The following is a 72,089-nucleotide window of genomic DNA, read 5'->3' on the forward strand; positions in this document are numbered from 1 at the left end:
GCGGAAATCTTTGTGTTTGTTCTGCGCAGTTCAGCAGTTTTGCAAAATATCTTGCAAGTTCTTCGCAATTTTATTGATTGTTTAGTGCAAATTGCCCATTTTCTATCTTGAAATAACGATTTTGCGGTTGATATCCCGTGAGTTTTGTTTTGAAATTCTTGTAGAAATTTCGCGTGTTATTGCTTTCAAAGTTTTTCTCGATTTCAAGTAGCTGGTCCTTTTCGAATTTCCTTTTGGTCTTTCTCATTAATTGGGCTGTCTCTTTCCTCACTGCCAAGAATGTTTTCCAATTCTTCTCAGTCTTTCTGCTGTTGCAATTACTGTATGCTTTCTGTCGAGACAGGATTGCTTGTTCACTTTCTTCGTTCCACCAAGGGTGTTTTCTTTTTTTCTTTTTTGCTGAGGTATCAGTGTTTGTGCGGTTTCGATTAGTTTGCTTCTAATTGTTGGAGGGCTTTTTCTCTAATTCTTCTGTGAAAGGTGGTTGGATCCGGCTAGTGTCAAATATGGGGATTAGTGGGTTCCTTTATGTGAACCTCCGAGTTTTTAACTGTAGTTTGATTCCCGTTAGGTAATGGTCTGAGTCTACATTTGCACCCTTTCTTACTTGGATATTCATCGTTTCTCTGTGGTTTGGATAGGAAATTGCTACATGATCAGTTTGGAATCACCAATGAGTGAGTTGGGTCATTTGTTTTCTTGAGATACGTTGACCTGATTTTAAGGTGGAATATCCTGCACAATTCGACCAATCTCCGTCCATTTTGGTTAGTCCATTTATGTGCTGGCAAGTTTCCTATTGTTTTCCTGTATTTTCATTCTTTGCCTAGCTGCGCATTGATATCACCCACTAAGATTTTGACGTGGTTTTGTGGAATTTAGGATATTATTTCTTCTAGTGTTTCCCACGATTTGTCTACCTTTGCGTGATCTGTTTTATTGTCATCACTGATAGGCATGTGTGCATTGATCAGTGTGTATGTTTTGTTTGCACACTTTAGGCTATTCTTATTAGTCTATTATGTACAGGCTTCACATGAGTTACCGAGTTGAATCACATGAGTTACCGAGTTGAGTATGCTCTTTTTGATTGCAAAAGCAACTCCTAAATGTGGTGTATTTTTAAGAATCCGTTTGTCTGTTTTGCTTTTGAAAAGTCTATATTTCCCGAAATCCATTACGTTTTCGTCGGTCGGTCTTGTTTCTTGGAGTGCCAGTATTTCCAATTTTTGTTCGTCTAGGATTTTCTCTAGTTCATACAACTTCCCTCCCTGCAAGAGAGATTTCTATTTAATGTTCCGAAAAATGTTTTGGTATTTGGGCGAAGTTGGCCAGAGGTCTCTGACTCCCTCTGTATGCGTGTCAAGCCAGACTCCACAGAATCCGACAGTTTGGTTGTCCTGTTGATGGGAGCAATGTATTGGTTACCATCTGGGGTAAAAATTTCTGTCACGCCTCGTAGTACTTGAACATCACAAGTTTTGGACCGTAGTCCAGTTTCATAGGACTGGAGTGGATAGTTCTAGAACATACATTTCCAGCCGCTCTTCTGGTGATCAGACGCTGACCACTTTGCCGCTTGTTGCAAGTCAGACGCAAAGTGGATTTAAGTCAGTTCATCCGCCCTCTCTACCATTGGGATTTCCCCTCTTCTGCCTTCGAGACCGTTGACCATTTTCCTCATTCCTCAGTTGATCCGCAGGTGCTTCTTTGGCTATGCCTTATTCCCACGTCCTGCATATCTACAGGAATTCCCCTATCAGCCATTATTATTATTATTATTATTACAACTACTAAAAGGAAGTTCACTAAGTTCAGATTCCACTCACTACATTAATGTAGAGTTCAAGCCACAGAATTTCATTTTCCTTCTCATCCTGTAGTAGGCTGTCTGCTGAAGTAATAGGACCGGGTGAAGATATCACTGGGGCATATCCTGTCAAGGTGCCGATTTCTTGGAGAAGATTCTCCAGCAGCTCATAATCGTGACAGGACTTAACAACTCGATTAAGACCAGCTCTTATTGTAATCATGGCGTTCACAATAAGAATATTTGGTCTGTTCTGGAGAGACCTTCTTACCAAATTTAGTTGGCTAAAGCCCCTTTCCACCTCTGCAATGGACCGCAGTAAAACCCAAAGCATAATAGCAAGATCAGAGTTCTCGGAAAGGATTTGAGCCTCAGGCATCTCTGTATGACCTAATTTCATTCCAGAACACCGCAGTATTGTCGATTTGTTTCCATTGGACAGTAGTGAGCTTGGACCACTGAAAATCAATTTTTGTTACTGTACTGTCTCACAAGCCAAATTCCTTAGCCAGCTATACTATTGGTTCTTTTATCGCTCTTGAACCTTCTCGTGGAGCAATTAAGGATACTCACTGCAACACTTTTACATTTTGGGGCAAGCGGCGTTGCAGCTCAGAAGCAAGGGAAACAAGAAATGTTCTCATCCCTTCCTTATGACTTTCTCAATCTCAGATTAAATTTTATTAGGAGCATTCATATTCTGCAGTAAGACTTCGACTTCATGACCTAAGTATATTCTTGGCGACTTTTAACTGCGAACGTCTGCTGTCAAAAGATCGTCTCTATAGCCTGGTACAACTAATCTCCTTACGAGCCCACTGAGTAGTAAAACAATATCGTTTAGGAGCCGTGATTGGTTTGCAGAATTTGACTGAAATTCCTTGTTTACCAGCTGACATTCTTCCAAATAATGTTTCAGAAAAGTAAGGTAAATTTTGTTTACATTATCACTGTACATACACTCCTGGAAATTGAAATAAGAACACCGTGAATTCATTGTCCCAGGAAGGGGAAACTTTATTGACACATTCCTGGGGTCAGATACATCACATGATCACACTGACAGAACCACAGGCACATAGACACAGGCAACAGAGCATGCACAATGTCGGCACTAGTACAGTGTATATCCACCTTTCGCAGCAATGCAGGCTGCTATTCTCCCATGGAGACGATCGTAGAGATGCTGGATGTAGTCCTGTGGAACGGCTTGCCATGCCATTTCCACCTGGCGCCTCAGTTGGACCAGCGTTCGTGCTGGACGTGCAGACCGCGTGAGACGACGCTTCATCCAGTCCCAAACATGCTCAATGGGGGACAGATCCGGAGATCTTGCTGGCCAGGGTAGTTGACTTACACCTTCTAGAGCACGTTGGGTGGCACGGGATACATGCGGACGTGCATTGTCCTGTTGGAACAGCAAGTTCCCTTGCCGGTCTAGGAATGGTAGAACGATGGGTTCGATGACGGTTTGGATGTACCGTGCACTATTCAGTGTCCCCTCGACGATCACCAGTTGTGTACGGCCAGTGTAGGAGATCGCTCCCCACACCATGATGCCGGGTGTTGGCCCTGTGTGCCTCGGTCGTATGCAGTCCTGATTGTGGCGCTCACCTGCACGGCGCCAAACACCCATACGACCATCATTGGCACCAAGGCAGAAGCGACTCTCATCGCTGAAGACGACACGTCTCCATTCGTCCCTCCATTCACGCCTGTCGCGACACCACTGGAGGCGGGCTGCACGATGTTGGGGCGTGAGCGGAAGACGGCCTAACGGTGTGCGGGACCGTAGCCCAGCTTCATGGAGACGGTTGCGAATGGTCCTCGCCGATACCCCAGGAGCAACAGTGTCCCTAATTTGCTGGGAAGTGGCGGTGCGGTCCCCTACGGCACTGCGTAGGATCCTACGGTCTTGGCGTGCATCCGTGCGTCGCTGCGGTCCGGTCCCAGGTCGACGGGAACGTGCACCTTCCGCCGACCACTGGCGACAACATCGATGTACTGTGGAGACCTCACGCCCCACGTGTTGAGCAATTCGGCGGTACGTCCACCCGGCCTCCCGCATGCCCACTATACGCCCTCGCTCAAAGTCCGTCAACTGCACATACGGTTCACGTCCACGCTGTCGCGGCATGCTACCAGTGTTAAAGACTGCGATGGAGCTCCGTATGCCACGGCAAACTGGCTGACACTGACGGCGGCGGTGCACAAATGCTGCGCAGCTAGCGCCATTCGACGGCCAACACCGCGGTTCCTGGCGTGTCCGCTGTGCCGTGCGTGTGATCATTGCTTGTACAGCCCTCTCGCAGTGTCCGGAGCAAGTATGGTGGGTCTGACACACCGGTATTAATGTGTTCTTTTTTCCATTTCCAGGAGTGTATTATGGAGGACTTGGACAGTATAGCACTTCTCATGAAGCGCTGCTATTTCAAAGCGAGTTTTTAGTTCGACCCACTGAGACAAAGCACGAGAAACAGCTTCTAAAATAGACATCCGACGTGTATTGCGCTTCTGAACTGTTTTGAACCGATTAGCTCCGTCGCACCTCTGAACTATTTTGAATGGATTAGTTCCGTCATTTATTGCACCGAATAACTTTCTACAAGCAATTTGACGAGACGAAGACTTGGAAAACTAAGAATACGTTTCTGACAACAAAATTTCCAAATTCTGGGACAAAGTTTCAGCTGCAGCAGAAGATGCCGCCAGCTGCACGGAATGGCAGACACCAGGATTTAAGACAAGATGAGGGACTTCTCTTCTGAAATTCTGATGCACACAGTTATTGATGCCTACCATAACTGCTGCATTGTCAGTACCCAAACTGCGCATTAAATGAATGTTCAAACCGTACTCATTAAGCAAAGATTTCAAACCATTAGTTACTGCCCTTGCGTTGCCTTCCTCTAACTCTACCATTCCCAAGAATGTGGAAACAATGCGACCTTGGGCCTCAGAAAAGTATATGACACACGCAGGTAACAATCTACTGGCACTAATGTCTAGATTCATCCAAAAGTAAACAGGAATATCCGTATCCTATATCCTTTTCAGACTGGCCTTGAAATATAGGTAAACAATGTTTTTAATCGCACCACTACACTTGCTTCTATACAAACGCATCTGAGAGACATGGTCAGCACCTATATGGCACCTTTTTGAAAGCCACAAATCAACGGAATGTAGCTTCTGCAACGGAAATTTCATTGGACTGCCTAACTGTATGTGCATGTAGTTGCAACTGCCCCTGTAAGGAAAAGGATGCCGCACCTTTTACATGCTTTCTGATTTTTGAATGATTCAATAAATCCGACAGATGCGAATTTAAATTGCACTGACAAAATCGACATCACATACTGGAAGGATCGGCGGGAATCTCAACAAGCAGGTCTTTCAATTGTTTGTGGCTAAGACCCTCTTTTCTAAGCTTTTGGGTGTATTTTTTGTCCTTTTGCTTCGACATTTTGATGAGACAACTAATAAAATGCAAAGAAAATCACTGATTACAATGCGATTATCTGCACCATAAACATTCACAATTCAGCTCCATGCACTGTAACGACTTCAGACCGCGATAACTTGTAACTGCAATGCTAAAAGCAAAGAACTACGACAGGAAAGGATTGTTCTGTTTGTTGAGGCAGGGGAAACACTGTATCGAAATCTGATTATTTGAAGTAGCTGGAGCCGTATTATTGCCAGTTTAGGATTTTTCACGCTCAATATAGTTTCAAAATGTATAATCGAAAGACTGAATTAAACGGACAAATATTGTTGCAGACATCAATCCACAAATCCGTTAAAAAATCCGTTGACCGCTAAATGCAATATTTCTGGGGAGTGTTTGAAGACAGGTAAGCGACCGGACATTCCCTCAGAACGGCTGTGCCGAATACGCGACAAAGGTATTTGAATTGTACTTATTTGTTGAACTCAACAATTTCCTTTTGATAGATGTTTCAATGATGATTATTTAGGGACCGGTTATGACATTTAGTCGAATTAACCGGATACAGAGTATTCTGAGAATGTGATTTCCGTCAGATGCGACCACGAAATCCATAAATTCAAATCTAAAGCTTCGTTATACTTAGTAAGAGATGTTAGAGCTTGCCTTTTATTATTGATGAACATTTTTAATCTTGCGTCGATCTCAGAGTGTTTTATTCCAAATTTGTACCGAGTGCGCGTTTTGTGAGACAAGTCCGTTTCTTTACAAGCGTTTCACGCTAGCAAAATGTCGCCACAAAATCCTGCTCGATGGCAGCCATGAGGTATAAAAAAAATCTTCTCACTGAAATGCTGTCGACATTTGCCTGCCCGTGTTGGTTATTTAGTGCATGTGAATGTCTGTCGTTAAAATAGAACAGTGACCACGTGTTCTCCAAGACTTTCCGTTCCCCACAGGACTATGCAAATTGAAGCCAACACGGCTTGTAATTCTCAGGTGTGGTGTTGTGAAATAGAATTTCGAAAGGTATTTGATACCTTGTAAATAATATCATGAACGTTTGTTCAAAATGGTTCAAATGGCTCTGAGCTCTATGCGACTTAACTTCTGAGGTCATCAGTCGCCTAGAACTTAGAACTAATTAAACCTAATTAACCTAAGGACATCACACACATCCATGCCCGAGGCAGGATTCGAACCTGCGACCGTAGCGGTCACGCGGTTCCAGACTGAAGCGCCTTTAACCGCACGGCCACACCGGCCGGCTGAACGTTTGTCAAACTGTTAAATGCAAAAAGATAATCAAAAGTAAAAATAACATGTAATTTGAAAGCAACTTCCGTTTCTCGCTACCTTATTTCTAACAATGCCTGAAAAGAGAGTCACGTTAATAGTATTTATGATTAGGCTGCCCCAGTCTTAAGTTCTTGGCACAAGATTAGTTCAGGTCAGAACGTAGTTTTCTCTGACTGACCCCGAATTCCTACTGCATTATCCGTTGCGACCTTATAAAATATCCGTAGGTGCAAGAGAGCACACGGGAATAAAGTTTGATCGGTGATAGATTGTTCTCAGAATTTAGGTGGGCCAAAACCTTAGTCTATTAACGGGCATAATAGTCAGAGAAGGTTGCGTCGGCGATAATAAGGGTGTGTCCCAGATCTTTTCTCAGAGCATGAAAGAAACTCCTGTTATCAAAAGTAAGCAGCTTCCTCTTTAGCCTGCCATTATAAGTTGAATAATAATCAGTATATATAGAACAGACAGGCAAAGTTAATGAACTGCGAACAAAACGAGTGTGACGCCCCTGCCAGGATTTTCATTCTAACACCGGTTTCTTCAGATCGAGCAGTCAGTAGTGATAGGATGTACTAATTAAACTTCTTTTTCAGGCATCCACAATTCTGCTTTGTGTCCTCTTACAGTGTTGATAAAGGCGTTGAAAATAGTCGGTGCTTTTGTTTTTATTTTGTTTTTTAACTGTGTGAAATCTTTTGGAGGGCTAAAGAAATTTGTGAACAATTAATTAGTTTTTTCTTTCTTTTTGGGGTGTAATCATTTAGTTAGGCGTATAGTGGTATGCGAGTTACAAGGGCGCGAGCGCATAGTCCTAGAGCTATAGAAAACGCAGAGTGCAACTTAGAGGCAGTGGAGACCGTAACGGCCAGCCAAGAACGTGAGGGCGCGTAAACGCTGACACACACACTCACACAGGGTATGCAGGGGTGCACAAAGGAGCACGGCAGCGGGCTGCAGTCAGCCGAGAAGGAACCGTTAGAGCAGGCGGGGGGTGGGGAAACTCAGGAGCGGGCGGCGTGTGTAGAAAGCGCGCAACCAACATTCGCGATTACCGCTGATACCGACAATGACACTTTAGGAGAAATTCTTAAACTCGTGCGAAAACAAAACCGTAAATTAGGCCAACAGTCGGAAGAACAGAAACGAGTTTCGGAAGATTTAACAAACAAAATTGCTGCCATAATAGAAGACTTGAATAAACGGTTCGATGAGCAGGAACAAAGATTTGCGGAACAAACGCAAAAGTTTGGAGAACTAGAAACCCACGTGAATGCGTTGGCGACAGATAACCAATCAGGTAGTAGGGCAATAAGTACCGAAGTCGTAAAATACCTAAAGATATGGAGGAAATTACCGAGCGAATAGAAAATCGATTTGTATTTATTGAAAGTGACTTGCAAGGGCGCTCTGCGGTTGTAGCAAATCCAGAACAAGTTAAAGAAGTCATAGAACGCGTATGTGAAGAGCAGCAGGAAACTCTAAACAGTGATTGCCAGTAAGTGTGTCCACAAGCGGCTGCACTGAAGGCGCAAGCGGGCGCTACGGCATAAGTCACGCAGAAAATAGACGTACCGACTTTGGCAGTCGAAAGTGCGTCCGAACGGAGGTAAAACGGATCTCATAGGACACTCCCTGCTGCTGGTCGTGATAGCGAAGAGGCACAGTCACTATTACGCTTTAAACAGACGCAGAATGACATAAATAGAAGAAACCGTGCGTTGCCAAATCAACTACTGCAAGTGAACGATCGCGAGGCAGCCAGGCGCGGACACGTAATAGATGGGGGATCATATGATAGGGAAACGGACACAAACCAAAGTCAAGAACATGACGAACTTCGTCAAATGGAAGCGCGCCTGTTCAATCTACAGATGCAGATCCGAGTTCCGTTAAAGGAACAGTAGACGAAAACTGTCGGAAACATTTCGGTACTGAAGTACTCCTTATTTCCAGACCCAAATACTTTGCAACACTCCCGAATTTGGAATTCACAATTTGATAACGCCATACCTACATGATGGGGGGAGCTGTTAACAAATGAAGTTCGTGTATAACCACCTCCGAGACGAAGCAGCTGTTAGAAAGCAGCCTATGCTTCATTCGAGAATTCTGGTCAGAGACCGAACAAGAAAGAACAAAATTAGGGACTCTTACGAACGCAGACTATAACGACTGTGATCATCCACTTACTTACTTACCTACTCCTCGGCTCTACAGCCCTTGAAGGACCTTGAAGGCATCACAATATTTTATCCGATCCCTGGCTTTCCGTCTCCATCCTCTGACACTCAGCTTTTTCATGTTTTCTTCAACTCCATCCACCCATCTCTTTCTGGGGCATCCGCTCCGCCGTCTGCCTCCAGCCTTGCCATAAAAAATCCTCTCACATGCTCTGTCTTCTTCCATTCTGACCCCGTTTCTGACCAATTGTTCCGAATGCTAGTGAAGGTGATCATCCACACCCTGCCGCTTACTCCCGCGACTTAGGTCGACGAAATCAGAATCTCGATGCACCTTACTTACCTTCTCAGCTCATTTGAATATGTTTAACAAAACTACCTGAAAAGCTCAGGAGCGAGATAATGGTAGCAGGAAGAGGACTGAAAGATGTCACCTCTTTTCAACATCTCCTGCAAGAAGTTGGACGACCGTGAGTTGAAAATAATTCGAATGAAGACAGAAATAGCATAGAAAACGCGTCCCCACGTAATGGTGACCACCGGGATTGGCCGTAACATTCCGGACCGCGCAGGAATTATGACCGGCGGTACAGAAAGCGTGGGAGGGGAAGTTGGAGGCGGCGGCCTTACGAGAGTCAGAGACCACGTGATGTGGGTCGCGGACCGCCAAATAACGGCCGAGACTCGGAACGAGTAGTTGAGATGCGATGTGCGGACCCACGCAACAAAGGCCGTCAGCGTCAAACGACACGCAAAACGCAAGAATGACTGGATGATAGGACGGAGGGTACGCAAAGAACAGGAGGTAAACCAAATCAGTATATTCTCCGTGGATTTTGAAAAGATCCGTGAAGAATTACTGAAAGAAGGAGACGATATAATTTCGGAATAGTCCCTCGTAATAAATTTAGAAATTAACGGAATAATTGTGCCTTCTGTGCTAGACTCAGGCAGCGAAACGTCGGTGATTAGGGAAGACGTTTTGAATCGTTGCAGTACAAAGTGTGAGTGGTCATCCTTACCTCTGCAGAAAACAAAAGCTAGGGGCGCCGTGCAGAGCAAATGTGTAGATGTGCGGAGACAAGTACACCTAAAACTCACGTGCCAATCACATGTATTTAACGGTGTATTTTTGGTGCTACCGTTTCTGGCAGCTGAGATGATTCTCGGACGCGACTTTCTAATTACGTATCAAGCTGTCCTTGATTTCAAACAGAGCTGTTTTTCATTAGCCCTGCAAGGGCGCACAGCATAAATAAATTTTAACAACGAGACAGACACCGACGATCTCGTGTCCGAATTATTCGGTATGAGAATAGAATCGGATGAACCTTTAGGCAGTACTCGGTTTGTACGCAGTATGCAAAACTAAAACCAAGACGCAGGTGTAATGAGAAACAAAGCGGAGCATATCGTGACGGAGGAAGACAGGAGAGAGCTGCAGAAAATTCTGCAATACAACGCAGCAGTGCTTTCAGAAATTCCAGTAACAATACGGGATTTTGTCGACGAATTTCGTGTGAAGCGACATCGCCCATTTTCCGTTCGTCCATATGGGATACCGTCAGTGTCTCGAAGTAAAGTCGAGGCAGAAGTTCAATCAGTGCTATCACAAGGCACCATAGAGACAGCTGTGAGGCCCTGCAACAGCCCGTTGCTCCGTGTGGCAAAGGAGGACGGTTCTGTCCGACTCGTGCTCGATTCGAGAAGGATTAATACAATAACTGAGCCGGACACGGACCGCCCTGAAACGCTAGACGGATTATTACAACGATTTCACGGAGTAAAAGTGTTGACCTCACGCGACCTTCGACGGAGCATCTGACAGGTCAATCTCGCTCCCTCCTGCAGAAAATGCACTGCCTTCTCATGCTACAGGCGATGTTTTTAATTCCGCAAACTTCCGTTCGGGCTCGATGTTTCGTCTTCTGCATTCGTGCGGGCGCTGGACACTGCGATACCGAGGGAAATTAGGGACGGGGTGACTCTGTACGTAGACGATGTGCTCATTGCAGAGGGGTCGCGGTCAGAGCACAGTAAATTGCCCGACGTTCAGCTGAACTCATTCAGAGGTAAAGGTGTCCCTGTAAATTTGAGTAAATCCGAATTTGGTAAAAGGGAAGTGAAACTCCTGGGACACATTGTGTCATCAGATGGAACCCGTCCCGATCCTGAAAAACTCAGTGCAATATAGGGCTTTCCCTTACTCAAAACAAGAATACAATAGCGCAGTTTTTTAGCACTAGTAAATATTTATAAACATTTTTTGAAACTAGCGTGCGTGACGGCCCCCGTCTGTGCACTCTAACCAGGAAGAAACCCTTTTGGAACTGGGATGGAAGGGCGCAGGTCGATTTCGACGAATTGAAGGCGCTTCTTGCTGCTCCACTGCTCACACATCCCAATGTAAACAAGGAGTTCTGCCTATGGACAGGTGGTGCACGAACTGCATTGGGGATGACGCTGTTTCAAGACTTTGAACAGCATTTGCTAGCTGTGTATTAAAGAAGCCCGAGAGAAACCGTACCGTCACAGAATTGGAGGCTTTAGCAATCATTTCGACCTTTACCAAATTTAGATACTAACTGTTAGGCCGAAAGACAAATATTTATGCCGATCACGAGGCCCTGCCGTTTCTCATGACCGCAAAATTAAAACGTGGCAGACGTAAACAGTGGGCAGTACACATGCAAGATTTTCAATTCTCACTTATCTGTGTTCGTGGGTCACAAAATATCGTGGCTCATGCCTTATCGCGAAGTCCTGACGGACTCATGACAGGCGCAGATGGAACAAAATGAGATGCTGTTCCATGTATTATACATGAAACTAGTTCCATTTGAAAATTTTATGATTCTAACACTCACAGGGATAGGGAAAGAATGAGATAAAGATCCTACATGGTCTCTGATAAAAAATAAAGTGAACGAAGAAATAACTTCATCTTCGAGGGAATAATATACAACTGAAAATGGTGTTCTTTTCTTCCGAAAATGCCCTAATGAGATAAACTGGCGCTTTGCATTCCAAATGAGCTCATTAACAAACTAGTCTGGTAGTGTCATCTAAGCTACGGACACTTTGAGGCACAAAAATGTTGCAAGAAGTTACAAGAGTCAGTTTTCTTTCACAACATGGCCAGTCGCATTAGAACTGCCCTCGACACTTGTAAAAGTTCCCAAAAAGGCAAAACCACCAATTGTGTCGTTCAAAGCACCGTTATATCCGATAGTGCCAACACAATTTAATCAATTAGCAGCAGCTGACCTCTTCGCGCCTTTAAATGGGTGTCGATATGTTGTGGTAGTGGTAGAGCTGGTGTCAAAGTATGTCGCATTCACTCCGCTACGCTGCGCGCCTGCCAAAGCGGTATGCACGGCGTTCGTGCGAGACTTTCTCGCCGAAGTCGGACGCGTAAAAGGGATGATGTCCGACAGCGGAGCACAGTTTGGGTCCAAAGAGTGGAGATCACTGTTACACAGACGACAAATCACGCCCATCTTTATATCCAGATACAGCGCGCGTTCGAATACCGCCGAACGAACGATAAAGGAACTAGGTAAACTTTGTAGAATCTATTGCCACAAACAACATAAGAACTGGGGTCTGTATATAGAGGAATTCGAGAATATACTGAACAAAATGCCCCATGGATCAACTGGAATTTGTCCGATAACTCTCTTACAGAATAAAACGCCACGTGACAGGATCAGAGAGATCGTGAAGTTTCCGGCGTCACAGAAACTGAGACATACGGAAGTATTTCGCCACGCTGTAGAACGTATCACAGTGGAAGCTGAAAACAAAAACGACGGCACAAAGGTGCACTGCGCCAGCTGCATGTGCAGGAGGGAGACAGTCCTAGTCCGTTCTCACCGGTTGTCAAAGAAACCTAGTTATCAGAGCAGTAAAGTTTTCAATCTGCATGACAGACCATTACGTGTAAAAAGAGTGGAACACGAAAATGCATTTGAAATACACACTCTTCGTACGAGAAAATCCCGTCGTTTACACCACATCAGCAACCTAAAACTGTGGAAGTTAAAAAAAAAAAAAAAAAAAAAAAAAAAAAAAAAAAAAGAATGGTTCAAATGGCTCTGAGAACTATGGGACTTAACATCTGAGGTCATCAGTCCCCTAGGCATAGAACTACTTAAACCTAACTAACCTAAGGACATCACACACATCCATGCCCGAGGCAGGATTCGAACCTGCGAGCATAGCGGTCGCGCGGTTCCAGACTGTAGCGCCTAGAACCGCTCGGCCACTACGGCCAGCAACTGTGGAAGCAATAGGGTACTAAGAAAGGAGCGATTGTGTTTTAGTGTAATCATTATTAGAACGAAGGTTTATGTCATACTATGTTTTTCAACTCACAAATAAATGTTTAAATCATAGTTCTCTGAATGTTTGTCACTTGCAAATTCAATAAGGCAAGTTATTCATGTAATTTGGTTGGTGTCTGGTTGAGTGTCAGTCCAAGGCAGTATGCCCGAGTGAATGAGAGGCGGGTCAAGGTGCATTTTCTAATAAAAGGAAACAGAATAGAGGAGCACTGGTCACGTCGATAGTAGTAGTAGTAGATTTGCGTCGTATAGGAACGCCCTAAGCGATGGTAAAGCGGAATGCGCCATGTAAAGAGTGGATGTTGAGAAGCCAATAGAGGCGATATGTTGTGTGCTGTAAGGGAGCACATGCGTTGTAGAAAGATAGTGCAGATCAAGAAAGTGAATTCCGATAGAGGGAAGAGCCTGAGAATTCTGTGTTTCAGGACGACAAAGTATATCTGGGACTGTGCCGACGGAAACCACGACCAGACCATATCGTGTAGGAGATCTACTCGCAGCGACAATGTTCCACAACTCTCCTCACAATGAGACACCTTTCAAGGCTAAGAAGAGAACAGGGAATCGAAAAAGCAGTGTTTATAAGTATGTAAAAATAAAAGAATCGTAATGGTTAACCTTGATAAGCATAAATATTTAAATAATCATTAACAAGAGAAATTTTATCGTTAACTACCCTGATTTAAAATTAAGTTTAGACATAAATTTGCATTATACCAGGTAGCTAAATTTGTTGCCAACGTTTGCCATAAGCACAATAGCAAAAAACTAGCAAAGAAAATTATCCATGAGGTATTTATGAACCACCCCACCCCACCCCACCCCCTGCTATCACACCTGATGCGGCCCCAGGCCGAGGGACTGCAGCTCACCCCAATGGACCAAATGATAGTCTTACATTAGTGGCCTCCAAGGTCACCGGACCGGACTGTTTGTGATTATTCCTTGTGGGGGCTTACGAAAGACTGTCTATGTGGTTCCGTTACCAGCAACAGTGAATGAACTGAAACATCGCAGAACAGAAGCTGTGGAAGCTGTGACTTGAAACCTGCTCGCTGCAGTGTGGGAACAATTTGAACACCGCATTGACAAATCGCGTGCATCTCAACGGGTGCTACTGAACACCTGTGCAAAGGAAGGGAAAAAAGCGAATTTCCAGAGTAGATTTTGAAGTGTTTATATGACTTCGCAGAAGCGGTATTGGGAGTTCCGTTTACGAAATCCTGTGTTGGGAGCCCCACGTAAACGGGGTTTGCCTTGCGAACAGCAAAGCGCACCACGAGACGCCGTGGTGTCGATGGAGGCAGGCGGCCCGGCAGTGCGCACACCGACGTAGACGGCTCGCCGGCCGGCTCTGCCGCAGCCGCTCCCTCGCCTGCCCTGGGCCCAGCTGGCAACGCCGCCCCGTGACGTCAGAAAGCAGTTTTCCAGCGCGAGAAATAAGGCGCTACTGCGCATGCGCGGCTACGATGACGTAGAACTTCCGCGCGCCTCGGCTGTTTGTGCGGCCCAGTTCTTGAGTGAGGAGCGAGGTGTATAGAACGGCGAGACGCGGTGCTGCCTGCTCGAGAGCTCCTTTCTATCACTTCTCCGGGGGAATACCAGAGGAAGGTAAGGCGGGCAGCCGGCCTCTACTGTAATTTCTGGAAGCTGCGGATGTTGTTCCGCTGTTTTGCACGCTTCTGTGTGGTCCGTCGCCTAACTCGCAAAGTCAGCAAAATTGCTCCTCTCCAATACAGCGTCGTACTTTGAAAACAGAAAATTAGCATCGCTACGAATGGCGAATAGTGTGTTAATTTACCGTGTCGAGTGTTTAATAATTTTTTTCTCGTTATTTCCTGCCTTTCTAGAGTCATTTAATCGCTCAAAACCTGAGAGAGAATAACGTGGTACAAATGGAAAATAGCGCCACATTCAGTCGGTCAGTGTTTCGATGTGCCAGTGTAGATTCCTGCAGAATTCTCGTGCCACACATATTTAAAGTCGAAACCACGCGTTCTTTATTAAGCCGCTGCATCGAAATAACATGTTTGTAGGACGAAAGTTGGCGATAACCATCAAATGCAGCAGAGTGAGTTTTAGTGAGACACTGCGTCTTCTGCCTCTGGTTCCATCAGCCGGAGCCATCTCCGTTACGGAACCCCCAGCAGAAATTTAATTTTGAATGTTTCACATAAACTGACCGAATTTAAACATCTAAAATGCCGTCGTAATCCAGTATTTAAGAGGTACAATTTTCTTAGGGTCTCACGCAGTAAGAAAAGTATCAGAGTCCACTTAGTCACCCAGTATTTGAGAACGAGACAGCTTAGCGATTTGCGATAAACTTTCAAAGGCTGTTATTTCTCTCGCTAACCTCCTTCCTTCTGGCTCTACAAACGACAAACGTGAACAACCACCTTTTCGCTGCTCGTGCAGTCACCTTCGGCATCAGGCATGGCGTTTTATTGCCTCAATAGTACCGACGCTGTTTGCAGCGCCCTTCGCAGACAGTATCCACATACACCACTGAAAGTATCTGCTAAATTATATCATTGTACGGCAAACACGTCAGGAGATACGTCATAAATATTTAGACGCGACAAAAAGTTGTTTTTGCTTAAAACGGAGTGCAAATTAACGAGAGCATATTCATACAGCGTTTCATAAGGGTCGACAGAAGCGTCCGATCCCACGCGTCGGCTTTGACCCGTGACGTAAGGGTGTTGTGTGTGACGTCATGACGGCGCGGAGTTTGGTTTGAGTGTGGCTGTCTCCAGTTCTGTTTTATCTTATTTTATTTATCTTTCTGATCTGTTCGTTCTATCCCGTGAGATTTTTTTAAAAAAGACACACTAATCAGCTACTGAAGCATCTTTATCTTCTATGGGTTGCAGGGGTTACGACCCCTGGGGAGGTGGGTGGGTATTCATGCATGGCTGTCTTCACTTACACGTTGTAGCTACGCAAGGCGTCTAAATTTGTTTATATTTAGTTTGCCCCCCACGCAAAACACCCCATTTCCCGCGCTTGTCCCGTTAGTGTCATTAGGCTTCTTGTGGAAAGTGTGTGTTTTTGTTTCCGCCATATTTGTGACGTCATGGGTCAAAGCAGACGGGCGGGATCGGACGCTTCCGTATTTCCCATAATGAGAATACTGGTGGCATTGAAGACACGTTCAGAATAATTTCAAACCGTTCTTCTCTTTTCCTCGCTTTTATACATCAAATATTACACACGTTAAATCTTTTCTAAAGTAATCAGACGTAGTTACATTTTTCTGTACACGTATGGTTATATGTTCATAAATAAATGCAAATATACGCGTTACTTGGGGGAAGAAAAGCTGTTTCGTGCGCGGGCGTTCCGAATCGACTCTCGAAGCAGAACACGTGGCGACATGCCGACGTGATTCTGGCGGTGAAACACAGCGCTTGCGTTAATTTCAATATTTTTACAATGTTCTGGAACTGAGGCAGTGGTGAACGTGCGGTCTGTTGCGTTCCCCTTTATCTTGGTTAGACTGGGGCGAAGATGGGGTGAGTAGTTCGCGAATCCTTGAAAGTTACCGTAATGTTCGTGCTTCATGAAATCTTAGTTGTTTTATCGTTCTGTCACTTCTTCTCTTTTGAGATTTGCTGCTGAAGGGGAAGCGATCAAATACCACACGTTTTTTGTTCTCTGCAGTGCTGCAGCGCTTCGTTTGGCTTTTCTCGTGTTAAGTTGCGTGATACGAGAGCATGCTGCGTTTACAACGCATCAGAGATCTCTTTGAGACGCGTCGTGTTCTGTGCGGCTTGCTGTGCAGAAAAGTTGTTGCAGTCATGCTTCCGCATTAGTCGTATCTTTCTGTAGGAAGCAACGAATGTTACCGGTTCTGGCGCTGTCACTTACCAACTTCTTTACTTGAATTGAATTGGATTTTATTTATTTTCCTGTAGACAACTTTTATGTTGTATAAGGCATCGTCATTTGTTACATAATTATACAGTTTGTTACACACATTATACAAACAGTAGATACATAATTCCACAGATGCTTATACAAAAGGTTAACATATAGATACTATTACGTAAATATTGCATATCTTCTACTCGTCCATAATTAGTTACACCGGTTGCACAGACAAATTTTGTTGTATGCCGTAAGATACAATTTTGTTAGTTCACAATCACATTTTTGTTATATAAAAGAGCATCTTATTTTTCATTATATAAAAGACAATCATATTTTTCATTGTATAAAAGGTTTTGTTATTACATATGAATTTACTTGTACTAGAGAATGCTTTCTCCTTCAGCCATGTCGCTACCACCGTTTTAAATTTATTTTCATGCAGCTCCCTTGTGCCATGTGAAAGTGTGTTAAAAAAAGTCAAACGACGAGATTAACCCTTAACTAACGAAGTGACTTTTCTGTAACGTATACTGCGAGATGGGTTCTGAGACCCCTGTGTTTAATCTGAGATTTAAGGCGCAAATAATTCGATATTTTTAAGTTAAATGACATTTCGTTTTAGAATTGAGTGTTTTTAAATATTTATTGATTTGCAGGAGGTTACTTTTTATTACACATTTTGTGCTGATTTTTAAATAGTAGACATAAACGAAGTTTTACAGAACTGAATTTTAGATTCTCAAAAATTACAGTACATCTGTAGCAAGTAAATTCTCACATCAACTAAATGCTGGGATTTCAACGTGCACATAAAAATTGCCCTATAGATACAAAACGAAAGTCTGAAAAAGTGACATTCAGTGCTGGGATTAAGTTTTATCACCACAGTGAACATGTAATTTTAACGTAAACATTAAGAATTTTATTGGAGAAACAGAGGACCAGATCACTATTGTCCTCAAGTTCTTCCTCTGAATGACCCTTCGCCAGCAGAACTGCGATCACTGGCTCTCGTAAAATCCGGCTATTCCTTGGCCTTTATCACTGACATCTCCCTGCATCCACTGACATATGGTTTCATTAAGTTTTCGATCGTTAAAAGTGACAACTTCACAAGTCGCGGTCTAGGAGACATCATTTGTCAGTAACACGTGTAAACAAGTCAAAGAAGACAGTAGTGCAGCTCACAAAATATTGTGGGGTTGGTTCTTGAGGGAAAAGGCAGGTGTGGGGGGTATAGAAGCATTCTGCCAGAACTGACCTTCGAGAGACAGTTCCAAATTTTCACGCCGGCTGGGAGATAGCACTTCGTGAGTTAAGGGTTAAAGAGCAGTGTAAATAACGACGGTAGAATTGAAATTGTCATTTAGAGTGTAATAATTGTGAGAATCGAGGTAGATTTATCATCGCGGCTGTGACAAAGTACGTTACTTTGCCACAGCACAGTTAAAATGAAACGTTAAAAACGTGTTTTTTCAGTTATAAACTGATACATAAAATGAACACTGTAGGTAAAATTCGAAGCTAAATTTCTGGCTTTGTTCACTTATTCCATTAAGTGCAGGGCGCTGTAACACAAAACAGAAATAGGCGTATACTTAACGTGACCAATTCGTTTACTCCAGTACAAGATAGTCCATTTGAGGGAAGTATATAAATACGGTGCTAGAGTTGAGAGATCTGGAAAGCTGCCAGACGTCTCCAGCTACCGAGAGGGTTTTAATTTTTTGCTGGAAGAATGACCGATCATCACGTCTGTCGAAGGCTCAAGTCTGTCGTGGATGCCGCACGTTTGACACTGTTGTACGCATGATTGCTGTGGGTGATTACTTCTGTTAACCACGTAACAGATTTAAACTCCTTTTTAATCTATTGATGTATTTCATCCTAGGGTATCTAGATTCTGAGACCGAATTAATAGTATTGATGTGCAGAACACGAATTTGCAGCCAGTTCTGTCATTTCTTAGTAACGATTTCCTGTCCTGAGAAGTACTTTATCTATCGCTTCCATGTATTGCCTTTATTTACTTAAATATGACTATGTACACATTCTGTCAAGAGGCAGTAATATTTAAACTTTACGATATATTTTATCTGCCTACCTGTTTAGACTTTTTGCTTTATTTTTACAATTTAATATCGTGACAGGCAAATATCTAAATACATAACAGGCTACTTGGTGAACGAGGCGGATGGCCACTCAAAGTAGGTTTTGTATACAGCGAAACCTCAACACGGAAATAAGTGCACCTGGCAGAAAGTGTTTCGCAGGGTGTATACGATCCTTGACATCCGGGAAAAAACCCGGGAATTTTTCATTGTTTTAGTTTTCAGTTAAATTTTTGTAATTTTAATAATTTTGACTGGTAAGAACAGATAGTCTAACAAAGGATATTACTGTTTCCCGCTACTGCAGAATAATACTTCAACAATAAAACGTAAACGAGAGAAAAAAAACGAAAATAAATTGGAAAGGAAATGCGCCATGTAAGACACACAATGCTCGTGCAAGCGTCTGCGAATAGCAAAATGTGTCAAAGGCTTTGGGAAGACTATGCAATGCTTCATAACAACAAATTGCCTCCGATGAGCGTGAAGTCACAACTGTTTACATTTGATTCGTTTTCGTGTGTTCGTGCTACGGAACAGTGATGTTGCTGTTGGCTGTCTACATCACGTGTCCTATCTATGCTCCGAATATCCGCTGTCATCGACTGGCGATATCACGTGACATGAGCTATGACTGGCTTACAATAGCGCTTCGCAATCTCGATTTCAATGATTCGAAAAGTAACATGCGGTGTTTGGTGGAAGTCCAATGTATAGTTTCGTAATACGAAAATACGCAGCGTACATATTTGGACTCGCATTCGGGAGGACGACGGTTCAATCCCGCGCCCGGCCATCCTGATCTAGGTTTTCCGTGATTTCTCTGAATCCCTCCAGGCAAGTGCCTTGATGGTTCCTTTGAAAGGGCACGGCCGACTTCCCTAGTCCAATGAGACCGCTGACCTCGCTGTTTGGTCTCTTCCCCCAAACAACCCAACTCAACCCCAAATATATTTCCAAAACGTGTTTTTTCCCCGAGTTTCGTTTTCTAAAGTGCCAGGAAATTATACGCCCGTGTATAAAACCATAACCATTCAAAGGATTGATAAGGGAAAATATAGTGTCACTTATCACGGAAAAAGCGTCTCTTCACCTGGGAGAAAGTGTATTTTTAACCCGGAAATCCGGGAAATTTTTTTCCTTGTCCGCGTATACACCCTGTTTTCAGTGTCGCCTAACATAGGCGTAACGAACTAACTTCAGCCCTCTGTAAACAAAAAGCATCTGTTATTCGTGCAGTAGGCACAAGTACTAGAAGGCGTAACGTAGGCATATCTGTACTTTTATTGCAATACCTCTCGACAAGTTGAGCAGCTCGCTTCGTCGCCTGCAGTCGCGACTTCGGCACAGGGATCGCATTCTTTCTTCCTGAAAACGGCCGGGCTGTGTCGCTGCCCCGGCGAGTCCGTAGCACGAGTAGCCGCGCGCGAGTCGTGGGAGGTGGAGGGGGGGAGGGGTGGCGCTGCAGGCAGTGGGCGGCGCGAGGGACACAGTGTGTTCTGGACAGGCCGGAAGCCCGTCTCCTGCGTGTAAAGTTTGTTTCAAGGTCGAAGTAAAGTTCGTTCCGTTAGATGGTGATAGAAATCAAAAATTGTTTCCACATCTTTCGGTGTGGTGCAGCCCCTTACGCAGTCTGTGTTTCAAACAATTCTTAGCTATACTTGTAATTCGAATACATCCAGATCGTTTGGGATCTGAGAGTAAACACTCCAAATATGTGAAATAGCCATTAAATTCTTTTTGAAGAAAATGAAGCTTCAGTTTGTAGTTTCTCCTTGAAACGGAAAGTAGCTGTTTTTAAAGGAATGAAAAATAGAACGATGGTTGGGTTAGAAACTTCAAAGCGGTCACACACATCGTCATTGTCGGTGCAGGATGCCTGCCTAGTGTATATGTGTATTGGATACGGTGGTGTCTTTATACGATCAGTGTTCAATTAGTGTATTTCAAAACTTTGAACAGAACGATAAATTCAGTTAACAACATTACAATAGATTCCTTGCAAAAGACTGAAGAAAGTATTCATCATATAGAAGCAGAGAAATAAACGTCTCAATTTTCCCAGCATTTTCGCTACGAGAGTACATTTGTTTTAGGGGGAACGCTAAACGAATGAATCTGCGGTTAGGTCGACTTTCCGTACTGCCTTCCAGCTTGCAAAGGGTTGCGCAGTTTCACCGATTCTCGGGTTACGTCGACAGTGTGGAAACTCGGCTACAGCCAGAACTCAACACACCTGTAGTGTGACGTGTGCGTGATAAATTTCATAGCAACATTAGTCTCCCAGACTTCTGTGCCCTCCGACGTAAATTTTCACGACTTCACAAGTCTGCAGCTACAAATTTGCCGAAGTTTACACTTAGCTCTGCTCGCTGCTTTTTTACTCTTCGGAGAGAACAAAATCCACCCACAGAAGCTCACTTGCAGATTTCAACTTGCGAGCTTTGTTTTTGAATTAGCATTACTCGAAGAACAAGAAGAAGAAAAAATAGTACCAGACATTCATCCTGTAGTGAAATGCCGAATAAGTGATATTCGTTGACATTGTGTTTTTGTGGTTAACGTTTCAATAAAATGGCAACGAAACATAAATTCGTCAATTTAAAATGCGTTGTAAAACGACAGTCGTAAGGCCCCAACACTCCGAGCAAATACCGCGTTTCTTACCTAGCTGGCCCCCCTCCCCCCACCCCCCCCCCAGTTCTATGCACGATGAAAATGTTAAAGAGACGTTGAATTTCATTGTCGGTTCTCAGTAATGCGGCAATATTAAAAGTAAAATTCGCCACGAAACGCATCAATGACCCACCCTGCCGTGGTACACGGCTGCTGGGTGCTGTGTAGAGATGGACAGACACGTTCATCCTTCGGAACTAGTTCACTGGTGAAAGTTCTTTTTTGGGAGCCGTTCATCTTTATTCGTTCACCGTTCATCTTTATTCGTTCACCGTTCATCTCTATTCGTTCACCGTTCATCTTTATTCGTTCACCGTTCATCTTTATTCGTTCACCGTTCATTTGTGCATGGTATACGGTTCTTAAGAAAAATTGAAAATCAGTAGTGTAGGTGACTCAAGGATCGAAGCCGCCAAAGAGGGGGCACTTGCCTTCCCTCTGGAGTACGGGGTTTTTATTCATTGCAGAACTCACACACTTGTTGAAGTAATTTCCGTGATTCTGCAGAACCTCTCGTGGTAGCCAATTGAAGCGTTACATGGCTGATCGCAGTGAAATATAGTCTGATTTAAAGTAGTTGTCACTTGACAGGCAACATGCTGCAGGGCTCCCGCCACCAATAAACCAATGGCAGCCGGCGCTGTCGGCTGCCACTGCGTTGCCACTTCGCTCTGCCGAGCTGACTGAGGCATTGTGCCAGCCAGTCCTCAGCGAGCCGTTGTAGACGTGCGGGTGAGAGATTTGAGTGACTTGTAGCTTCGCGTGTTTACGATGTCTGATGGAAGCAGTCGCAAGAGAGGGAGGCCGAGGCTGCACACTCCTCGGAAACCTCCAAAAAGTGGCGGACATGGCGTCGTTATACGCAGTCAGGCGCGTGAATACGTGTCTTCCTTAAGGGAGTATTTTGAGAGAGAGAGGGAGGCAGGAGGGCCTCTCGTTCCTTTGGATAAGGTGGTGGAGCGAACTGCAGCTGCTCTGCAAGTTAGCGAACGATCAGTAATAAGAATCTGCAAGGATAAATTCACGAAAGAAGGCTCAAGTGAATCAACTAAATTGGAGACACCTGGGAAAAAGAGGCGACTGGAGAAGAGGGTCACAAAACTTGACTCTTTTCAGGAAGATGGCATTCGTCGTCAAATATACGCATTTTATTCGAGGAAGGAGTATCCAACACTCAAAAAACTACATGCTACCCTCACAGCGGCTGACCTGTTTCAGGGTAGTAAATCGTCTTTGTTACGAGTCGTGAAAATGTTAGGATTCCGCTATAAATCAATCTCTGGCAGAAAGTTACTAATGGAACTCCAAGATATTGCAGCCTGGCGATGCCGCTTTCTTAGAGAAATAGTGGGGACAAATTTTGATGATATCGTTTGGCTTGATGAAACGTGGGTGAATGCAGGACACAGTTTAAAAAAAGGCTGGACAGACGGTACCATCAGCGGAAGTATGGCAGCTCCGATCGGCAGAGGAAAAAGGATAATTGTAGCACATGCCGGAAATTCAAAAGGTTTCATTCCAAATTGTCTGCTACTATTCAGTTCAAATAAGACCTCCGACTACCACGAAGAGATGAACCACAATACTTTTGTGAAATGGTTTGCAGACTGTGTGCTCCAGAACTTAACAAGAAACTCTGTCATTGTTATGGATAACGCTCCTTATCATTCAGTAATACAAGACAAAGCACCCACAAAGGCAACGAGGAAAAACGACATTGTTAGCTGGTTACAGAAACATAAGGTGCAGTTCGACAGTAATTTTACAAGGGCAGAATTATTAGAACTTGTATCGGAACACAAGCCAAAGAAACCGATTTACATTATGGATGAAGTAGCAAAAAAATACGGGCATAAAGTGCTCAGATTGCCTCCTTACCATTGCCATTTCAACGCAATAGAGCTGATTTGGGCTCAGGTTAAGCGGCATATTGCTGAAGAAAATAAGAAATACACATTAACCGAAGTGGAACGCCTTTTGAAAGAGGCAGTTGAAATTGTGACATCGGAAGACTGGCAGAAAGTAGTGCATCACGTGAAAGGAGTGATACAGGACGCATGGAACAATGAAGGTATCTTACAACAAAGTGTCGAAGACTTGATTATATCTGTCAATACGAGCAGCGAGACGGATAGTTCCACTGACTCTGACTCTGAATTAAGCGGTGTTTTCGCATTGTCTGATTAGTGTGTAGTGTACTTACTGCCATTAAATAGTGTGTTTGTGAATTTATTTCGATTAATTCTTATTCTTGTTGTGAGACTAAGAAATACTGTTTGGCCAGCTCTCGACATCTCCATACGGTAAGTTAGACTGAATTTTAATTCTATTTCATTTTGTATATACACGAAGATGTTATTCAATGTGTGTAATAGTTTTCGAGATTTGCAATCTAAAGAAGAAAACTTTTCCGGACGCGAAAATTTCTCACACTTCAATAGTTAATGTAACAACGGCCCTAATTAAAATTAAGAAAAGATATTTGATTTGCTTATAGATACCACTGAGACCGATACTGTACGTAAATTTCAAAATATTTACATAATATGTATAGGAGATAGAGATTTTAAACGTCATACTTGTTTCGAGTTCAGTACTGATAGGGTTGCTTAAAAATTCTGTTATCAGAAATTTATATACAAGAAACGTGATGCACTACGAGAACTTTGAAGGATTCTTTTCCGAGTGCATTATTTTGTTACTGAATGGAAAAAAATATTTTGCTGTGACACCAATAGTTTTTCAGTAATGACGTGATAAGTTAGAAGCTGTTTGCGAAATCGAGAATTTAAATGGTTTCAAACAAATTAACGTAACTCTTGTCCTGATTAAAATTAAGAATAGATATTTGACAGATTGAGAGACATTGTAGAGATATACATCATATGTGGGTTTGAAATTTTTTACTTACTTTTTGTAGAAGATACAGGCTTTAAAACGATTTTCTATCGCCGGGGGTAGCGATGCGCTTAGGCGGCTGCCTCCAGCCAGTACTTGACGTGACAACGCCGCAACTTCGCAGCGCAAACGTCAAGTGACAACTACTTTAAATCAGACTATAGTATAGGGTCGCTCACGGAAAAGCGGCCCCGGTTACAGACTGCTCGCCAACTAAGCCCGTTACGAGCAGATACAAGAAACGGATAAACATGTAATAATTAGGCAATAAAGAAATACCAAATAAGCCAATACGAGTCCCAACTGCAAAACAATAGATGACGATTGGTGGGCGACAATGGGCAGTCCAGTACTCGGGGCCGATTTTTCGTGCACCAGCCTGTACCACTGAAATAATGTTGTAGAAGTTGTCATGTTCTCCTTAGAAAATTGACAACAGACATTCGGTTATGGAGCACGGGCTTCGTTCGGCTGTAAGTCGGTCTGCCTTCCACAACAATAAACATACCATTTTACCTTGGATCATAAAGACTGAAAATAGCCTCTCGTCTGCCGTGTCGACTTCCTTTACTGCCTTCTTTGAAATATTGCTGTGGAGTTGCATATGAGGCATTTAACCGCTGTCGTGGAATCAGTCTGCGTCACAGGTTTCGTAACGAATCAGCAGTAGCTAAACGTAGCGCTTTCCAGAGCAATGTAGTAACAGAATGGCCTGTGCATTATGCTATGCCTTAAAATTTGTTTTCTGCTTTATCACTTTCCTGAAAGATTACTCAAAGGCTCTTTGACTGATTCATTTTCCTTATAACAAATACTATTCTCATTTCTAATCGTTTCATACTTCAAATTTTTCATTTTCGCTATCAGTTTAACGTTACTGGTACTTGATAAAAATGTTTTCTAAATATTTTGCAGTTTTATTTCCTAACTTATTGGTCATTTTCTTGAACACATGTTGAATGCTATCGTAGAATGATAAAATGTTAGATCGTCAACTTCAGAAAAGTGTCGTGTCCAAAATCCTATTAATAACACAGAAAGGTTTACTTCAAAGAAGGTAATTGAGTCATGCCTGTCTTGTAAGTATCAAAGTAATTTACCCATAATAAATACAAATACTGAGTTGACATCGATCATTTCGTGGAGAGTTGTGGAGGCATGATAACATCTCAAAAGTGATAAATTATGCCCCCCTCCCTGGAAAAATTTCTGCTTGTACTGTACAAGTACTACATTTTAGAGTATTGGATAAAAATTGTAGAAACTGTTTTTTTAGAATTACAGTTCATGAATATCTTTCTTTCATAACACAAACCCATTTCCAACAAAGTATTATAGGTACTACAAGCATTGTAGTATTTCAATAAATATTTTGCATTTTACAAACTCAAGTGGGGTCAGACATTTTCGCATATGTGCTATTAAAGAAAGCCGGCCGCAGTGGCCATGCAGTTCTAGGCGCTCCGGTCTGAAACCTCGCGACCGCTACGGTCGCTGGTTCGAATCCTGCCTCGGGCATGGATGTGTGTGATGTCCTTAGGTTAGTTCGGTTTAATTAGTTCTAAGTTCTTGGGGACTGATGACCTCCGATGTTAAGTCCCATAGTGCTCAGAGCCATTTGAACCATTTGTTAAAGTAATTTGTGACTCAATTGAATGTAAATGACATTAGAATGAACTCAAAGTAGAGCATGGCCAATTTCCTTCCCCATCCGTAGCTAATCCGAGTTTGTACCCAAACTCAGATGACCTCGATGCTGATGGTATATTAAAACACTAAGCTCCTTCATTTTGAAAGACTGCAAGATTTGTGTACTTAGCTGCAAATTGAAGAAATTGGGTCTCCTCTATTTCTAAAGACATCTTGTGGAAAATTAGGATGATGCAACTAAATTGAAAACCTTGAAAATTGTGATATCAAAGACTTGTAGCGTTTCACCTGTTGCAACAATATTACACAACAGATATATTACAGTTTTAACGAACTGTCAATCGATACAGGTCTACACTTGTTGACGGTGCTGCGTAACGACAGTGCTGTTCAGTAACGCTGTGTTTCAGAATCGACTACCATGGCAGCCGGCAAGGGAGTTCAGGAGAGCACACCTGTATACCTGGGTGGCCTACTAGATGCTGGGGAAGGTACCATGGTGACTTTGGCGGCGGGGGAGACGCGGCTGGTGGCACACACAGCCGTCCTGGTTACTGGGAGCCCCGTGTTTGCCGCAATGTTTTGCCACGACATGGTGGAGTCCGGCAGTGGCCTGGTTGACATAAGAGACGTGGACGGACCGGTGCTGAGAGAGCTACTGACTTTCATGTATACCTTCCATGCCCCCCAGCTGGCGAGCATGGCTGCGCAATTACTAGTCGCTGCTGATAAATACGGCGTGCTTAGCCTGAAGGCTCAGTGTGAGCAGCAGCTGGCCACAGCACTGGCTGTGGACAACGCGGCGGCCACAGCTGTTCTTGCTGTGCGTCACTGCTGCCCTGGCCTTAGCCAGACCGCCATCTCCTACATAAAGGGGCGCACGCATGAAGTGATGGCCACGCAGGGCTGGGCTGACGCAGTGCGCAGCCAGCCAGAAGATGTCATAGAGGTCAGCAAGCTGCTCGCGGAGACACCAGAGTCCAGGTAAGCACAAGATGATCACCATTAATCGTGCGTGCGTGCGTGCGTGCGTGCGTGCGTGCGTGCGTGGGTGCGTGCGTTTGATATTCTGAACTGTTGTGCTTGATGAAAAAAACTTGTTAGCATTATGTGGATTTCTTAGATTTACTGCTGGAGAAGGCAGAGTGGATTCTACAACACACCCAAACTATTATACTGTGTTTCTTTATTATAACTTGAAGATGAAATAGTTCACTTTGAAACAATCCATGTTAACAGGAATGTGGTGTTTGTTACTGTCGCTAAACACTAATTTACCACATAAGTACCTCCTCTCAATGTATGACTGTAAACTTTACTACATGGTGGCGTCTAACGAACTTTTGCACTGCTGGCTGTGTAGAGGGACGATACTGTCATTTTAAGCAATTATTGCAGAGTTAAAGTTAAAAAAGACTCTGGTCTCATGTTAGTTATTTAAGCAGTGGTGACATACAGAAACTGTGGAGGGCGTGTCTTTGAAAACATCTCTAAATCGTTGCTGCAACTGGCAGTGACAGTGCTTACTTGTGGTTTCATTCTGAGGTACCGATTGTTTGACACCACCACCACATTTCCCCACCACGAAACCTCCATACCAGTCATCTAGTGTTGTCACATGGTGATGGTGGGGGAGAGGTGGCCTGAATGCAAACACAGATGAGAAGAAAGGAAGTGGAACAACAGCCCAATGGCTGCTTGTTGTCCACATCATGATAGCTAGCTTGCGAATGACTAGCAGCACCGACCGAAAAACTGGCCACGTGGCAGTCGCTTATCCAGTAACACAGATGCTGTCGGTTGGGTCGATGGCAAGTGAAACACCTGGGGCAGTGTGATGGCTGTCTGTGGGCGGCGCCTCCACGGATACACGGATGTCAGCTCAGGCTGCAATCCTGGTTGACACCACTCTGGCACTTAGTTGCCAGGATGTTTCCTCAAATGTTGCGGACAGTTTAGTCAACCTTTGTGTAGAGCAACTTGCTCATAGATTGCACTTGTGACAGGCCAAACATGAAAAAATGTGGCTTTGCGTTGTCTTTAATGGTTCTGTGCACCTCAGAATCTTTAGTCCTCTGCAAATCTAGGTCACACAGTCTGCTGTTCTTTTCACATGGGTCACAGAGTTTGAGAAGCACTGAAAAATTGAACAAGTCTTACCCAAAAATCTTTGCACTGTTCCTAGAACTGAGTGCATGAAACATATATTGCAAGGTCACGAAAAGTAGCTGGCATGTTGCATGCGTGAGTGTGCGCAGGCATCCCCCCCCCCCCCCCCCACACACACACACACACAGTACTGGTGTCATCTGCAGATACTACAGAAGTAGGCGTCTATAGATGTGGGCTACTGATATTGTTGTGTATGAAACTTCCTGGCAGATCAACGCACACTCCGCTGCAGAGTGAGAATTTCATTCTGGAAACTGTCGTGTATGTTTATTGATGCACCAGTTGCGAACTAAAATTTCTTTTCTATTGGTGACATTGACACAAAATGCACCTCCTGTAATCTTCACTGAATCCGTGCACTGGACCTGTGCTTGCCCAGGCTGCCTTGTAAACAGACTGTCAGGCTAGGTCTTTGCATACCATGTGGAAGCATTTTGTCACACCAAGGACAATGTTACCTGTAATTTGAAAAGCACTGAAGACAAGACTTTCTCACTGTATTCTGCAGTGAACCTCACATACGATGCCACCGAAAGTTTTTACCTTCACTTTCACTGTTCATCTAATCACTGTTTTATTCACTTAAACATTAGGATGAACTTAAGACTGAGTGTCTTGTGCCTCATTTAACAAGAGAAATAGATGGATAATCAAAATCAACTTCAATTGTGTCCATCGTACTTAGATTCCACAATAGACAAAACTGTTTTCAGGTTGTGTTCAAGCAATTTTAGAACAGCTGTGCAAATGCATGTGTCTGACACATTTTATGTGACTGCAATATGTAACAAAATAATGCTATGGCTTAGCCCAAAGCACGTAAACCTGAAATATCTTGTTTAACCCTGTAAGTTCAGCTATCCACTGTTTAAAACACTGTTGCGGCAACTTCTTGAGATGAATAAGTCTGAACCTCACTGCTGTTATACATATCTGAGCAACAGAATGTTCATCTAACTTCCAAACAAGGTGGTCATGACGAAAATCGTGGCACAATTTTGAACACTGAATTGGGGCACAGTTTGAAACACAGTATGTCAGTTCCGACAGATGGAGAGAAAGCAATGGGCATCATAGCTGTAACGTTGTATGTGTCAAAGTGGGCTTCAACTTGCGTGTGATATTCAGACCAATCCTCTTCATTACCGTTAAACTAATGGTGCTTGGGAGGAGTGACTGGCTGTGGAGCAACTTAGTCATTTGTTAGATGCTGAGCAGCAGTTGCTCAGTGTGCTGCACCTGAAATTGAAGAACTTTGTGTTGAGAGGTAACCTGTTATGGCTCAGACACAGTTAAATGCTTTATGGCATACACAGGGCGAAACAGTACACACAAAGAATAGTATACCCATTGTCAGATGTCACAGGCTGCACAGATTGCTAAAGCAGGACAAGTGGCGAACTGTGGTGACACTAACATCTGTCTTCAATGCTTGGAAGAGTGCAATTGTGTCTGAACACAATGCACCGAACACCTCTAATGATGGGCTCCACAGGTAATGACTGCATGTGGCAATGTTAACACTGTGACATCAGCAACTAAAACTGAAATGGGCACGTGATCATCGGCACTGGACGTTGGTGCAGTGGCAGAGCATTGTACAATTGTACAGTCTGATGAGTCCCAATAGCTTCTTCATCAATCTGATGGTAGGGCATGAATGATATTCCAGGGGAAAAGCTCCTCCCATCTGTTCTGTGGAGAGACAAGCTGGCAGTGCCGCCGTCATGATGTGGGGAACATTCACAGGGGCATCTTGTGGGTCCAGTGGAGCTTGCTCAAGGCACCATGATAGCAAATGAGTATTATATACTGGTTGCAGACCACGCACAGCCCTTTCACTCACATTTATTGACAGTAGGGGCAGTTTCCAATAACATGTGCCATGTCACAAGGCAAGGAGTGTGATGGAGTGGTTTGAGGAACACATTGGCGAGTTCCAGTTGATATGCGACCCGATCGCACACATCTGGCATACGATGGAATGTGGCGTCTGAGCTCATCTCCCCCCTCTGGAATTGATAGGTAACTTAGGCTGTGTCCTACGTGAGTGACAGAAGAGACTGACAGTGCGCAACAGCTTCAGGCGACAAAACACAACCACAGGTGTAGTTACGGAAGTGTCCTACGTGAGCGATGTCTGTGTCGTTGCCTGTCTCCCACTGCAACTGGCGACGTTTGAATTCAAACGTATTTAAATCTTGTTGCTGCAGCATGTGCGACAGAGAGATACAGCCACGAGTCTTCTCGGCGAGGCAGTGGAGTGGACGCGATGGCAGCCATTGAAATACTTAGGAGATTATAAGAAAACTACTTGGTGAAAAAAATTGGTTCATCTGCATATTACAGCTTGATATCGTTGCTTGATAAAGGTCTCAATTTATTTTCGTTATTCGTCATAGTTACTGTGCTGCACGAAATTGAGTACATGCGTGCACGAAATTTTGAAGAATTTGCAGAGGTAAAATCACATTGCATAGACTTTCCATATAGTTCATTTAAGGCCATACATTATTGTGTATGAAATGTAACAATATATCTAAACTGTATTTAAAGTTGAGACCGGAATATTTCTTTTCATTCTTGAGATATTGGTTGTTACATCCGTGGATTGGGCAGAACCTTTCCTGCGCTTTGGGAATCAAGTGGTCATAAAAATTGTTATCTCATAAACGGTTCAAGATATTGAAAAGACGATATTTGGAAATGACAACACGCAGAAAGGACTACTTTATCGTATGATTGACACTCGATTCGCTTTCGTAAACGCGTGAGCAGAGCAAAAACAAGACTCCCTCTAAATTACACCATGAGGCTTTTTCCGAATTTTCACAGCCAAACAAAGGGAAAGAAACAGTAAACGGGGTATCAAAGTTATCAGTGTGAGGTCTAGTTTTGCATGAAAATGCGTAACTGCTTGAAAGTAATCTGGGTAATTATAAAAAACTTAATTAATGAGTTTAGGAAAAATTGAAATTTCACGAAAAGCTGCTGCCAAGCTATGTTAATGAAGTGTCAAAAATTTTGTCTGTTCAAGGCCTAGCTATTTTGCACATAAAAAGATACATTGATGTGGTATTTAAATGTCAAAAAGGATTCCCTCGAATCAAGTATGTTACAAAGGCAAACGAGGAGTCAGTAAATCATCCCTTCTGAATAAAACTTGAAAATCAAAAATGAAAGAAATCATCCAAATAATTTATGAAATGATTTGTGTAAAAGAAATAAGTAGATCAGAGAAATGTTCTACGTGCTTTTGAATGATGCTCAAAATCATGGATACAAAATGAGGTGCTCCAAACGATTCCCTAATATTTTTTATATCTTATTTTTAGACAAATCATTACACAAAATCTTTGACTTTCTTTTTAAAAAAATTGAATGGTTTACCTTTACACACTATTTAGATTAATGGTAACGCTTGGCCTTAACTCTGACTGCTGATGAATTACATTTGTAACAGCAGATATCTGTAAAATTTCATGCTTCATTGTAATTTGTTAGGAATTTAATGTTTGCGATATACTGGGATAGGTGTGTGTACACTTAAAGATAAAGTTCTTTGGCAAGACCATAAAAATATGCTTACCAATGCAGTGTAAGCAGTATATATAAAGTGTATTATACAGAATTGTAACGGAGTAAGTTAAAATATAAGATGCAGCTGAAATCCAACCTAGGACAACGAATCGTACTAATGTTCTGTAACGCTACCTCTACACATCTGTCCTTCAGTTATCAATCTACGTACTTGTCTATTAGGGTGGTCAGTAATGTAGTCAGCCATTCTTCTGCATCAATTGGCTGTTAAAAGCTCTTGATCACATAAAAAAACATTTGTATTTAATGTACTGGTGAGATAGTCGAATGCTCCTCTGTTCATTCACGTGTCTTTGAAGATTTGTATGGTGATCTTGGTAGTTGATATTTATGAAATTCTCCATGGAGATTCCTCCCTTTGTAAATTTCATGCACAGCATTCCTTTTCGCTTGATTTTCTTAGGTAAATCTAATTTTATTGTAGCCTTACTCTCCAGCTACAGTATTCTACAGTTTAAGGGCGCTGTTTTATAGAGACAGCTGGTTGGCTCTAAGCAGCCATCTTGTAGCGCAACATGGTCGCTCGCATGCAGGAAACCCGAGCTGTTGCCTGATGTTGCTGCTTGTCGCTGGAGTGTCACGTATCCAGAAGTTGCTCGCTGTCGATCGCTTCTGTCACTCACATAGGACACGGCCTTAAGTGTGCAGATGCAGTGCCAACTCCCTTCAGTGACCTACCAAGGCCTCACATTTCTTCCATGCAATTAAGTCACTGCTGTTGTCCATGCCGGCTATTAGGTAGGTGGTCATAATGTTGTGGCTGACCAGTGGCTATATAATACATCTGTTGTTGGTGTCTGGAGTTGAGTCACTTAATTTGTTTTCTTCTTCCACCCTACACGTTCTCATTTTGCTGCCCATTAATGTCCCCCTCCCTCCCCCCATTGTGGCAATGTGTAGGGATTCTTGATAAGTTGTATTCGAAATTTAGTCTCCCAATTTGGTTAGCTGGTTCTATTGATTGAGGTCATGGCTTCATATATTTAATGTTCGGTGGTTACATTGTGTACCTGTCAGTGGTATCTGAAATTTCTTCAATTCCTGCAGAATAGGTCTGTGTGTTAAGGCATTCCTAATTTTTTAAATGTGAAACATTGTCTCTGGTTACTCATGCAGTTACAGTGCTTGTGGTGATGTCAGCTTCCAGTTTAGAAGTACAGCGTGCCAGAGCTCAGATCGACATGTTTGATTCTTAACCTTGTGTGTGACGTGGGGAGAAATACACAGACTTGTTGCCCCTTATTGGCTGCATTTTAATCACCTTCCCAGGTCTCCATTTTTCAGAGTTTAAGTTGGTACTTGTTAGTGGATGCACAGTTGATTAGTTTAACTTGGTCTAGTCTAGTCTACTGAACTTTAACCAGTACATTGCTGCCCAATATGTGGTAGTAATATCAGTTGGGTTTGTTCTGATCCCCACACACAGTGTTATCACTGTAGTGATGCCAAAAACACAGCTGACAGTCTAAGCAGGCCACTCCTCTGCCTTCATCTAGCAGCTGTTCTGTTGGTTCACTCAGTGTGCCTACGTACTGGTTGAAGAGTGCCCACAAACCATTCTACTACTGCATACCTGCAATAGTCTAAGGATTGTAGCACCTAGAGTTGTCTGAAACTAGCAAATATTGCAGGGCATCAGAGTTTGTCGAAAGCATATGCAATATCTTTCGCAATGGCTATGCATCTTTGTTTCGTATGTTTTTGACAATTTCCAGAGCTTGATGAACTACAGCATCTGTTGCTTTCCTTTTATTAAGACCAAAATCTTGTGGGCCGAGGCCCCGAAGCACTCGAAGCCTGGAGGCAGCTGTACAGTAGCTTGTGCACCTTAGCCATTTTGGTTTTTGAGGAAAGTTGGCCTGCATTTTCTGGATGATTCCTGCAATTATGGTTCCCCAAACTGTAAATAGCATGCCTAGCCTTAAGGCATCATATATTAATTCTGGTAAGTACAGAGTGATCTGTGATATTAGTCTTTGGAGTATCTGTGAATGCATCCATTCTGGATCTGGAGTTTATTCTTTAGTTCTATTATTCCTACCACAACTTTGTAATGTGCAAATGGGTGGGTGACTAGCTGAATTGCATGGAGTGTGTTTGTGCTCCCTGAACATTCTGTTGTGTGTCAGTGACATCAAGGTAGGAGATCATTCAGTAGGAATAGTTTATTTCTTCATCCTCCTGTCACTGTACTCTTATACTGCTGTAGCTTACACAGAACACAGGGCAGCAATACATCCACACATTGCAATGTTGTGATAACCTGTTGTAACTTCTACATGTAGTGAAGCATGTCACCATGCCTAGTTCAGTCCCACATTCACATCTCACAGTACACATTCAGCAGCCGAGACGAAACTTGGAACTGACAGTTGGTCCTGTGCACCCGACAGCAGCCTGACTTCTGGTAGCCCCAGCTTTCACAAGCATCCTTGAGGTACTGACAACTGGGAAGTTTTCCATCAGTAATTGTGATTGGACTGGAAGACAAAAGGGGAAAGATGTTCTTGTCGGAGCACAAAAGGGTGAAAATATTGCTCTTTGAAGGACTCGTGCAGAAAAATGGTGAACTAGCTGCTTGAGCCCTCATTCTGCTTTACGTACCAAAATTTTTATCACCCGAAGATATTAATGCACACTTTACCCAGTCCCTCTTTGTAGTTAAGCCTTCAGACTCTGTATGTCCCTCGCACTGCCACTGCCCATATCTCGCTCTCGCTCTCGCTCAAAAATGCTGTGGTGTCAATGTTATTTTTTCCTATCCTTGTGTGTTCAAAATTTCAGTCCATAATGTGCTGTCCCCCTATACCTATGTGTATTATAATGCAGACCCATGAAGCATGTGTAGGGTCTCCACGTAGCTATTTTTCATTTCCACTGTCATCTCTCCATTTTCTCCTATTGGGTATATGTCCATCCATCTCTCTTTCACTTCTTCTGCTTTTGTCTCACACTGACCAGCAATATCTATCTCTTTTGGTTTCACTGCTGTTGTCTTCATGCATCTCAATTTTTCACTGCGACTTTATCACCTCCATCCCACCACCTAGTCTCCTCTCTTTTTCTCCCACTGGCACTGTATTTCCTAGCTTTTGCCATCACTCTCTATTACTCTTTCAGCACAAAAAAAATTATTTCCAGACACCAAAATTTTTGGTGAGGAAGTTGCAGTGACAATTGAGGCAGATGGTTCCCTACTTTGCTGTCAGTGTTTCAAAGAGTTAAATATTGTCACCTTTTCATGCTCTGATAGGAGCATTTTTCCCCTGGTAGTCTTTCACTGTGCATCTAAAGTTTCCACAGCCAACAGGCAATATCTCTGGAACCGCAATACATACTGACAAACGGCTTTTCCGGTTATTAATGTAAGGCAGGGACTCGCGAATGTAAATTCTGTGAGACATTCTAAGTGGTGTGGAAATACTGGTATCAACTCACTAGTTTTTTTTTTAGTGGACACTCCATATTATTCCATACACAATCGGTAACAAGAGCAATCACAATAATAATGGCATTGGTTGCAATGCAATACATAAATTATATTCTGAGAAATTGAAACATAAAGTTGCTGCATGAAATGAACGAAATGCGCTGTTATTGTACTTCCCGCACGTTGCTCGTAATCATGATGTGATTGACATGCATGTTCTTACATTCATTTTTTAATTTTTTTATTTACACATAAAGTTCTGTAGGACCAAATTGAGGAGCAAATCTCAAAGGCCATGGAACGTGTCAGTACATGAAATTACAACATAAAAGTAATAACAGATAAAAATAAATGACTTTGTGACTAACCTAGGCCTCCTAATTGCTGAGGACTGCTGCATGTTCCCTAAATCTACAGCTACACAAGGCTCCTCTCCTCACCACTCAACTCTGACAGTTGGTCAAATCTATTGCATATACGCAAAGTAAAACTGTCTGAATACCTCCTCTTCCTAGCTGCCTTCTTGCCAATTGCCAGTTCCCATTCCCCCACTACCCTTCACCCGCCTCAACCTATCTAGTTCCTCCTTTGCGTGTTGTAACTGCTCCTCTATCAACTTATTTCTACTACAGATTCTGCATTCCCAGGAGAGGATCTCACTAAAATAACCACTGGCTTCACCACTGCATTCCCCCCGATGAAAATACTTCAAACAAATCCCATACCGTAACCCACTATTCACAAACCTCTGACAGAACCCACACTCCTCACTCATGGTAAAATTTTAAAATTACTGAAAAACTATATGGCTACATTACCAAAGTTCAGTTACACCACTAGAATTATTTATAGAACTAGCAATAAAGGTCTCGAAATTCTCTGCCTACTAAGAAAGCAACTACTTGTATAAATACTACTACACAACAGGTAATACCAATACCAACAAAACTTCACAAAATTACTAGCTAAAACCAAAAAATTCAAAAGGCTACTGGAACACTAAACGAAGTTAACAGCAACTGAAGATTTTAATGATGTATTTCACTAGAAACAATAAACGTCAGGTGAAAACTAATGTACGAAATTTACTAAACAACTTACACACAGAAAACTCTAAAAAACACACAGTGAATGATTCCAAAAGTTTATTAAATCATTATTTCGCCTCAAACAGCATGAAACACTGCCAAAACTATTAAATTTAATAACTGTATAACAGTGCACAAATAAATTTGTCAGTACTTGGCTTTCTAACTGCTACTGCTGTAGTGCAAGCTGCAAAATGTACACACACATTGCTATCATGAGGGCCTAAGGCAGTAATAAGGGTTGTTTCTGCCACAACCATTGATATCTACATAAGTGTCCCTCATACATGTCGTATTCATCTACGTACAGATTGTGGAACAGTACCTGCCAGTGTAAGCTGCCTCGTTAGTGTCCAGGTCAACCCTTTGCCTCTGCAGCTGCGTACAGCAATGGGCTGCAATCAGCGCTGTATGTGGGAATGGCTCACTGTGATGCAGGTTGTTCTTTGTGAAAGTATGTACAGGTACATGGCACTGGTGTACTGTACACTGTGATTGGTGTCGGTTGTAATCGTGGTATTAATTTACCTGTCAATCTGTTCTAGGCATTTGACATGGTATTCAAAAATGATGAAATCGTTGACATGTTACTGTACAGAGAATGCCACAAATATGGCACATCTCCACAAGTATTGTCAGAAGGCTTCGTGTGACAGGACAGTTCTGTCCATGAACGTGGTTCTGGAGCAGGGGCCTCACACGTGAAGCAACAGATGTAGTTGTTGTAGTGATCCCTGCAATAAAGCCTCGTGCAAGTATTCGTCAAATGGTGACGGATGGGAATTCCTCGAATGAAAGCATGACACATATTCTGCACAGGCATAGATACCACCCGTATCATGTGGCAGTACATAGTCCTCCATAACGACTACGTTTAGTCACTTGGAATACTGTCAGTGCAGAGTTGCCACAAGCTGTGGAAGTCAGGGAATTTCAAACATGTCAGGGAATAAGGGAAATTTGGAAAAAAAAAATAAACACAGGAAATATGTTGTTTTTGTCCCAGTAGATGAAATGGTTTGTTTACTGAGGTGCCAAGCAGTCACTGGCAGGGGGCAGCTGAGTACGTGCACCACTTCCCTCCCTCATTCTTTCTGCTTCTCCCTTCCCCACCTGTCCCCTCGCTTGCAGTCTGTGCTGCCACCACTTCTTGCCATTAGCCTAGCAGCTGCCAAGAGGCAGGGAGGTGTGAGGAGTGGTTTGGCTCTGATTCTCGAGAGACTGTAGACACAGCGACTGGCAATAGCAGTCGTGTGTGCATGACTTGTTACTGAATGATTCTGTGAGAGTGCGTGTGTGTGTGTGTGTGTGCCCTTTGTAAATGAAAATTTTTAAATTTTATCTCTACACAGCATTGTTTGAAAATGGTCAAACAGTAAAGGCAGGAACCAGTCATATCTTCAATAAATAAACGTGCAGTTGAGGATGCTGTTCACTAATTTTACTTCATTCGTGGAATCATGATTCCTGGAGCAATCACAGAAATCAATTATCTTAGCTTGTGTAGGTGTTTTTCCTTCAAAAACATGTAAATATGTTTACACTGAATACAGTGACAAATTTAAACTTTTAATTCTGATTCAGTGGCAGCCTCTTACCAGATGTCGGTAACATATTTACGTTGTCCTCATTACTGATCTTCCTCGTACTCATTCAGCATTGTAGTCTGATGTTTAGTATGGGCCTACTGAGTCAAGTGTGTTGTTTCCTTGTGTCTATCAACACTATTTAGTGGACAAAATTTAAATGTTATGATGACTTTTTAATGAGTGAAAGTTTCCACTGGCTTAGCTCCATTCTCTCATGCCTTATCTGAAATACCTTCCCTGCTGTCTTAATGTTTGTTACGTGTGCCTGTTACAGTTCAGTCTCTGATAAATGAGCTAGTTTGAGTATTGCTTTAGCGGCATATTTGCAATGCCCTGTTCAATAATCCTGTCAGTTCAGGAATACTGGGCCCTTACATTTACCTTTGGTTTGTTCTTTATGAACAATTTTTGGTTTGGTACACTTAGCTGCTGTTACGGAGGAACTTGGGAAAACCAGTGTGTAAACTGACAGAACAGTGGGCTGTTGAACTCAGGTGCCCCACCAGCGTCACAGGCAGCGTGTGTCGTGTTGCCACTGTGGACAGGCCCCTGGCTGCAGTAAGCGGCCTTCTGCCCCCCAATCCCCCACAATCCCCTGTGCGCACACCCGCCGACGCAGTGCCTCTTGTTTTCAGCACGCCGGCCGCCGCAGACTGCAGGCCCACCAGCACCAACCCCGGCACTCGGCCGCTCAACAACCACGGCCGCACTCCTGCTGCAGCTGCCCGCCACACTCCCCTGCCACCTGACGACGCGGCTGTCTCCCACCTGCGGTGAGTACCATCACTGCCAATGCACGACTTGTACATTCACAGTAACTCTCAGTGCCGCATCAACCAAATGTTACACTGAAAAGATCTAATTTAAATTTTTTTAAATTTTCAATGAAGCTGAGCTTAGAGCTATGAGCAAAAATTACTTCTTCATTTAATTGGTGTGTTTAATGCGGCTGGGGCTCTTTATGGTGTTGATGTACCTTAAAAATTAGTTCTAAAAGAAGTTGGTGAGAAGACAAGGTTTCAGTGCACTGACATTCAACGAAACTTACATGTCACATGAATGTATTCTCACAAGAAACCTCTTTAAGTGCAAGGTCACAGGATGTCTTTCACTCATTTGAAAGTGTTAACATTTCTGATGGAAAAAATTTTAACTGCTAATGACTCACCATCTTCAACAGGAGGGTAACAGAAAAATGTTTCCGTGAGGTTCAGAGATCAATCTCCTATATAGTGCGATAGTACATTTTATAGGCATGGAACACACATACATCTAGAGGCTGAATTTTCCAGTGATACAAATCGTTGTATCACACACCTTTAAGGAGGGATAATTTGTTCTAAAGGAGTGTGGTTTTTATAGGCAGACCAGGAATTGAGCAAAAGCGACGTTTTAACAAGCTGTTGGTCAGAAGCAATGCTCATACTATAGCTGTAGTTCTCTTATGCCCGTTTTCCCGCTCTTGCTTGCTTTCACGTAACTATTCCCTGTTATTGGAAATAAGCGACCGACGGTAGCGGTCATAGACAGTTGGCTGTATAACAAAAATTTCTCTGACAGTGAATTGGAAGGTTTAAAAGAAGCATTCATTGGGACTAGATTGACATTGCAATTCCTTCTTAACTTGAACGTGCTCAATGTACCTGCACGGGCATAGGACCACCAACAGTGTGACTATTCAGCATGCCATTTGAAACTGATCAGAGAAGAATGCAGCAAGACGTTATGGAATAGTGTGTCCCAACTTTCAAGTGGGAAAGGGGGTGCAATGCATATGTTGTAACTTAAATGGCATGTGAAATATATGAATTGACATAAGAAAATTCATTGCTCCCACCTATACAGAGATTCAAGGATTTCATAACTCAATTATCTAGAATGGTCAGCCGTAGATATGAGCAATGTGTGGATCTACTTGCAGTGGGTCCCACGGCTTCCTATTGTTATCCAATTTGGTTATTCTGTTAATGAAGCAAGGGTTCCATTGCTCTGGCCACTAAAACTGTGTTAAGTTCTCTGTGTTCCACTGCCCAGAACCCCATCAGATTCCCTTGTTGATTTCGTTGTTTTCTCCTAGTTCAGTATACGGAAACACCTGTTCATAGTCATATATTGGTACGTTTGTCGCATATATATCAATTCTCAGCTGCCATTGACGGAAACACAATCTGCCTGTGTGCCATGCCCACCTGCATAGCCCAATAAATGTGCGAACATTCGATACATATAACTTCTTACGTGGTGAACAGCCTCTTCACTCGCTCCACAGAATCACTGTGGGCTACTGGTAAAATAGCGACACCAGAATAACAACCCTGACTCCACAGGAGTGAAGCCCAGCTTAAACACTAATAGTGAAAGTTACTCATAGCTACTACTGGATTTTACACTAAAATTATTGAAGAGGCTAAGATTGAGAGTAACAAGAAGCTCCATTGGAATCATCAGTGGCAGTACATGGCAAGGGTTTAACGAGATGAGTGGCCAGTTGCTCTTCGTAGGCTTGTGGATGAAACTCTTAGTGCAGAGACGTCAGGCTGTGTCCTACTCATGTCTGGTGCCGCATGCAAACTTCCATGAGAAAATATCAACATTTAGAGCTAGCATTGTGGTGTTTCAGTGAAATATCAGCAAATCCAGTGAGCAACTGTGAGCAGCGTATTCCCCAGTAACTGACAAAACAATTCTCAGCCAATATGTTATACTACTGCTGGCTGCTATTAATTGTCATTCCAGTAACTGTCTGGAATTTGCTGTTACCCAGTGACAGTCATGGTGCAACCAATGCCTAACCAATACCTGACAGCTTCATGGATCGGACTGTTCCCTGGACAGCATATATATGCTAAGAGTCGATTACCTTCCTTCTTCTTGCTCAAGTCTCCGAACTTTTTAAGAAGAATGATGAGATGCTCGTTCGGACATGCATGCATGTCTCAAGGAGCAGGCATTGCGACAGCTACATCTGTTATGAACGAAATAATTGATCAACAATACAGGCACTGCCTCATTGTTTTATCTCACCACATCAGGCAATGTCTTTCAATCAGTGTCCTCCCCAGTACAGAAATTGATGTGTGTATGAGTACAGTTAGTGATGCACGAATGATGACATTTTGAAAGTGTGGGTCTGGCCACAAGTTGTGCACGGATAGCGAAAGTGGTTAAGGCGAGCACTCGCGTAAAGCGGGAAATCGGGGGTAGAGTCCAGGTCCGGCATGAATTGTCACTGCCAACATCCTCTTATGAACTTGAAGGCTGTCATACTCCCATCTGCAAAAGCATTTCACGCATTTCATAATGGCTGCAGCTGCTGCAGTGCATTTTTCTTTGGACATGCACAAATTAACAAACGAACATTGTGTTGGTCTTCGTAACAACACAGCCACTGCAGTACTGTCAATGATAATACACTGATGTGACAAAAAGTCATGGGATACCTCCTGAATTGTGGTGGACCTAGACATGGCAGGAACTCGGCAAGTCGTCAGAAGTCGCCTGCAGAAATAGCTGTGCTGCCGCTACAGCCCTCTATAATTGCGAAAGTGTTGCCACTGACGTCTCGATTATGTCCCATAAATATTCCATGACATTCATGTCAGGTTATCTGGGTGGCCAAATCATCCGCTTGAGTTGTCCAGAATGTTCTTCAAACCAGTCGCAAATACTTGTGGCCCAGTGACATGGTGCAATGCCAGTCACAAACATCCCATCATTGTTTGGGCAAATGAAGTGTGTATGAATTGCTCCAGATGGCCTCCCCTAAGTACCCGAACATATGGATTCCCAGACAATGTTCAGTTCAGTTCAACCAGAGGACCAGTGCATTCTATATAAACACAGCCCTCACCACTATAGAGCCAGCACCAGCTTGCATCGTGCCTCGTTGACAACCTGAGTCCATGGCTTCCTGGGATATGCGCCTCACTCAAACCCTACCATCAGTTCTTACCAACTGAACTCTGGACTAATCTGAGCAGCCCACAGTTTTCCAGTCATCTAGTGTCCAGCTGATACAGCCACCAACCCCAGAGAGGCAATGCAGGCGATGTTGCACTGTTGTCAAAGGCACTCACGTCGGTCTTGTTATTATTGCCCATTAGGGCCAAATTTTGCCACACTGTCCTAATATATGTGTTCTTCATAATGTCCCACATTGATTTCTGGGGTTATTTCACACAGTGTTGGTTGTCAGTTAGCACTGATGACTCTAGGCAAATGCCACAGCACTCGGTCATTAAGTGAAGGCAGTAGGTCACTGTGTTCTCAGTGATGAGAGGCCGTGCCTGAAATTTGGTATTTTTGGCACACTCTTGACACTGTGTCCCGTCTCCGGCCATCCTGATTTAGGTTTTCCGTGATTTCCCTAAATCCTTTCAGGCAAATGCCGGGATGGTTCCTTTCAAAGGGCACGGCCGATTTCCTTCCCCGTCCTTCCCTAACCCGAGCTTGCGCTCAGTCTCTAATGACCTCGTTGTCGACGGGACGTTAAACACTAATCTCCTCCTCTCCCCTTGACACTGTGGATGTTCGAATGTTTCCAAAATGGAACTTCCTATGCATCTAGCTTAGTTGATGAAATGAAAATATATCATTATTTTCTCCAAAAAATATTGATATACTTTTGGAAAATGTGACACTGATATATATCATTGTATCGATATCAAAACAGCAATATCGACTGCTGATATTTCAATTTTATAGTATATTTTTTCACAATTTTCCAAAAATATTTGAAGTATTTTTTAAAATTGTAGTAGGACATAATTTTACTTTAACTGTGTGAAGGCATCCTACTACATTTTGAGCTTTCATAATTTCCGATCTTTCTGTTTGACACTGTAAAGCAAGTATATGTGGCACAGAACAATTTAAATTGCACTGGGGGTGGTGGTTTGAATGGAGTAACAAGACTGATAAGAAACAGAACACCAGTGGCATTAAAACACAATTTTTGTGGCAACTAGTGTGCTATTTCTTTGAATCAATATTCTTTAAAAACAGTTGCTGAAAATGAACAACAAAAATGTAAATGTCGAGAATGGTAGTTGCAGTGGGCACAGACGTGTGAGGGGAAATGCTGACATAATTGGTGGCCAGCGCAACCAACAGTAACTGCAAATGTTTAGATTCACCATGCAATTTTGACACTACAGCTGCTAGGTCGCTGGCATTTGCGGAAATGAAAAAACAGGGAAGGCGACATTAAGTGTATCAGACAAATCCTATATATGCGTCAAAACCGAATGATTGACCCATCAGACGCCTTTCATTGTGCCACTTGCGTGGAGTTACCACTTTTAGCAAAGTGTTTATTGGCATGCGTGAACATCCAACATTTCGTTTCAGTTCTCGCTCTAAAAGGAGATGGACAGGTTGCTACCTTGTTGATGTACAGAATATGTAATAATAAACAGATACTTCTACAGCTCGAAAACCAGCAGTATATTTTCAACGTGTAGCCGATATTTTTATAGGCAGGAGTGCCCCAATATTTTGTCCATCGATACACACAGGTGTTTCAATATATCAAGAGTCGATATCAACATTTTAATAAATATCCTTGTATTGGATACTCCATATTCTTAAAAATATCAACAATCCTAGTCTAGCTCTGACTGCCATTCTGCAATCAAAGTCTGCTTATTCCCGTCGTGCAGCCATTGAGACGGCAATCTTTGCATGCGAGTCACCTGAGTAAAAGTGACAGCCCGACCAATGCACAGCCCTTTTATACCTTGAGTGCATGATACTACCACCATTTGTATATGTGGACATCAGTATCCCACAACTTTAATCAGATCTGTGTAATACTTCATCTGTCTTCGCCTGAAGGCACACAAGTGCTTGTTAATGGTGAAACACATACTGTCAGGTCGAAATTAGAAACTACTTGCCATTATAAACAGAGACAAACCTTAAATAAGTTAAATGTTTTGTTCAAAGTAACTGATGACTTGTCATCCACAAACTAAATCCTTTTCTTAACAAAATGCAGTTTTAAATTTAAGTATGTACTAAAGTTGTGGACCATCCACCTCAGGCCACATGTGGAATTGCTGTTTGAGAAATAGATGAACAGAAGGTGCGTTGGATGATATGCAGTTGCATGGTATGGCGGTTCAACGGCTCATATCATCTGACATAGTTGCAGTTCACTACAGACTGCATATTTCAGTGCTCTCCATAGAAAGTAATAGAGGAGTGAAATCAGGGTAGCTTGCCTGCCGATGTGCTGCAGCATTCCATCCTGCCCAGCAGTCAGGAAACTTTTCATTTGGTGGTTGCTTTACAGCAGGAGAAGTCTGGGCAATGGTCGTATTCAAACCACATACACTGTCAGTTATCCAGTGGTACTTCGTCTGGAAGAATGGGCAGAATGTTTGTAAGAACATGTCCATACGTACTTCCATTTAACCTCCCCCCTTTGATGAAGTAAGGTCCCACTATGTAATTTCCTATCATACCACACCATACAGTCACAATTCAGGGTCGTTATTATTGTACCTGACCAAGCCAGCCTGGATTTTCAGTGTCGTGTGCAGGCACTGCAGATCAGATAGATACAATTGTATGCTATGTTCAAAATAATGTCCTCAACTGTTCCTGATGTACTGACGGTAGAGATGGCATTTATGTGAATGTGGGGATGCAAATGACACTCATCTCCCACATTCCTAGCGGTACGTCTCATGCTACTGTGTGAACTGACAGACGTCGTAGCTGGAACAGCGTCTTAAAGTGCTCTGTCAGCCAGTCTTTGTCCTTGTCCTCTGTGTGATGCTGGAGATCTCTGTTCGCACCAGTGACCTAATTATTCGTGCAAGGCTCTGGCGCAATGGAAAATGATGAAAAGAAGACATTCCTGTTTCAACAGAATTTCTTTGACATCCTCGATATAAAATTAGCATGTCTGACTTCTCATTGGTGTACATATCTGCATTCGAAGAATACTGAAGCACAAAAGACTCGCATATAGACTTGGCAGTTTGTGCTAGTTCTACAGTGCAGGCAAGTAAACAGTTGAAAGGTCACTTACAGTGGTGCAGCCTAGCCTGACTATCTTTTGTTCATGATGCAGTGTTGTCTGTCAGTGAAGTGAGTGAACGAGCCAGTGAGTGCCCACTCTGCCTACCCACCTACGTCATGAGATGCTTCTGTGCGCTCTTTCAAAGTGCTGTACCACAGCGCATGTTTTAAATCAGCAGTGACCCAGTGTGGAGACACATCCTGGCAGTGTTTACTTCTATGTAAATGAGTTGACACTATCGCAATGCAGCAGACTGCCCACTCCTGAAATGCAACATTATGGAGTAAATTACATTAACATGGGTACAGGAATCAAGTCAGGGCTCCCGTATATGTTACAAATATAAAACCGAATGCCTGTTCCACTGAATGTGTGTGTTTGTCTACAACTTCCTCCAAAATTGGCATATATATTCCATCTGATATGATATTAAACAAAAAGCACTGCACGTATACTGGAGAATTTAAGGCTTTCCTTTGATGGGATGCATTGAAACGTGACAATTCTTGTGACAAGAGTTGTGCTCAAAAGTGACGGAAAACTTGTTTTGCGTGTTCTACAACTCATTTGCATGACTTTTTTGTCGTGTTGGTAAACTTGTCTCAAAAGTATGTGTACACCAGGCATATAGAATATTTAGTATGTTGTCAGATGTTGGAAAGGTTATTGGTGTGTTAGTAGTAGTGGTGATTATTTAATGTAAAAGCGGCTAGTGCATTTGTATTACATGTTGTTACAAGAATGGAATGAAATGCATCAAGGTTTTAGAAATATTACATACTGCTTTTGGTGAGTCTACCATCAGTAAAACTAGTCTTTACAACTGATACACGTTTCGAAGATGATGATTACGAAAAGGTTCATAAAAGAAGACGAAGTAAGTTTCACGATATAATGTTTGAGCTAACAATCAATCGTCTGTGACAATATTCCAGATGGCCAAGAATGGTCAAAAGTGAATCTCATGTTTCTCACAGTGTTCTTAGATTTCAACAGTTTAGTGCACCATGACTTCCTGTCATAAGGTGAAATGGTCAGCAAGCAGTGGAACTTTAAAACTCATCGCCAGTGGCCTGAAGAAAAAAAAACCTCCAGATTTGTTGTGGAACAAACATCTCTGCATTGTGATAATGCACCTGCTTACAATTCACTGCGTGTTCTTGCATGTTTGGCTACAAACCATACTGTAGTCATGCCCTTGGCACCACGATCATCCTGTGTGAAATTTTGTTCCAAAAAATTAAGACAAACCTTAAAGGCCTGTCTTTTTCATACACGAATCATATTCGAAACACATCCCCGAGAGGTAGGGGTTATCTCATAGAAAATTCCAGAATTGCTTCAGTAACTGGTACACACACTGGAATAAATGTATAACATGTAATGGGAAATGTTTTGATGAAGACATAGATGTAGACTAATACATAAACCCAGTAATAGATCCAATATTCACTGCTGTCGCTTTCAATAATGTTGTCAGTGTTGACACCTACGTTTTGTTGACAGGTGATGACATTGTATTTCAGTACTTAGAAATGTGATTAGTTACTTGTGTTTTCTTCCTAAGTATCAGAAGGGATTGCTGCCAACAGAAGGTAGTGTTAGAGTTGTATTCCTGTGGAGGTCAACCATTGGTTACCAACAGGATTCAGAGGTCAAATGAGGTGACCCTTTGGAGTGAATTAAGAGAAAGTTATAGCTCTTTTAGTAATGAGACGGAGTGAACCAATTTTTAATGGGAAGTGGCTGCAGATTTATATTGTGGGCTACTGGTAAGTATCTGTCTGCGATACGCTGATAGAGCTGTATCGTAGAGGGGAGATTTCTAGATTTGTAACTTGTCGTTAAGCAGAAGTGTATTCAGGACTGCTCACAGTTGTACGTCTGTGATGGTTTTTTCATTTGGTGTCTGAGTGTTTATAGCAGAGTGTAAGAATGTTGATATTTTGTGCAGGTTGCTTTCCGAAGCAGAGAGAGGGAGGAGGCTGATAGAAGCAGCCAAGGAGGGGGCGGTAGAGCAGCTGTGCAGGTTGCTGGTGGCAGGAGCGGACGTGGGGGCGAGGGACAGAGCGTGGTACAGCCGGACTGCCCTGCACTGGGCAGCAGTCTGGGGCCATGTGGGGGCAGCCAGCTGCCTCATAGGGGCCGGTGTGGAGGTCGACACCAGGGGCAGCAGGCAGACAACGCCCCTACACTTCGCTGCAGCAAATGGCCACACGGCTCTGATGCAGATGCTGCTGGATGCATCTGCTGACCCAAATGGCAGAGATGACTTGGGGCTTACGCCACTACACTTGGCGGCAAGGTGGGGCCAGACAGAGGTGGCGGTTGAACTGCTGCAGGTGGGAGCTGACAGTGTGGCCAGGGATGGCAGGGGGAGGACCCCTCTGGACCTCGCCATGCAGAACGAGCAGCAGCTGGTGGAAATGCTGCAACAACGCTGATGTACAGCATTACACAAAACATAATTAGTTATACCATATGTCTTAGTCATAAATAAAGAATACAAAAAAATGATCTTTTGTTCACTCATTTATACCTAACATTTCGTGCTGCATATCACTACTCTGGTAACACATGACAACTGCAACAATCAGAGATAGCTGTAAACTAACATGAGGAACCATTATTTTGAGGATTCAGTCTGTAAAATACTTCACGATAGATTTTTCAAAATCTCAACAATTGAAAAACACTCCATTATTAATAAACACCACCTCTGTCTCATTGTATACAACATATTCAAGTTACTTACAAGGATACAGACAGTACCCATCATGACTGCCTGCATTTCGAAACGTGAACATCCATTCTCTTTGAAGACACTAATGGCACAATAGTGTTGATTGTCTAGCACATCATGCAGTTGCATTAACGTCTGTTGTTCGAACCAGTCCCCGACATTACCTGATTACTGGAAACTATATGCTGGCAGCATACATGGTGCTATGTTGCACCAGTGTAAACTACACGATACTCAAACTACTGTCATACAAAACTGTGTGCCGGACTGAGACTTGAACTCAGGATTTTTGCCTTTTGTGGGCAGGTGCTCTACCAACAGAGCTATCCAAGCATGACTGATGCCTCGTCCTCGAAGCTTCACTTCTGCTAGTACTTCTGGTAGAGCACTTGCCTGTGAAAGGTAAAGATCCCGAGTTCGAGTCTGTCTGGCACACAGTTTTAATTTGCCAGGAAGTTTCATATCAGTGCACACTCTGCTGCAGAGTGGAAATCTCATTCTACTGTCGTATAAGTTGTTCAGTTAGAATGTATCTTCAGTTGCGATCTCATGCTGAGTGTACTTCTGCATCTGTAGTATGAAAATACTTGTTGTCTTTAATCACAATCTCACATTTGTAGCAGCACTTCCACCACACACTTCACAACACTGTACACGGAATGTGTCACAGATCAGAGTGATTCGTACAGATGACATTATCATGAAAATTAAAAGAAATAAAAAGTGAAGTAATTCCAACTGGTGTGAACCTAATAAGTGACTTATTGTTAGGTTAGTTAATTGAAATATAGATGTCTGTGTCGATGTAATTTGCATAGTGTGTCAAACTCGCATAATTTTTTTGAATTTTTGAGGAATATGTCATTCTGTGTCAAAGCAGGCGACCATCTCTGCAGACAGCAAGCATTTCACAGTTCAGACTATGTCGCACTCTCAGTAAAGGCTCTCATGTCGGTCGTCTGCTGCCACAGCGCATTAACGCTAAATGTCGCCACACTGCCCTAATGGATACGTTCGTTGTGTGTCCCACACTGATTGCTGTTGTCATTTCAGGCAGTGTTCCTTGTCTGTCAGCACTGGCAACTGCATGCAAATGGCACTGTCCTCTGTCGTTAAGTGAAGGCCATCAGGCACTACCTGCAATTCGGTTTTCTCTGTGCACTCTTGACACTGGATCTTGGAATAGTGAATTCCCTAATCATTCCCGAAATGGAATGTCACGTGCATCTGGGTACAATTACCATTCTGTGTTGAAACTAGTATTGTCGTCATGGTCGTAATCACATCAAACATAAATTTCTTGAGTACAAGGAATAGCTTCACCAAACAGCTGCCCTTTCATACCCTGTGTGTGCGATACTATTGTCATTTTATATATGCATATTTCTAGTCCATTACTTTCCTCACTTCAGTGTATAGTGTTTAACACGTTCGCTGCGGCTGACGCTTATAAGCGTTTCCGCGATCAACACGCCAGAGCGGCTGACGCTCATAAGCGTTTCCGCGATCAACACGCCAGAGCGGCTGACGCTCATAAGCGTTTCCGCGATCAACACGCCAGAGCGGCTGACGCTCATAAGCGTTGCCGCGATCAGCAAGCCAGTGCGGGTAACACTTATAAGCGGTGCGCTCGCTAGCTGAGTTCTCACTAGGGGAGGTCGCCAACTGGGACACGCCGATTTCGTCCGAATTGTTTCTAGAAAGAGGTGGGACTCCACATAACGTGCCCGAAATATTTCGCCTGAGTTGGCCATAGGAAAGGAGAACATGCTCTCGAAAGTTGTTCCGATAGCACTATAGGAGGCTATACCCTATTTAGCGCTCTGTTCGTCGTTATTGGCGTACAGTAATGGTCAAGCGCATTGCTCACGAAACAGGCGACTTGGGATCAATCCCAGGTCCGTCCTGTTTTTTTTCTCATTTTTATTTTACTTCGTATCTTCAGAGTGTTCGGTTATTTACGGTAGATGTATATTTCTATCGTCAAGTCAAAAATCTAATTAAAAGATTACAAAGTGCCCCTGAATAACTCCAACAACAGCGAGAGGTATCATCAAGAGAAGATGCAATTAAAATACATTCGACCGTGCTGCATCAATTCAGTGCTCTTGTGGACACCCCTATGATCTAGTACGCTTGGTTTGCATCCAAACTATTAGAGGAAACACCTTAGTTTTAAAACTTGAATTAAGTGTGCTTTCCAATGAAGCATGTTGCAGAGAAATGTAACTGCTCAAACAATGCCTTCATAAAATGTGCCTAGAGTGAAACATATATGTTTCACATGTTTCTATGATATGTCACCATAAAAATGGCAAAACTTCTACTGTCGTGATGAATAAAAAGTAGCGCACGTAATCACAAGAATCTTTAAAATCTTTATTTTCATTAAAACTTTCGCCTAGTTATATAAATATACTACTTGAATGTATTTAAATTCTACGGTAAATAGTTGAAAAATCTGACGAAACCAAGGAAAATAAGAATGAAAACAATTGAAAAAAATTAGGAAGCACCTGGGATTGATTCCAGGTCGACTGTTTCGTGAGCAATGCGCTTGACCATTACGCTACGCCGTCAACATGTTCGCTGCGGCTGACGCATATAAGCGGCGCGTTCACTAGCAGAGTTCTCAGTTTAGTTTGTTCGGCTGTGCACTCGTGTTAGTTCAAGTAACCAACGACATATCACGTAACGTGTTCCTGTCTGCAGTTGTGTGTTTTCGTTTTTTGTCGTCTGTGTTGTGCATTGTTTGCAATGGCGGCGACTGAACCGACACCGGGGCCTTCGAACGCGAAAAAGTGTAGGAAGAGTGACCAATATACTGACCATGAGTTACTACGTGTGTTAGAAGATAGTGATGTAGAGTTCAGAGAGGACGAACCAGATGAGGGTGACTGGCATTTGGAGACTGCAGAAACAGACCACAGTGATGACAGTGTGGAAGCAGAACTGTCCAGTATGTTTCGTGACAGTTCGGAATCGGACGATACGGGCGACGATGATGAGGAAATCGCCGACGATAAAGAACCAGCGCTCGCAGAGGTAAGCAAACCAGGTGTTACGTGGCATGAAGAACCACATGGGATGCAGTATCACCCGTTTACGAAAGCAGAATGTTTGCTGATGAAGTCTGCTGGCAATACGCCAATGGATTTCTTTAGGCTACTGGTTACAGATGACATACTGCAGCTCATAGTTGACGAAACAAATAACGCACGGAATATATTTGCGAGCGCAAATACACAAGAGGGCTCTAGAATTAGTAATTGGAAACCCGTAAGTATAGAAGAAATACTTGTCTTCCTGGGGATTTCATTACATATGGGTAATGTCAAATGTGCCCGACTACAAGACTACTGGAAGAGGGATCCGCTGTTCGAAAATAAAGGAATAACGATGAGTATGAGCAGAGACAGATATTTGCTGATCTTACGCGCATTGCATTTTGCAAAAAATCCAGAGTCAGGAGAACCGAAACCAAATGATCGACTGTATAAGATACGCCCTATATTGAATTATTTCAACAACAAAATGTGTAATGTGTATTATCCAGGTAGGGATCTCTCTTTAGATGAATCAATGATTCTTTGGAGGGGACGATTGTCATTTAGACAATACATAAAAAACAAAAGAAATAAGTATGGCATCAAATTGTACATGCTAAATAACCCAGACGGCTTCATCAATAAATGCGCTGTGTACACGGGGATGCGTGGTGATATGGGGGGAAAAGGGCATGCTGAAAAGATAGTATTGCATTTGTTAGAAGAGAAGGTGAATGTTGGCCATCACATTTACATGGACAATTTTTACAACAGCTTTGCCTTAGCTAAAACCCTGTTGAATGCAAAAACACATTGCACCGGGACACTAAGGGTAAATAGGAAAAATACCCCTAAAGACGTGGTATGCGCCAAGCTGGGGAAAGGGGACACCATAGCACGATATTCGGACGGGGTAATGATCGGCAAATGGAAGGATAGACGAGAGGTCTCCTATATTTCCACAGAATACCCCAATACAATGGAACGTGTGCAGAATGCACGCCAGCAAATAGTCGCGAAACCACTGCCAATTATCAGATATAATAGTTGTATGTCTGGGACCGATAGGCAGGACCAGATGTTGTCTTATTATTTATGTGAACGAAAGACAATCCGCTGGCCAAAGAAACTATTCTTCCATGTAGTTGACATGCTAATGTTCAATGCACATTACCTATATAATAAATACTCAGGGCATAATATGACTTTGTATGATTATAGAATACAAATAATAAAGGGACTACTTCCACCAATGGACGTTACAAAAGGTGTGCGTAACAAATGTAAAGAGACACATGTTGTGCAAAAGCGGGACGCAACGGAAGGGACGAAGCAAGTTATGCGGAAGCGATGTAAAACGTGCGCGGCACGGGGCAAGCGTACGGATACACCATACGTGTGTATAACGTGTCCAAACCAACCTGGATTCTGTTTGAACTGCTGCACAATTACACATCCATAATGTAATGGGACGTCGTATCTACAGAGGAAGATCTGTTTGTGTTTGATTTGTAAAGTGTTTGTTTTATTTGATAGCCATGTAAATATAGTTACATTGGTTGCTCAGAATATGTTGTTTCTGTACAGTACCGTATGTGGACTTATTTGTGGTTTGCTATAAAAACATCACCTCTACACCTTGAAAACGTATTTGTTACTAGCTGCAGTGCCCGGCGTTGCCCGGGTGTGTATTCATTCCTGTCTTATTTTAGTCCATCTGCTTCTTCTCTCTCTGTCCATCGCCTCCTGTTCTATCGCTATCTATTTTCCATTCATCTCAGTTCCGTTTTCACACAGGTCAATCTTCATGACATAATATTTCCTGTACTATGTGTCCCACAAGAATATAATTTTCCATGTTCCCCGGGAAGAATATTAGGAAACTGCAAAATGAGTTGCGAATGGAGTTGGTATTACAGACGTAATACATTACAACCACATGCATAGTGGGACGGATTTTCGTGCGTTTCATAGCTTTGACGTCATATCTCCTGTACTACGTGTCATACTATGATATAATTTCAAAGCTACATTTAGTGGTATATATGCATATCCTCTGCAAAATTCGTCGCGAATAGCTTTAGTAGTAATGACATAATAAATAGAAATCACAAACCTGATGTTGCGGTTATTCAAGAACAGAATTGTTTATGACGTCATATCTCCTGAACTATATATCGTAAGTAGTTTTTGCTACCATAGCAAATGATTCATTACCTTAGAGAAGATTTGTACCAAATTTGATTGAAATCGGTGTACTAGTTTAGGAGCAGATGTGGAATATCGTCACATGATGCGGCCGTTTTTGACGAATTACATTGTTCATGACGTCATATCTCCTGACGTATGTGTCGTATGTGGTTCTTACCCCTACAGTGATAGTTTTCCGATAATAGGAATATGTGTACCAAGTTTCGTTGAAATCGGTCCAGTAGGAGGAGATGTGGAACATACATACATACACATACAGTCATTTTTATAATATGTATATATTTGTGATTGGGTTTCCATAGCACCACATTGCAGACGAGTCCTGTTTCTTTTTCTTCGTTTTATAAATCTTTTGGTGTTTTCCGACTAATTCTTTTTCAATGGAGTGGATTTGTCACTTGTGTGAATTGCATTTTCTGTCCAGTTAGCAATACAATAAATAAATAAGGGGCTTTGTTAGAATTGTTTGCAATAAATGCATGTAACGCTTATAAGCGACAGACGGCAGGCAGCATTTATCACATGATCGGCATGCAGCTAAAGTGTACTTGTATTTCTATATCTAGCACCTCTTCCGCAGACGTTATATTCGTTGCCAATATTACGTTCGTGCACAACATGAATTTGTCGCAAAACTAGACATTAGTCTTGCGATCAAAATTTAGGCGTGTTCATAATTTGTATTCAGCCAGGTATGGATTACGAAATATAAATTCCAGCAGTATCTTATTATAACTTGAAACTGCTGACTTCCCTTGCAGAACAAAGTTTTATTCATCCATAAGAATTATGAAAAGATACAGTGGCGAGCTAAGTCGGTAACTATGTAAAGTTATTTCCTGGAAATAAAAATCATAGAAGGCCGTGCGGCTGCAAAGAGAAGTGATTGCAGCGCTCCTGGCAGCTAGCCCCGAACTGTTTTGACTGAGTGGAACGCTGCGCCTCTGGTAGCCAGCGTACGAACTCCAAACGAATCAGCTGGCGGCATCTGGTTTATTCGCCACAAACTTACAGGTTTCGCAGGGCTATGATTTCAGCTCTCAGCGCACGTGCGCTTACAAGCGTCCGCCACGCGCGTTAGCGGCTCGCACTGGCGACCGCAGCGAACGTGTTAATAAAAATGATGGAACAACCAGTGGGTATGTGAAAAACAAAACACACTATGACAAAGTTTTACTAGATGTTGCCTTTGATGACAGTACTACATCATTGGTAGTTACAGAGAAGGAAGAGATGTCCTGTGTGCAGAGAAGAGGTTCTTTTAAAGCATCATGCGATGTGAAAGACTCATAAAGTGTTGTAGTCGGAAATGAATTGGCCGAATTGAGCGTGTGTGGTTGCTTATACTATCAACAACAATTTTGTAAATTTTACATTTTAATGTGACACTGCAGCTAATGGAACAGTGCAGAATACACCAGTGGTGATGAACGAGAAGACGTTTCCCGTGCAGTTGGCTGCAGCAGATTCACCATGCGGCATGACGATGAGTCAGCTGTGAAGCTGCGAGACACTCGCGGCCCGTGGCCTCTGTGATTGGGAGCCGCCAGTACTCAGGTGAGAGATCTGGAACTTTCCTTCAGTAAGTATCGGTCATCAGTGCACCTGTGGAATGGTAAGTGGTCATATGTAGAACTGCTACATGATGAAATAAACAACTTATACTCAAAACTTCACACCACAATAGTAATAGAAACTGACAACACACTAAGTTTTCTGAATCTCGCCATACGAAAAAGAATAGTCCACAGGACTTCACAATATTTGGGAAACTGAGAACTATGAGCATCACCATTCACAATGTGTCTAATCACAAGCAAGCAAGAGAGCTTCAGATTCATGCTCCACAGGTTGAACAGAATATCCATAAGCAAACAGGATCAGACATATGAGCTAGACATGCATTAAACATGTAGAAGAGGAAAATGGTTGCAAACGCGCGCACGCACGCACACGCACACGCACACGCACGCACGCACACACACAGAGAGAGAGAGAGAGGGGGGGAGAGAGAGAGAGAGAGAGAGAGAGAGAGAGAGAGAGAGAGAGAGAGAGAGGAAACATAATTCAAATTCGTTGACAACAAATTAATGCCGACAGAATTAGAAAACACAAGAACATTGTAAGAACAAAATTACACGAAGTACACGAGTGTGAGTGTGCAGTACCCTCATAAAGCAAAAGGAGACTGTCACAATAAGACCTGAGTAATAAAAAACATGTACACAAAATATTTTGACACACCAAAATCATGTCGTTTAGGAATCAACACACGTTAAGTTGCTGATAAACCTCACATTTCCAGTGTTTGGTTTGCAGATGACAAGCTATCAGTCCAGGACACCATACAGATGGTCCTGCAAAAGTGTATAATGTAAAAATCACAGAAGAATAAAAATTTTCTTTAGGTGTCACTTTCTTAGATTAATTGAAACATCAAATATGTTCACTTTTTACAGTTTCCAATAACAAAATCCCACTGAGAATGGTACAGAGGTGCCGAACAATATTTGGGTACCAAGAAACAAGCGTTTTTGAATAAAAGACGGACCAATTTCCAAAAAATTAATGTATCTTCGCCGTTTACTGTAAAAGATATTTTCCACAATTGCAATTTTGGCTTTGGGCACAGAAAAATTTCATCCAAGCACATATCACAGTGAACTCCTGACACATACAAGTTGATTTTTAGTAATTTCTTATGTTGAACCGTTTCACCAATTTAAATGCTAACTGTTTTATTGCATTCATTATTAAACACATTATAATGGATTCTCTGAATTTATTTCAAATGGGTTAGCTACTCTTACTCCCAAAAGACAGATTGTCTGCTTGCTTCTCATAGGAATCCATAGTGCTACATTACAAGAACTGCTTAACTGACCACATTGAGAGACCCATGAAGAACAAGGAGGAAATGTGGTGCTTCAACCCATTAAGACTATACAGGAAATAGTTGACTGTAGCAGTCTTGGGTGGGAAGTAATGACCAGTGGTAGAGTACGGTGTGTACAATTTTTTTTAGTCGTGGCTAAAGCTAAATTTAGGAAAATGTTCAGAGACTGGGTACCATTTGGGGGTCTGCACTTAAAAAAACGTTGGAACAAAGCTAAGGATTAAATATTTGTACAAAGAATGGGTGTGAAAAATTACAAGATGGATACGACCCAGGACAACCAGAAATCTGGGAAGAACCCTGGAATTTTTTCATCTGGTAGAAAACAGTGAAAACCCAGGCATTTTTCATTGTTTTAGTTTTCTGATAATTTTTGGTATTTTGACTGGTAAGAATTGATTCTCTAGCAAAGAGTGCTACTGTATCCTGGTACTGGAGAATAATACTGCAGCAATGAAACATAAATGAAAGAAAAAATAAATCTTTAGTTGCAATGAAAATATGCCATTTACAACAAGAAAACACTGTGCTCCCACAAGTCTGCAAACAGCAAAAATGTCAATGGCCTCAGGGCGAAGACTATGTGATACTTAGTGACAATAAACTCCTTTCTATGAGCATGATGTCACAACAGCTTACATCAGGTTCATTTGAGCAGTTGCTAGCGGGCTCATCCGCATGCGCAGTTCACTTGCATATGAGGAATACCTTCTCCTGCTTCCGATTACTTCAAGTGTGGCTGTTAACTGTATTGGCAGTAGCAGCAAGCAGCCAAATGCTAGTGAGTTTTTTCTCGGGCCCCTAGCTGCCAGATTTGTGCATGTGCATGTGCATGTGCATGTGCAGAGTTGAGTTGTAGTGGGGAGGGGGGTACTCTACACATGACCCGTGTTTGCGTTCAGTGATTTTGCTGTTTCCTCTTCGTTTACAGCTCCCACGTCAAATGAAAACAAAACTTATTTCTTTGGCTGGGAACTATCAAGAGAATTAATATTTCACATAATTATGGAAGGCAAAAACATATTAGTTTGTTTCCTGGATTTTATTTTATTTCAAAGTTTTTAGCAGTCAAGCACTATTCACTGTGCGGAACAATGACTTGTCAGTTTGCTAGAGAAATTTGCCTGGGCAGGAAATATCAATAAAGCCAATCAGTTTATTTGTAACTAAGTGTTTCATTCCACTGTATTGGCTAGTTACAATTGTTCACTGCATTTCAAGCGCACGTTTTCATCTTCTGGCATGTGTGGCATTATGTCATGTACGGCATTATGCCATAATGAAGAATCAACATGAGATAGTACAGTACTGCTACTCCAAGAAAACTTACGTCCCAAAAACCACACTGAAAAGCTTAATGTCAGGTGGGACCTACTTCATTGTGAATGTGGACAAACCGATGTGCACTTTAGGCCGAATTATGCACTTTAGTACATTTTAAGGAATCCCCATGCTTTTGGAGTATCCTCTGATGTCATCTTTCTTTTATGGCGTAATGTAAGAGCTCTTTATGCTTTATACATACAAACATGCGAGCTTCCTACATCAGTGCAGCTGCACACACGCAATTACGCCTGTTTTCTGGTGCTCTCTGGCAACTGCTAAAGCGAACCTATTTCTGGCAGTCTCGGGATAGTTTTGCGAATGGTGATTTGAAAAGCGTTGCTTTCAAAGTAAATTTCCTTTTATGGAAGATGAATTATGTTACGTGTGAAAAAGTGGGATGAATTTCTTAAATCACAGACCGTTTGACTCTCGTTTATAACTGAACACGTTGAGGACCAACCACATAGAATAATTTCGAGCCCAGAAGACCAAACACTTACATCATTATTTTATATTTACTGGCACATTCATGTGGCGTACCTTAAGTATAACACACGCAAAAAGATCAATATTACATGTGAAAGCTTAGATTCTCTTGCAGCTTATTAATCTTAGAGACCAATAGTATATGAGAAAGCTTGGCTTTTCTTGTTGCTACTCTAAGTATATTAATGTAAACTATTAACTTTTCCTCTTTGTGTATTCGCACTACGTAAGTTATCTTGCTCTTGGATTACTACAGCACGTGTCCTATGCTCTGAATATCTGCTGCCATGAGCTGGCGAGGTAACTTGGCATAACATATGATTGGCTTCCAAAAGGGTCTCGCAATCTCGATTTCAAAGCTCCGGAAAGAAACGTGGTGTGTTCGATGCAATTCGAATTTATACTTCTGTAATACGAAAATATGCAGTGGATATGTTGCTGGTGTCAAAAGTCTTTCCAAAACTTCCCTCCTTTTCTTTCATCAAACGCCATTTCAAAACATCTCTCCCCCATTCCCTTTTTTCCCAGGAAGGTCTTCTCCAGTGTATAAAACGTTAACCACTCAAAGGATTGATGGGCTTTACAGTTCCGACGGAAAATCTACGGAAAACCTTGTCACTTAGCACGGGAAAGGTATATTTTCGCCTGGGGTAAAAAGTGTATTTCTTAAACGGCTGTCTCTCTCTCCCCTCCAGTGCTACACGGCTCTCGCTCGCCCGGCCGTTCTCAGGCTGTGCGAAAATCTGGCGCGTCGTCCGACGAGTCTGCCTTGTCACCCCACCTACTCGCCAGCCTCCCGTAATAGCAACAGCTTATGGTATGATACTTCTTTGGGGTACTCTGGAAATTACAGTTACATCTGCATCTACAACTACGTGGATACTCTGCAAATAACATTTAAAGGCCTCGCAGAGGTTTCATCGAACCTCCTTCACAATTCTCTATTATTCCAATCTTGTATAGCGCACGCAAAGAACGAATACATATATCCTTCCTTATGAGCTCTGACTTCCTTTATTTTGTGATGGTGATCGTTTCTCGCTATTTAGGTCGGTGTCAACAAAATACTTTCGCATTCGGAGGAGAAAGTCAGTGATTGGAATTTCGTGAGAAGATTCCGTCGCTACGGAAATCACCTTTGTTGTAATGATGTCCAGCCCAAATCCTCTGTCATCTCTCCCACATTTCGCGATGAATCTAAACGAGCTGCCCTTCTTTGAAGTTTTTCGATGTACTCCCGCAGTCCTATCTGGTAAGGATTCCACACCGTGCAGCAGTATTCTAAAAGAGAACGGACAGGTGTAGTGTACACAGTCTCCTTAGTAGTTCTGTTACATTTTCTAAGTGTCCTGCCAATAAAACGCAGTCTCTGGTTAGCCTTCCCCACAACATTTTCTGTGTGTTTCTTCAAATTTAAGTTGTTCGTAACTGTAATTCCTAGGTATTTAGTTAAATTTATGGGCTTTAGATGTGGCTGATTTATTGTGTAACGTAAGTTTAACGGATTCCTTATAGCACTCATGTGGATGACCTCACATTTTTCTTTTTTAGGATCAACTGCCAATTTTCGCAGCATTCAGATATCTTTTCTAAATCGTTTTGCAATTTGTTTTGATCTTCTGATGACTTTATTAGTCGATAAACGACAGCGTAATCTGCAAACAACTGAAGACGTCTGCTCAGATTGTCTCCCAAATCGTTTATACAGACAAGGAACAGCGAAGGACCTGTAACACTACATTGGAGAACGCCAGAAATCACTTCTGTTTTAGACGATCACTTTCCATCAGTTACAACGAACCGTGACGTCTCTGACAGGAAATAGCAAATCCAGTCACATAATTGAAACGATATTCCATAAGCACGCAATTTCACTACAAGCTGCTTGTGTGGTACAGTGTCAAAAGCCTTCCGGAAATACAGAAATACGGAATCGATCTGAAATTCCTTGCCAATAGCACTCAACACGTAATGCGAATAAAGAGCTAGTTGTGTTTCACAAGAACGATGTTTCCTAAATTCATGATGACTGTGTGACAATAGACCGTTTTGTTCGAGGTAATTCATAATGTTCGAAAACAATATATGATACAAAATCCTGCTGTATATCGACGTTAATGATATGGGCCTGTAATTTAGTAGATTGCTCCTACTATCTTTCTTGAATATTGGAGTGACCTGTGCAACTTTCTTGTCTTTGGATACACATCAATAATCGAGCGAATGGTTGTGTATGATTGTGAAGTATGGAGCTAATGCATCAGCATGCTCTGAAAGGAACCTACCTGGTATATGGTCTGAACCAGAAGACTTGCTTTTATTAAGCGATTTAAGATACTTCACTACTCCGAGGATATTTACTTCTACATTACTCATGTTCGCAGCTGTGTGTGATTCGAATTGTGGAATATTTACTTCGTCTTCTTTTGTGAAGGCATTTCGGAAGGCTGTTTTTAGTAACTCCATTTTGGCAGCACTGTCTTCGATAGTATCACCATACTTATCATCCAGAGAAGGCATTGATTGATTCTTGCTGCTGACATGCTTCACATACCACCAGAATCTCTTTGGATTTTCTGCTAGGTTTCGAGACAAAGTTTCGTTGTGGAAACTGTTATAAGCATCTCGCATTGAAGTCCACACTAAATTTCGAGCTTCTGTAAAAGATCGCCAATCTTGGGGATTTTGCATGTGTTTAAATTTGGCATGGGTTTCTTCATTGGTTCTGCAAAAGTGTTCTGACCCGTTTTGTGTACAAAGGAGTATCAGCTTCATCGTTTGTTAATTTATTTGGTACAAATCTCTCAATTGCTGCCGATACTATTTCCTTGAATTCAAGCCACATCTGTTGATTTTGTTCCATTAAGAGAGACATGTTGGTAGTAGGACAACAAGGACGCCAGTGAATTTTTTTAGTGCAGTTTGCTTACATCTGGTGCCGGTATGCTCTCAGGGGCAAACCTATTGTTCTGCTTTGATTGACAGAAAATTAACCTGTCTTCTGCTTTGATTGACAGGTCATTAACCTGTTGTTCTGCTAAAAGGATCCTTCCTTTTGACTGACAGGCACTTAACCTATGGTTACCCTCCCCATTCCACTCCCCTCCCCATCGTCAGGAAACCTCCCCCATCGCTGCTACGGGTACAGTTTCAGGTCTGAGTTACTGGAATAGCCCCTCTCACTCTTAATAATTTGTTGACTACTTGATTAAATTGATCTCCCCCTCTGGTAAACCCCCTCCCTTCCCATCCTCCCTCCCAGAAATTAGCAGGAAAAAGACTGAGTTGATTGGTCATTTGGAGGAAATTCGGTTGTAATATGTGGAATATTGTTTAGACAATGTATAGAATATTATTTAATTATTTATGGCACTGTATGGAACATAGTTTATTTAATTAGTTAAAGAATTTGTCTAGAAATCGATTGTTGTGTATGGAATATAGTTTAAACAATTTAGACAATGTGTGGAATATTGTTTATTTTAACAGTTCACGGGACTCAAGGCAGTGTATGGAATACATAGAAATTGGAGGCTCTTTGGTGGAGAGGAAGGATCTCATAACAGGAAATTCAAGGGTATATTGTTTATCTATAAAAAATTCAATTTGTGGGAGTTCGATTTCTCTTGCTCATCATTCTGTGCTGTTTGGAAACATGTAGGTGTTGTAAAAACTAATTACATGGGGCAAACATGTTGCATGACCCGATGTTTGGCACTGTACTCTGGGTATCTTAGCCTTATGTTTGGTCCTTTGTCAGCACTTAACCTATTGTTCTGTTAAGTGGTTTGCCATGTCACCTCCATTTCCTTAAGCTATTGTACCGCCTTTGATACCAAATTAAGTAATTAGTTATGTCCTCCCACCATTTTCTGGTACACCTTTCGAATTTCACATGCTTTTGAATGACATTTCTGGTGCATTCATCTTTGTCACCCACCCCCTTAAACTACTGTACTGCATTTTACATAAAAAATATGCGACTTAACCTAATGTTCTGCACTTAACCTGCTGTTCTGCTCCATGTCACCCACTCACGCACAGCCTCCCCTTAACTATTGTACCGCTAACACCACATTGATATAAAAAATTTATGCAAATTAAATAAATCGATATCCTTCACATAGAGGGTGGTCCATTGATAGTGACTGGGCCAAATATCTCAAGAAATAAGCATCAAATGAAAAAACTACAAAGAACGAAACTATTCTAGCTTGAAGGGGGAAACCAGATGGCGCTATGGTTGGCCTGTTACATGGCTCTGCCATAGTTCAAATGGATATCAACTGCGTTTTCTAAATAGGAACCCCCCATTTTTATTAGATATTCGTGTAGTACGCAAAGAAATATGAATGTTTTAGTTGGACCACTTTTTTCGCTTTGTGGTAGATGGCGCTGTAATAGTCACAAAGGTATAAGTACGTGGTATTACGTAACATTCCACCAGTGCGGACGGTATTTGCTTCGTGATGTTAAAATGGACCATTTCTAATTGTGGAAATGGTCGATGTCGTTTCGATGTATGGCTATTGTGATCAAAATGCCCAACAGGTGTGTGCTATGTATGCTGCTCGGTATCCTGGGTGACATCATCCAAGTGTCCAAACCATTCGCCAGATAGTTACGCTATTTAAGGAAACAAGAAGTGTTCAGCCACATGTGAAACGTCAACCACGACCTGCAACAAATGATGATGCCCTAGTAGGTATTTTAGCTGCTGTCGTGGCTAATCTGCACATTAGTAGCAGACAAATTCCGAGAGCATTGGGAATCTCAAAAACGTCGGTATTGAGAATGCTACATCAACATCGATTGCACCCGTACCATATTTCTATGCACCAGGAATTGCATGGGGACGACTTTTATCATCATGTACAGTTCTGCCACTGGGCACAAGAGAAATTACAGGGCAAATACAGATTTTTTGCACACGTTCTATTTAGCGACAAAGTGTCATTCACCAACAGCGGTAACGTAAACCAGCATAATATGCACTATTGGGCAACGGAAAATGCACGATGGCTGCGACAAGTGGAACATCAATAAAGCTTGGTGGGTTAATGTATAGTGCGGCATTATGGGAGGAAGAATAATTGGCCCTAATTTTATCGATGGTAATCTAAATGGTGCAATGTATGCTGGTTTCCTACGTAATGTTCTACCGATGTTACTACAAGATGTTTCACTGCATGACAGAATGGCGATGTATTTCCAACATGATGGATGTCCAGCACATAGCTCTCGTGTGGTTGAAGCAGTATTGAATAGCATATTTAATGACAGGTGGATTGGTCGTCGAATCATGCATTCTCACAAATAATAAGTTCACAAAGGTACATGTATCACATTGGATAAACCAATATTAAATGTACAAACGTACCTACGTTCTGTATTGTAATTTAATAAAACCTACCTGTTACCAACTGTTCATCTAAAATTGTGAGCCATGTGTTTGTGACTACTACAGTGCCATCTATCACAAAGCGAAAAAAGTGGTCCAACTAAAACATTCATATTACTTTATATATATATATCTAGGAACATATTTCTGTTTCAGATCTAGTTTTTCACACGTACTTCAGTGACGGGTGGTAAGCCAACTTGTGCCTGTGTTTTGAATTTTCACTTCTTCGAGAGGGCATATTAGTACACCTGAACACTTCTGCTACAAGTGTTGCAAACCTGTAATGAAAAAGCACCAGTCGGTACTTTTAGATTTACATGTACAAGCATGAGCTGTACAAAGGAATAACAATGAAAATTTGGCCAGACAGTGACTCGAACCCGAATTTCCCACGTTTCGCGAGCACTCGCCTTACCACTATGTTACCACAGCACGCTACACGCACTGACCCAAACTTGTGTATGTCGTCAACCATGTGTCTACAGCCACATACGGAAGTTTGCCTCTTGCCGTGTAGTATGCTCAGATAGCCTAAACGTGCCAGCACGGTAGCTCAGTGTGTTTGGTCAGAGGGTTTGCTACTGTCTGTAGCAAAAAAGTGTGTGAATGTATCAACGAAGAACCTAAATGGGTGTCATTGGACGTCCGACATGAGCAAACATAACGAACAATATAGAACAGATTGAGGTCAGCAAAAATGAAAAAAACAAAAAAAAAATTGTAAAGCAACCCCTCACACAATGTGGGAAATCCAGGTTCGAGTCCCAGTACTGGCATTAATTTTCATTGTCGTCAGTCCTTTGCAAAGCTGATGGCTGTCAGTATTTGTAACTGCAAATACAGTTCACGTATTTCATAACGGCTGCAGTCACCACTGCACCTGTTCCTTTGAACATGCATACATGTCTGAAGGAACATTACCTCATAATTCCAGAGAACAAAGGAACTCCAGCATCGTATCATTTCAGACTTTGTCCATGAATTGTACTTTGCATACTTTGGCGTAAAGGTTGGGGATGAGGACAAGTCATCGACCCTGCAGCTAATCTGTTTAAGTCATGAGGATGCACTCTGTATGCAGTCCAACTAAAGAAATACATACACACGTTTACATATATACCCCGCAGGTGACCTCATGGAGTTCGGCGTGGGGTATCTTGCACTACTAGTAGTCATTTTCTTTCCTGATCTGCCCACAAAAGGAGCAAGGGAAAAACGACTGTCTATACACCCCCATACGAGCCCTGATTTCTCTCATCTTAGTGATCCTTACGCCTAATGTACGTCGGCAGCAGTAGATTCGTTCTGCAGACAGCTTCAAGTGCTGGTTGTCTAAACTTTCTGATTAGTGCCTCGCAGAAAGACCGTAGCCTTCCCTCCAGGGATTCCTATTTGAGTTCCCGAAGCAACTCTGTATGACTTGTCTGCTGAGCCAATCTATCGGTGACAAATCTAACAGCACGCCTATGAATTGCTTCCGTGTCTTCCTTTAATATGAACTGGGTGGGGATGCCACACTCTTGAGCAGTACTCAAGAGTCGGTTGCACTTGTGTTCTATGTGCTGTCTCCTTTTCAGATCAACCTCACTTTCCTAAAATTGTCCCAATACCATCCGTGTCCCCTACTACAATACTCACATTCTCTTTCCATTTCATATCGCTTTGCAACGTTATACCCAGATACTTAAACAACTTGACTGTGTCAGACAGGACACCAGTAATACTGTATCCGAACACTACAGTTTTGTTCTTGCTATTCATCCGCATTAACTTACATTTTTCGACATTTAACACTAGCTGCTATTCATCACATCAACTGGAAATTTTGTGCAAGTCGTCTTGTATCTTCCTCCAGTCAATCAACTTTGACACCTTACCATACACCATGGAATCATCAGGAAACAACCACAGATTGCTGCCCACCCTGTCCGCCAAATCATTTATGTATATAGAGAACAGTGGTCCTATTACACTTCCCTGGGGCACACATGACAATATCCATGCCTATGATGAAGACTCACTGTCGGGGACAACTTACTGGGAGTAGTGGGACAAGGGTTATGCTACCCCACATTCCACTGTTGCCAGATGTATCCAAGAAGTGCAGCGATAACGTCATCCAAGATGGCGTCATGTAGACTTGGCAACAGTGCATGACGTCATCCAAGATGGCGTATTTTGGCGGGAAGATAGGTCAATTGGGCTACCTCCACTAACGTAACACTCCAGAAAAAAAGCCGGCATGGTCAGATTCCAACAAGATAATGCACCAAAACCCATTTATCTCTACTAAGCAAAGAAAATTGGGGGAAGATAGCTCACTTGGCCTACCTCTACTAACCTAAGTCACTCTACTGCCACCTCCTCCTAGAGATTCGTGGGAAAAGGACTTGGGCATAAGACTTTATTTAAACAATTTCATGCAGGTGTGTTCGCCACGAGGTCCGAACTCCAAATAACTTAGTACACAGCACCACTGCTAGAGGGGGCTACCGTTATGTCAGATGATGACACAAGTACCATTATCCAAGACTGCGGCAAACAGTGTGTTCTCCACGAGGTATAGTACACAGTGCCACCAGCAGAGGACACCACCGTGACGTCAGCTTATGATGCAGGTACAGTTATTCAAGATGGCCGCACCTACTGTGTCAACCACCACGAGGTCTAGAAACTACTTCATGTCACTGCCACCAGAGAGTACCACTGTGACATCAGATCAAGACCCAAGTACAGTTATTCAAGATGGCTGCATCTACTCTGTCCACCAGCACGAGGTCCAGAGTGTACTTAATATCTCTGCCACCAGCGAGCGCCACCTGGACGTCAGAACATGACACGTGTACCGTTATTCAAGATGACTGCAACCAGTGTATCCACCATGTGGTGTCGGCCTAGTTCCTATTGGTGCCCAGCGATGTCGGCCGATGGCTCAAGATCGTCAACTTTCACTCTCGCCATGCTGATGTCACAGCTTGGGCCTTATAATCGCGCTGGACATAGACTTCTGGAAATTTTATCTGAGTTTATGATCATGCTACTCTTCAAGCATAAAATATATAGTTGTTTTCTTCGTGTAGTCAATATAGCTCAATCGGTTAAGTGATGGAACTATACTGACTACACACATAAATCTATTATTATCCTTCCAGGTGTATTTTCTATATACGTAGGTAAACTACATGACCGTGCATGACTCATTTAGTATAATGGCAGGGCTTTGTTGTCGGTCTTCGTATGGGTGCTGACGTATTTTATCTAAGTCAAACATATTCAAGAATCTCCAAACAGCTTGTTAGGGTAACACAAACCTCATTATAGCCTTCAAGCAAGACAATCTGAAATTAAAACACATTTACCAAGCACATGTGGGACTGGACATGTTGTTCATTATTTTGTAATTCACAGTATGGATTTCTCGTCATTGATTAAACAAGAAAACTTAATTATGGTAGGTACAGGCGAAACTTTCAAGAGTTTTTACATATATAGCATGGTAAGAGATGTTAGTACATCAGTCAACTCCACACCATGGACCAATCTGAGCGAATGTCTACCTCTCAACCCGATAGGATGGATGTACACAGACAGAACATTCGCATGTACTTGGATGTGATACTTCAGGCTATGGCGCATAAAGTTGCAGGTATGTGCAGGGAACTACAGACATATTACTAGACTCTTCTGAGAATGTTGAATGCGCTAAATGAGCTAGTTAATCAAGTCAGTAAGAAAGTAACCGACTTAACTGAAAAAGCTGATGCTATTCAAGGGAAAATATATGTACACTTCCTTGTTGTTGAGAAGATAAGTAGGAGGAGGAAGAAAATGACTGGATATATAAAGCATCACGGCACAGAGATATCTGATTAGTATATGCCGAGATGTTGGTGATGAAATAAAAAGTGATTCAACTGTGTAAAGCAGTTCTTAAGAAATTGTGACAGTTCTGTGAGCTGTGGTTTCGGCACTGTACTGAAGCCAAGCCTGATGCTAACCTTTACGGACCAATCCTAATATAGTGTCCGTACCCCCGCCCCCCCTCCCCCACCTGCCCTTCGCATCACCTCATTCAGCCCTTATCGAGCTGAAGAAAGGAACTGGTCCAACACTGTTGTGCATGAATTCCGTTTCACAATTACCAACATGTCATAAACATGGAAGCAGTTTATGTCCAATTATTTCTCCCCATTCCTCATAAGGATTCCCCCTCCTTCCTTGCTTCACAGAGGAATCGCAACAGTAAAATTCTATGTGTCTGTGGACAAGGAAAATCCATGAGTCTTGCAATTCTTAATTCAGTTTTACGAAATGGGGTTTTTGTAGTACACTTGCAAGAATACAGCCATTCAGTACTGTAAGTGTGTATATCTATACTTAATCCATTTTATGCACTGGAAGAGAGGGGAAAAAGAAATGTAATTTCGAGCTCGAGTTGATGTCCTCTCCGTGAGTGGGACCACCTCAAAGTCCATGAGTGAACACTGCGTCACATGCAGTTGCAGAGTTAAGAATTTTGTGTTCTAGTTTGTGTGGCTGCACAGTGATATGACAAACTGGAGAGACTAGGGTCAGGTCAGTTCAGTCCTAGGCTGCTAAAAGTTCATTCTGCTGGCCAATTTGAGGGTCTTTTTGGGAGATTTCTCATGTTCATCATGTCTTGGTCAGGCACTGGTCTCTGCTTGACTTAATCCAACCAATATAACTTAGCTTGCAAAATACATTATTTAAACTTCAGTTATACAAGTCACAATAAAAATTATGAAGCATAAAAGTAATGCATTAAATATATTAATCTGATTAAATATGGAGTTTTAAAAGTAGTCAGTTTTGTACATGGCATCAGAGTTCAAAAAGCCTTTTTTGTGTGTTTCTCCACATTGAGGAATATTAATGTGGCATTTTCCTGTTTGAAATTGTTAATTTTCAGTTAGTCCAACATTAAGGTAATGTGAATATTTTCTAGCTTTGTTCCATAACTCATCACGTATCTTCAATTTAATCACATGAGGATGTAATTTGAGGTCGATGAATCAGAAATTTGGCATCTGGATTCATATTACCAACACAGTCTAATACATACAGTCAAAACACTTCTGCTCATTTTTCTTATCCACTATTATAGCAGTGTTCCAAGTGGACACCAAGCTACTCTTTAGATTGAGATACAGCATGAGTGTGAATAATATTGTTTATATTGTTTGTAACATAATTTTTACAAGAGGGAGTGTTATTAATGCAATAAAAATCAGCAGTCACTAAAAAATTACACCACAATTTTCTTTTCTTAGTTTGTTATGGACCCATTTGATTCCTACAAGGAATGAAATGGGTCCATAACAAACTAAGAAAAGTAAATTGTGGTGTAATTACAGGACAGTCTGCTACTGATTCTCTTGTTATGTGCATATCTTCGCTGAAGAATGTTATTTTTCTGTAAGAGATTCATTACTTTCTCAAAAAGTCAAAGTATAGGTACCCAACAATGTGAACTTCCATTCGTTACACTTCCAGCCAAATTAGTGAGTTAGTGGAATGCAAGAAACTTGTATGGAATACTATATCTCTATTATTTAACATACCAAATAAGCCCCAACAACTGTAATTAGAAAGAAATTTTCACAGGTGTTATAATAAAGCAGTAAAAACACAGAAGAAACAGTTAACCAATTGTTGCTGCCTCTGAGCTATTAATGGCAAGAATCTTCAACACTGTTGTCTTTTGATGAAAAAGTAATTACATGTAAAAAAACAATGTTTTACAAAATTGCAAGAATCTGTAAATCACTAGACTCCATACAGAATTCTTGTGTGCCAAGAAAAGTGCCTCTCATAATAAGAACAGACAGCAACAGAAATATTTGCTTGTTATGCTTTAATACTGTATTCATATTCTCTTGCTTTCAACTTGATAAACTGCAGTTATACAAATATTCAAAAGTATTTTTTCATGAATAAGTTGTACCTTATGTCACTAGATCAGCTCATTTTCATTTATTTGACAATAATTCATGCCCCTTGATAATTTACTGATGCTTCAAATGCAAAAATGAGGTAGCTATTTCTTTAATTAAGTAGAAATGCAATTGATTGCAATTGATACTGGCTTTCTTGCCACTAGGTGTGCTAGTGTTGTTCCAACTGTCAGACAATAAAAACTTTTGTAGCACTGAGTGTCACAGCTGTTTATATACATTACTTTGCATGTACTATTGAAATATGCTTACACAGTTTCGGTACCAAAGCAATCTGCTTTGTAAATACTGAGTAGATAACTATCAGTATTTTGAGACATAATAACTTTTGTGTGTTTCTTGTCAATTTTCAAACTTGCTGACAAGTTATATGAAAACTGGCAATTCCTCCCCTTGTGGAAAAATTCCTGTGGGCCTGCACAAAAAGAAATAATAATCTTAATTTCAGTATGTCGGGATCTTTCAAATACCACCTCATATTTTTTGTAGGAATTCTAGAAAGCTTCCATATAATGTTTGAGTATCTATTTATACAAATTTCCTTGTGATCTGAGACTTTCCGCCGGCCGGTGTGGCCGTGCGGTTCTAGGCGCTTCAGTCTGGAACCGCGTGACCACTACAGTCGCAGGTTCGAATCCTGCCTCGGGCATGGATGTGTGTGATGTCCTTAGGTTAGTTAGGTTTAAGTAGTTCTAAGTTGTAGGGGACTTGTGACCACAGATGTTAAGTCCCATAGTGCTCAGAGCCATTTGAACCATTTTTTTTGAGACTTTCCCAGTATATACTCCGCTTCCAAGGGGTCTGGAGCACTGCAAGAACCAGTCATCAAAGGGCTACAATATTTCATTGAACAACTGTTCGGCGATTATCAGGTCGTGCTGGTGGAATGATGTGTCTGCAGTGTGCTGGCGATATTTATACCTGTCAGTTCAGAGCTCAGGCCTCGTGCTGCCACATCAGTGTGCTGTGCTCGGTGGTTGGGGAGGGGGAGGGGCTGCGGCGGTTGGAGGAGAGAGTTTCAGTTGCCTACCACACGATGACCTGTCGAATTTCACATCCGGATGTCGCCTTCTGTTTTGATGGAGTTTAGTATTGGCTTGCATTACTCATTGTAATCCCTGTATTATATGTCACACAGATTTCAGTCGTTTCTTTGAAAATGGAGCCCCAAAATTTATCAATAGTAACCAGGATTTCCATTTGTTGCTAATTCATTTTATGTCCATTTTCGATGCAATGTTCTACTACAGCAGACGTAGTGGGCAGCAGTAAGCAGGTGGGGTGCTTATCTTCTCTACATCAGTTTTGGATTATGCAGATCGTCTGCCCACTATAATTTTTTCTGCATTAACATGGAACGTGGTACACCACTTTTTTGAGACCCAGGTCATCTTTCATTGTCCTTAATGAAGCTTGTATTTAGGCTGGTGGGCAGAAAACTTGCGTTATGTGCTGTTTTTACAGTAGTTTGTCAATTTTTGATGATACAATGTCAACAAATCTTATTTTTCTGTGTTTTTGGCCTTTGTGTTATTCTTGGGGCTCCTGTGTCACAGGGCCACCCGAATCTGTCAGTTGCTGTATCCATTGTCGTGGAAGACAAGTTGAACGGTTCCCTGCTCTGCTGTCAGACTTCATTTGTCTGAAATAGAGTATGTCATGTGTACCTGAGGGCTGAGCACACGATTCTTCTGTGAGAGATGATAGCAGCTGGAGGCATGAGATAGAAATTCGTATGCACTGAATTACGGTAAACCTGTGGACAAGCGAGGCGTCAGGCCTACATGGAACTAGGACATCGAGAAAAGGAAGTTTGCCCTCGTCTTCTATTTCAGTGGTAATTTCAATATTTCCTTGGATGGAACTCAGATGTCCTCAGAATTTCTGAGGTTTTTTGGGGCCCCATGGCCAGATGACGTGTGTGTTGTTGACATACCAAAAGAAACAAACAGGCTTAATTCAGTGATTTTCAGTGTTCTGGAAATGAAAACATAAGGAATTCATTACAACTGGCGAGAAGGAGCTGCCCATTGCTACCCATCACTGCTCACAATGTTGTCTGTTGAAAGAAAATAGGTCGATGTTGGAACAAGTATATAAAACTTTGTCAGCTTTATGGAGTGTTCCAATGGGACTTGAGTCATAAGTGAAATGACGCCAAAGCTGACTATAATATCGGTCTCGTGCAGCCGTAGATCCTTCAGCACCTTCATCAGTCAGCTGCAGTCTGAAAATTTCATTCTGGAAACATCCCCTAGGCTGTGGCTAAGCCACATCTCCGTAGTGTCCTTTCTTCTGGGAGTGCTAGCGCTGCAAGTTTCGCAAGAGAGCTTCTGTGAAGTTTGGAAGATAGGAGAAGATGTGATGGTAGAAATAAACCTATGGGAATGGGCGTGTTGGTAGCGCAGTCGGCAGAGCACTTGTCGACAAATGGCAAAGGTCTCGCGTTGGAATCTCTATCCTGCACACAGTTAAAATCTGCCAGGAAGTTTCGTATCAGCGGATACATATCGTAGAACTCCCCGCCATGATCGGTTTGGAGATTGTCTGGGCACCGATTCGTTCCTGTCTGTAGAAAACGTTCAAAAGCATCAGTCACATTTGGACCCGTTTTTGTCTTGACCGGTAATGCCCACACAAATTTCGAGTATGTGTCAATAACGATTAAAATGTATTTGAATCCACTATTCTCATGTGAATATTGCTGCACATCTACAAGATCGACTTGCCACGAGTCATCCAGCCCTTTATTCATAACGTGCCTGCGAGGATATGTTATTCGTGCTGGCTTG

General features: G+C 42.3%; 1 protein-coding gene across 1 annotated transcript; it reads left to right on the forward strand.

Annotated features, from left to right (window-relative positions):
• Positions 1-14,624: 14,624 nt before the first annotated feature.
• Positions 14,625-47,653, forward strand: LOC126212600 (ankyrin-3-like). Its single transcript, XM_049940028.1, has 4 exons — positions 14,625-14,700; positions 26,711-27,284; positions 38,815-38,952; positions 47,164-47,653. The coding sequence occupies exons 2-4, from the start codon at positions 26,722-26,724 to the stop codon at positions 47,651-47,653; spliced, it is 1,191 nt and encodes a 396-aa protein (XP_049795985.1). The 5' UTR covers positions 14,625-14,700; positions 26,711-26,721.
• The last annotated feature ends 24,436 nt before the right edge of the window (positions 47,654-72,089 follow it).

The sequence above is a fragment of the Schistocerca nitens genome, chromosome 11, assembly GCF_023898315.1.
Source record: "Schistocerca nitens isolate TAMUIC-IGC-003100 chromosome 11, iqSchNite1.1, whole genome shotgun sequence".
NCBI classification, from domain to species: domain Eukaryota; kingdom Metazoa; phylum Arthropoda; class Insecta; order Orthoptera; family Acrididae; genus Schistocerca; species Schistocerca nitens.

What these genes read in the sequence shown, in the direction of transcription:
- LOC126212600 (XM_049940028.1), top strand. Translation starts at nt 26,722, where the DNA reads ATGGCAGCCGGCAAGGGAGTTCAGGAGAGCACACCTGTATACCTGGGT. An exon ending in GCGGAGACACCAGAGTCCAG is followed by an intron (nt 27,285 to 38,814) that starts GTAAGCACAAGA and finishes TCTTGTTTTCAG; the next exon opens with CACGCCGGCCGCCGCAGACT. An exon ending in GCGGCTGTCTCCCACCTGCG is followed by an intron (nt 38,953 to 47,163) that starts GTGAGTACCATC and finishes TATTTTGTGCAG; the next exon opens with GTTGCTTTCCGAAGCAGAGA.